The sequence below is a fragment of the Carica papaya genome, chromosome 9, assembly GCF_054855325.1.
Source record: "Carica papaya isolate Zhongbai chromosome 9, ASM5485532v1, whole genome shotgun sequence".
NCBI lineage: Eukaryota > Viridiplantae > Streptophyta > Magnoliopsida > Brassicales > Caricaceae > Carica > Carica papaya.
This window is the reverse complement of record NC_142317.1, coordinates 32,214,565-32,276,352: the sequence shown is the minus strand read 5'-3', so window position 1 is coordinate 32,276,352 and position 61,788 is coordinate 32,214,565. Positions and strand designations below refer to the sequence as shown.

Genomic DNA, 61,788 nt, shown 5'->3' with positions numbered 1-61,788 from the left:
TTCGATCGGACGGTTCAGATCAAATGCGATGGATACCCCAGATTAAAAGAAAACGAATATAAATAATCTTCTTCACACCAAACCCTAACCCTAGCCGCCAGAGTCCCCCGTTGGAGAAGAAGAACCAATCGCCAGAAATGGCATCGACTGCAGCCTACCGCCGTCCCAAAGCCATTTTCGACCGCCAAAAGAGGTAAAAAAAATTTCATTCCCTCGAAATTCAATTTTAAACACCTCTATGGTCAAGTTAGAGTAAAAAGACTGTCGGATGAGCCGTAAACCGCGGATAAAGCCCGGCAATACTGTCGCGGGAAAAAATAAAAATCGCCTCCGATGAGGTCCTTCCCGATTCCTATTTCGTGTAAATTTTCCACTATTGTAATCAACAATCCTTTTTCTACAGGTTGACTGAAATAAAACGCCCAACCACGAAAGTGAGCCGGCGGAGCCGCCGCATTGAAAAACCCCACCACCAGTAAGCTTCGATTTTTCAATTTTTTTGGGCCAATCGAGACTCCTTAACGTGTTTTATCGTAGGGATGAGTACAAAACCAGCAAAAAACGGTTAACTCGAGGCAAATCGCCACTGTGGGCGGCGATGCCGTCGCCGGAGCACGGTAGAGCCGCCGTGCCAGAATTCTGAAATTAGCCAAAAAGAGTTTCTAACACTAATTTTGGATATTTTGGGGGGTATTTCTTGGTCCTTGAAGCGTGTTTTAATCCCGAAGAAAAATTCAGGGAACCCGGGGACCGCCAGTAGGCACAGCTGAAAGTTTAGCATTTCGGATATCAATTTGAGTAAGAATATACCACCTTATTCCCTGTTATGGAATTGAAGTCTAATTATAAATAATATGATATTTTGCATAATTTAGAAATATCGATAATTAAAGATTACTAATAGAGCCGGAATTGGTTATTTGTTACTGCTTGCCATGTTTAATTGATTAATTGATCTTATAGTTTTGAATGCATGATAATACGCTGGAATTGGTATGATAATTCGATTGTGTTTACTTGATGCATGTATTGCTTGTTTTACGTGATTTGCGGTTAATTAGAAAACTGAAAATTAAAGGTAAACGAGAAATTATTTGGTTAAATGAATGGACGAATGGTAGCTTTACTGGATATCCTAGGAGATAGTGGACGGACCGGGTACATAGAGAAGCTTATCATGAATGTTGCCTCATATCGTATATGATATCGAGGATTGGTAATTTGACACTCATATAGGACGGGGTATGGGGACGACGACTCGTTTCACCCTCATACCGGACGGGATGTTGAGGGATGGTATTTCTTGGCGCTCATACCAAACAGGGTATGGAGACGGCCCGTTAGTTGAAAATGTTGAAAAATGGTTCACGCGTAGTGGAGACATCCATATGAACCACCATGGATACCAGTAGGCTGATAAATGAGAAAGTTATTATTCCGATTGATTGAATATGAAATTATGATATTGTTTATATTATTGACTCTATAGGTCGTTTTTTGAAAATCTCACTATGTTAAACATGCGGTAAATGATTTTATTTATGATAAATAAATTTTACTTATATTAAGAGCTCTATTAGTTGTTTTTATAATTTCTACCAACCTTCATTTTTGTGTCAGTGAGTAGCGTGATATTTTTACTGGGTTAGTGTAGCTCACTCTTTCATTAACCATTTCAGATCAAGAGAACCAAGATCCAGAACCCGATCCACAAGAGGGTTGCGAGTAGGATGTTCAATTTGTTTATTTTTTATTTATTTTTTGGGTTATTAGTTATTCTTTTAGAAGAGTCACTCCCGTAATCCCATTGGGTATCTCGAATTATTGTGTAAGGAATGTAAACCCTAATTTATTATATCGCTTCCGCATTCAATTCATAATTTATTTCTTTTCAAGTTCATAGATTGTTACATTTTCACTACTCATACAACTTAAATCTTACTCGCTTTCTTAAATAAAAAGAACATACTACGCCAAAGTGATCTTTATCCTTGAATGCTTCTTAAAGACTTGATATTTATCTAAAAACAAGTTTTTATAGTGGCATTTTATACACCAAATTGTACCAAGTATGTGTTTTAGTGATACTTTGGACTAATGTCATGTAGTATAAACAACAACTCCTTTTAATATATGTTTCTATAATGTTCCTTTAATTAGTTACTCCTGTTTCAATCTCCATGGAGGATTAAGATCATCTAGCTCCCGAGGAGCTCTATCTTAAAATGATTTGCGTTTCTACGCTATAAATCTTAATCAGGACATTAAAATCATGCAATGCTTCGTGACTTTCTACTATATGCACCCATTATGATCGATTGGTTGTGTTACTATCACCAATAAGATCATTCACATACCGAGGACACTACAAGTCAATATATACATATTTGACCTTAATAGTTTTTACTAACAGATATGCACAAAGTCTTTCATAATTTATAAGTTTATTTCAAATTAATTAGTGGTATATACTTAATTGCTACTAGAAAATATATATTTATGTCTACTTTCAAAATAGAAAAAGTGGGACTGTGTGATTAACCATGGAGTTAATAATCAATTACATATTATCAAAAAATATATACTTATAATTTAGACATATTGATATATAAAATATGTCCAAATGAACCATTATGAGTTTGAGCATTCTTGATTAAATTATTAAATAATTAAAATTTGAGAATTAATTAAGAATAATATATATTTAAAATATAAAAGAACATAGATAATTAATGAAGATAAAAACAATTAGTGAGATTAGAAATCTGTGTTTCTAAATCCAAGTTTTCTGCTACAATTAACAAGAATTTAATCCCAGAAAGGACGAAGCTAGTTTGATTGATTCTGGTTTTCACGAGTGAATGTATCTTCTTGTAAATCATATATATGTATAGGCGTTATTAGCCACAATCAAAAAGTTTGAAATTAAGAATGGAGAAGAAGGTGTGAAAATATTAGGTTTCCAAAAAACCAGTCAGCCGAAGAATGGAATTTCTCACTTGACTCAAATCCCTTCCCTTGAGCGTCCTCCCATTCCCGGAGCAAACAGAGAACGCCATTTTCCTTTGAACTCTCCTCTCAATTATTACATGCGGTGGAATCATTTCTTCTTCATCGTCTTCTCCTACATCATCATCTACTTCATCCTGTAAATCCACACAACGATACAAATTTCCGGCCGGATTGTTCACCGGAATCGCACTCGACACTGATTTCTTCTTCTTAATCTTCTTAGATCGATCGATATGATTAGTTTTGCTGGTAGTAGCGTGTGAGATCCGCGTGGTGACAATTTCTTTGTAGAGAGTTTTGATGTCGTCGGAGAATACTGTGTCGGACTCTTGAAAATCGGGATCCGCCATGAACAGAACAGAGGTGAGATGAAGTTGAAGGAAGGCGTGATTTATAGAGGATTTGAAGTTGATTCGAGTGTCGTCATATGGCGTCACCATAAAAGGCCTGGTTTTCTTGTCAAGCTACTTTGTTTGTTCATGGAAGTAAGTCGGCTGCGTAAACAAATGACGACACTTGCTTTTTTCTTCTGCTTCACGTCTTCGTTTAGCTTATAGCTTATAGCTTCTGGCTTATACCTTGGCTTAGCTAACTGAGTAATTTCATTTTTTTAATTATTAAATTAAAGTGTTAAATAATTATTATAAATTTACTCATCTCAGTCCGTATAAAGATTACTTTTATATGATTATTATTTATTTCTAAAAAATTTAGTTAAAAATTCTTTAATGAATATAAAATTATTAATAAAATAAATTAACAATATTAAATTAATATATTATTAAAATAAAAAAATATATAGATCAAAATATTATTTACCCTCTATGACACTAATTTCTACAAATATATTATTTTCTAAGCTTAAAACACTTTTTTTTTAATATTTAGTTATATTTATATTTTTTTACTTAAAAAAATAAAAGTTGGATCAAATAAACACTAAATTTTACATAAATTTATTTTTCTAAAAGAAAAATAAACCCAAATGATAGCATGTACTAATTTCCTCCAATTTTTTTTTTTTAAATTGAACAATTTTTACATATAAATATAAAGCTTTTACATGATTTTATTTGCGAAATACCAAAAAAAGAAATTTAAATAATTTGTTTGCTTTAGCAAGTTGAGAGTTGAAATTTATTTTCGCGGACACTAATAAATTGAGAAATTGACCATAATCTCACTTGCCTAGAAACAAAATGTGTATGACGGTATACTTAAGATATACGAGGAAAAACACAAGATACAAACGATAGCTCTAAAATATAATGGTTAACACCGTTAGTGGGTATATAAAAAATACAATATCGATGACATCATCTTTGACACTAGTGGCGAAGCTGGTTACGGGACAGGGGTTAGAAATTTAGAAGGTTTGGGTAATATTATTTTCTCAAATAAATTTCATAGCTGCAGAAACTATTACTTTAGAGAACTTTTGAAATGTCGAAATAACTTAAATTACATCGTCTCTTACTGTCCAAACCCAAATAGAATTGAAACCGACACATTAAAAGTGCATCGTGTACTGACAATAAATAAGAAATATAGCTCATAATTTAGTTTCATAGTTGATTATTGTAAATCTTTATTATCTACTTGGTCCGATATTTTAATATATTGAATAAGATGATATTGTAATAAAGTGGTCTATAATATCACTTGTGGATTTTTAAAGTTTTAAGTTTGAGAGATTTTCCTATCAGATATTATTTTAACATACTTAATATTATGAATGAATTCTTTTTAAAAAAAGAAACAAAACGTGTATTTTATAGATTGATTTATTTGATAACGAAACTTTTGTTTTTCATTTTAATTATTTGAATTCAATTTTTGCAGAATTTTGAAAATTTAGATTTAGACTTAATTTCAAGACAATATATTTATGGCTAAAATTAAAAGGAAAAAAAAAAAGATAAAAGAAATAACAGTTTATTATAGTTATATCTAATTATTGATGAATATAAAAGTGGAGCCAAATAAGATTAAGCCGAGCCGAGCCGAGCCGAATTAGCTTGTGACAACAACTGAAAACTTTAGGGTATACGAGGAATAATTCTTCCTGACACTCAAACTCAACTAATGATTGGAGCATAAACTATAAAAAGTAAAAAAGGCGTAGAGGGAAAGCCAATACTCGGCGTATCCCCAGCCTCCTGCGCCGCATTTATTGGGTCCCACTTCACCCTCACATGATGGTAACCAGCTTGGTTCACCAAATTTTATATTTTCTCTCCGACTTTTCCGGACACGGCATACCACTCATTTACTGACACGTGTCATATGACGTCATCAAAAATCCACGTGTTCCCCCTCCTCTCTGTTTTCTTACAAGCGTGTATAATTTTTATTTATTTATTTAATTTGTTTTTTAATGTAATATATATTATAATTATATATCACAGAGGATAAGACTATTTATATATATATATATATATATTTGAAAAAATACGAAGAGGATAAGCATGTTGAAGTGTTAGATGTTTAGAAAGCCAAGAAACCACGTGCACTTCGAAAGAGAAACTTTGAATTGTCGTATTTGCATTTACAGATAATTAATTAATAAAAGAATTTTGTTCTTTTCTTTTCCTTTAATAAATCATCCTCTTGACAAAGTGAATTTGCTGGAAGCTTCATAAGGAAGCTAGTGCTTATGGGTATTGAAAATGGAGGTCACCTACTATATTGTTATCGAGGAAGAAGAGGAATGAGGTGGTACATGGGGTCTTGAATAGGTTTGTAACACTCTCAAGTTATGTGACCATCAACATTGCCCTCGAGTTTCAAGCTATAGAAGTTTGGAAACATAGGAGCTTAGTATTAATAATTGTGCGTAGGCGCCGATTTAGATTGATAACCTCTCCTAAGATTGGTTTAAGTTCAACACCAATGGTTTAGCACATAGTGATCCAGTTAATGCCACAAAAGGAGACCTTATCATAACAACAAAAGTTGGTGGGTGATATGATTTACATATAGTAATTAACAATACCTATAATAAAAAAGAGTTTGGGTGTTCTGGACGGGATTAAGTTGGCTTAGAATATGGAGACTATGAAGTTGATCATTGAGGTAGACTCGTTTCTCCTTGTTCATTTATTTCAATAGGCCAATGACAGAGTTATGATTCAGATCAAATAATCTCTTCTTCGTGATTATGACACATGCACCTCTCACATACTAATTGGCTCATTAGATACACTGCCTCTAAAACAGCTACATGAGGTTTGGTTAGGTTCTTGAACTTGAAGTTTTATGATATTGTTTGGGTTAGACTTAAAAAATCTAAATATTTTTATTCAATTGTAACATATTTTATATCTATTATTTATTTCACTACTTTATTTTTATAAGTTCTTATCAAGCATTTTGCATTTGACAAGTAATGTTGGAGAAGATAACTATAATATTTTACACTAACTTCGATTGTTGGGCAGGTTTGGGTTGAAAATGTTAGCATGCAAGTTAAATGGACGATAAAATTGTATATACAAATTATGAATATTTTTCCAATTATGTATTTATTGTTATAAATTGTAATGCCAAAATTAATTATAAATATAATTTTTTAATTTTTTAATTTTAATTTAGTGTAAAAATGAAGAAAAATTGATGGATGATGAAATTAAAAATTTTTTTGAAAAAAAGTAGTGAAAATTTTGGTTATTGGGGTATTTTTAAAAATAAAATAAAAAACTGATGGTTGAAATGTAATTTAAAAAAGTTTTGCCATGTAAGATGCCCTTTCAGCAGCTCCGACGAACCAGGACGCGCTGCGTAGCAACGGGTACTAATGCGATGCCACGCGGGAGGCCACTCAGGCGATCCGTGTGCTCGCGATCGAACGGCTCAGATGCATTTCCTCTCCAAACACGATCGGACGACCAAATTTAAAAACGATCGGATGGTCCAGATTAAATCGCGATGAATGACCTATATTGGATCGCGATGAATGGTATAGATTCACTCCCTATTTAATCGCGATCGGATGGTTCAGATCAAAAGCGGTGGATAGTCTAGATTAAAAGGGAACAATTATAAATAACCCTCTTTACACCAAACCCTAACCCTAGCTGCAAATCGCCCTCGCAGGAGAAGAAGACCCAACCGCCAAGAAGGAGAGCCACCGCCACCTACCGCCGCGCCATAGTTACTTCCGACCGCCAAAAGAGGTAAACAAGTTTTTTTTGCTCGAAATTCAATTTTAAACACCCCCATGGTCAAATCAGAGCAAAAGGATCGGTCGATTGGCCGAAAATCGCGGACAAAGACAGACGGTGTCGTCGTGAAAAATTTCACAAAACACCTCTGATGAATCCCTTTTTGATTCCCGTTATGTGTAATTTTTCTACCATTGTGATCACCATTTCCTTCTCTACAGGTTGATCGGAGCAAAACACTCAACCGCAACGTGAGCTGGAGGAGTCGTCGTACCAGAGAGTCCCGCCACCAGTGAGTTTCGATTTTCTGTATTTTTTCAGCTAACCAAGGCCTTCTAATGTGTTTTCTCGCATGAATTGATGCAAAATTGGCCAAATTCGACCGAAAACGACTGAAAATAACTAACCCAAGGTGGACTCGCCACACGGTGGAGCCGCAGTACCGGAATTGGCCCAAATAGGCCCTGAGACTGATTTTGGATTTATTTGGGATATTTGTAGGTACTTATAGCGCGTTCTAATTTTTGAAGAAAAATTCAGGGAACCCGGGGACTGCCAGTAGGGGCAGTCAACAATTTAACCTTTCAAATATCAGATTGTGTAAAAAGCAGTGCCGGAATTCCGGAATTGGCCAAAATAGGCCCTGAGACTGATTTTGAATTTATTTGGGATATTTGTAGGTACTTATAGCGCGTTCTAATTTTTGAAGAAAAATTCAGGGAACCCGGGGACCGCCAGTAGGGACAGTCAACAATTTAACCTTTCAAATATCAGATTGTGTAAGAATTCATCACCCTATTATTTGTTATAGAATTGAAGTCTAATTAACAATAAATACAGTATTTTATTACAATTTATAAAATGTACCTAATTAATCACAGATTACTAATGGAGCCAGAATCAGAAATTATCTACTATTATTCTGTTAATTGTCTTTATAATTTAAATGCATGATAGTACCTTATTGATTGATTTTATAGCTTTAAATGCATGTATGTATGATTTATGTGATCGCTATTGAATTGAAAAAATAGAGATTAAAGAAAAACAAAAAATTGTGTGATTAAATGAATGGATGAAACGACAGCCTCATTGGATATCCTGAAAGATGGTGGACGGACCGGGTACAATAGAGAACCCTACCGTGAACGTTGTCTCATACCGGACAAGGTATCGAGACTTAGTAATTTGGTGCTCATACCGGACGGCGTAGGAGGACGACCCGCATTTGAGAATATTAAAGGAAAGGGTTCACGAATAGCGGAGGTATCCCTATGAATCCCCATGGATACCAGCAGACTGATAAAAAGGGAAAATTATTGTTTTGATGATTTGAATATAAAATTATAATAGGAGCTATGTTGTCGACTATATATAAAATCATGATATGTATAATGTTATTGTTTCTATAGATTGTTTTTATAGATCTCACTACGGTAAGTGGACGGTAAATAATTTTATTATTGATAAATGAATTTGCTTAATTAAGTACTCAATTAGTTGTTTTGATTTTCTACCAACTTTCTTTTCTGTGTCTGTGAGTTGGTGTAATATTCTTACTGGACTAATGTAGCTCATTCCTTATTTAACCATTTCAGATCAAGAGGACCAGGATTCAGAGCCCGATCCACAAGAGGGTTGCGAGTAGGATGCTAGTTTTATTTACTTTTCGCTTATTTCTTTCTTTTTTTGCTTTTTTTAAAAGAGTAATTCCCAGAGCACTATTCGGTATTTTAAGTTATTATGTAATGAATGTAAAAATTAACCTTTTATTACGCTTCCGCACCTAAATTATCATTTATGAAATTTGGATATTTCTGGGGTCGTTACAGTTGGTATCAGAGTCGCGTTCCTTAGACTCATTCCTTACACAAAACCCTTAGGAAATACCAAAAATAATGAATTGTCACTCAACCATTCATTGTGAAATGCAGAGTACCTCTTAGAGCATCTCTGACATATGAATGAGATGGAGTTTGCACAATTGTTCCAGGGGAACATGACTGTATTAAAATATGCTCGCAAGTTCCTAGAGTTGGGCCGATATTCCCCTAAGAGTATGATGGGTGAAAGTAAGAAGGCTAGAAGGTTCAAGTGGGGTCTCCATCCAGAGATCAGACAGTAGTTAGTTGTGCTTGAGCTTAGTACTTATTCTACTGTTCTGGCCAAAACACAGTTAGTGGAGAGGAGCCTCCGCACCTTCTCTCAAGCAATAGGGAACCTCAGGGCCTCAGATCCACCCCGCAGATTAGCACCTACTGTACCTGTTCAATAGAACAAGAGACCCAGACTGATGACTTAGGCTCCCCCTCAAGTTCCAGCAGCAGGACGCGACAAGATCTGTCAGCATTGTGATAAGGATCATGGGGACTGACCTTGCTATCGCCTCAACAACACCTGCCGCATATGTGGTAGCACCCAACATTATGCAAGGGAGTGCTCGAGGAACTAAAACCAGGCTAGACCTTCTGTCTAGGGCAGAGCTTACAATCTTACTCAGCAGGATGTAGAAGCCAACCTGGACGTGGTACATGATATGCACACTCTCTGTAACCATCATGCTCATATTTTGATTGATACTGGTGCATCGCATTCATTTGTTTCACATATTTTTGTATCAAAATTAAGTGTATTACTTGAAAAACTTGATTATGTATTATTTGTGTCTGCTCCTAAGAGTAGGACACTACTGGGGGAGGTTGTATACAGAGCCTGTGTCATAGATATAACAGATAAAAAATTGAGTGTAGACCTAATAGAAATTGACACGGGGGACTTTGATGTAATCTTATGAATAAACTGGTTAGCGGTGTATTACGCCACTATAGATTATTTTAGCAAGAAGGTTGTATTCAACCCTTTTAATGATGAATTATTTACAAATTAATAAAACCTTTTAACATTTGTTCCCTCATGGCAAATTTTCTTATCATCAAGTATTTTAACCCAACTGTTTTCTCTAACTAGGCAAACCCAAGAAAAAAATTGTATTCAAGAGATTCCAGTAGTCCGAGACTTTGCAGATGTATTTTCGGATGAACTACCTAGACTACTAGTAGACAAAGAAGTCGAATTTATCATAGACCTTTAGTCAGACACCCAGCCTATTTCGGTTGCTCTTTACTGCATGAGCCATGTTGAGATGGAGGAATTGAAGAAACATATCACTGAATTGCAGGATAGTGGATTCATCCGATATAGTGTGTCCCCTTGGGGTGCCGGAGTCACATTTGCAAGAAAGGGAGATAAGATGTTGAGGTTATGTATTGATTATAGAGCTGAACAGGGTCACGATCAAGAACAAGTATCTGCTCCCCAAGATTGATGACCTCTTTGATCAGCTGCAGGGTGCCCAAGTCTTCTCTAAAATAGACATGCATTCAGGTTACCATCAGGTAAAAATCAGGACAGAAGACATCCTCAAAACAGCATTTCGAACCAGGTACAGACACTATGAGTTCCTAGTCATGCCATTTGGACTAACCAACACTCCAGCTATCTTCATGGACTTGATGAACAGGATTTTCAGATAATTTCTGGATCAGTTTGTCATTGTGTTCATCGATGATATCTTGATTTATTCAAAAAGCAGAGAAGAACACATGCACCACCTAACTCAAATTTTGCAGGTTCTCAGAGAGAAGGAGCTGTATGTAAAGTTGAGTAAGTGTGAGTTCTGACTTGAGCGTGCTACCTTCCTAAGACACATCATATCAAAGGATGGAGTGTTAGTGAACCCCAAAAAAATTGAAGCAGTGCTCGGTTGGAAAAAATTGACATCGGTTAAGCAGATTTGTAGCTTTCTAGGGATGACAGGGTATTACCACAGGTTTGTGAAAGGGTTTTTTAGTCTAACTGCTCCTCTAACTCGGCTCACAAAGAAGAATGTCAAGTTTGAATGGAACGATGACTGTGAAAGAAATTTTTCAGAACTAAATAAGTGGCTAACTATTGCGCCTGTGTTAACATTGCTGAGTGGATGGGGTGGATATACAGTTTACAATGATGCCTCCTACCTAGGTTTGGGTTATGTTTTGATGCAGTATGGGAAGGTCATAGCTTATGGGTAAAACAGTTGAAGAGTCATGAGAAAAACTACATCACCCATGACTTAGAACTTATCACAATTATCCACGCCTTAAAGACTTAGCACCATTATTTGTATGGAGAAAGCTTTTAGATTTATATCGATCATAAGAGTTTGAAACACATATTCACTCAAAAAGATCTCAACATGCATCATAGAAGGTGGATAGAACTCCTCAAAGATTATGATTGTGACATCATGTATCACCCGGATAAGGGCAACGTGGTAGCCGACGCACTCAACAGGAAAAATTTAGGTATATTAGCCCATTTGATAGTTTCAGAATGCAGGCAGATAGGGGGCTACACAACATGTACGGTTTCAGGACCTGAAGAGAGTCACATGTTTGGACCACCTGACTGTTCAGCTTGAGTTAATCTAGAGAATAAGAAAAGTTCAGTCCGCTGATTCCACCCAAGTAGTCCTCAAGAAAGATGCAGAACAAGGAGTTAACTCAGAATTTCGAGTCTCTACTGATGGGTTGCTCAGATTTCAGGACAGAGTGTGTGTTCTAGATGACAGTGAGTTAAAAATGGGACATTATGACAGATGGTCATATCTCAAAGTTTGTCATGCATCCCAGAAACACTAACATGTACCAAAGTATGCGACCTCGATTTTAGTAGAACGAGATGAAAAGAGATATAACTGACTTTGTTTCTAAGTATTTGGTATGTCAGCAGGTCAAGGTAGAGCATCAACGCCCAGGTGGGCTACTTCAGCCATTACCAATTCCGAAGTGGAAGTGGAAACATATCACTATGGATTTTGTCATAGGATTGCCTAAGGCACGCTCAGGACATGATGTCATATGGGTAATAGTTGATCGGCTTACCAAGTCTTCCCACTTCTTGGCCATCAGGATGACTGATCCCTTGGAGAAGTTGGCAATAATGTATATCTGAAAAATAATCAAATTATATGGAATGCAAGTGACGGTAGTATCCCACATGGACTCCAGGTTCACTTCTCGATTTTGGTCTAGCCTTCAGCAAGCCATGGAAATGAAATTGTCCCTTAGTACTGCATTCCACCTTCAGACTGATGGACAGTCAGAAAGGACGATCCGCATACTTAAGGATAAGCTCTGAGCTTGTGTTCTTGACTTCGGAGGCCATTGGAACGTTCATGTACCCCTAATAGAGTTCACCTATAACAACAGCTATCAAGCAAGTATTAGCATGGCTCCGTATGAGGCGTTGTATGGTCGCCCATGCAAATCGCCAATATATTGGGAAGAAGTGGGCGATAGAAAACTATTCGGCCCAGATCTTGTAGATGAGACTACAGCGAAAATAGTTAAGATCAGGAAGAACATTCAGACGGCTCAGAGCAGGCAGAAGAGTTATGCGGACACCTAGAGGAGGGATTTGGAATTTGAGAAAGACGATCGGGTGTTCCTTAAGGTCACCCATTTTAAGAGAATCAGTCGGTTTGGAAAGAGAGGGAAACTAGATCCCCGGTTTATTGGGTCATTCGAAATCCTAGATAGAATTAGTACCACCGCCTACAGACTGACATTGCCTCTAGAACCTTCCAGGGTCCATAATGTGTTTCATGTGTCCATGCTACGCAAGTACAACCCGGACTCCTCTTATGTCTTGGCCCACGAGTCTCTTTCACTCCAGTAGGATCTGTCATATGAAGAAGTACCGGTCGGTATTGTGGACCGAAAGAGCAGATTACTCCGCAACCTAAAATTTTTTTTTGTTAAGGTCATGTGGCAGAATCACACACCGAGAGAGGCCACATGGGAGGTAGAATCAGACTTCAGAGTCCAATATCTCTAGCTGTTTGATTGAGAATGAGAGAAAGAAATTTGAGGAACCAAATTTCTTTTAAGGGAAGGAGAGTTGTAATGTCCAAATTACTTAATTGTAAATTAAATTAATTATAAATATTTTTTAATTTTAATTTAGTATAAAAATGAAGTAAATTTGATGGAGGATGAAATTAAAAATAACTTTGAGAAAAAGTGGTGAAAATTTGAGTTATTGGAGTATTTTTTTAAAAAAAATTAGAAACCGGGGGTCGAAATACAATTTAAAAAAATTTTACCACGTAGGATGCCTGGTCAGCAGTCCCAATGAACTAGGATGTGCCACGTGGCAACGGGCGCTGACGTGGTGCCACGCGGGCGATTTACATGCCCGCGATCGAATGACTCAGATCCATTCTCCTGTGCACGAACAGCTCAGATGTGTTCCCTCTCCAAACGCGATCGGACAGTTAGATTTAAACACGATCAGACAATTCAGATTAGATCACGATGAATGGTCCAGATTGGATTGCAATGAGCGTCAGGTTCATTCCCTATTTAATCGCGATCGGATAGTCCATATAAAAAACGATGGACGGTCTAGATTAAAAAGAGACGAGTATAAATAATCATCTTTACACCAAACCCTAACCCTAACCGCTAGTTACTCTCGCTGGAGAAAAAGACCCAGCCGTCGGGAAGAAAGCGGCTGCCACCCGTTATCGCGCCAGAGCTACTTCTGACCACCAAAAGAGGCAAAAAAAATTTTTTTTCTCAGAATTCAATTTTAAACACCCTTGTGGTCAAATCAGAGCAAAAGGACCGGTCAATTGGCCGAAAACCGCGGGCAAAGCTCGGCGACACCGCCGCAGAGAATTTCACGAAACACCTTTGATGAAACCCTTTCTGATTCTTATTCTGCATAATTTTTCCACCATTGTGATCACCGTTTCCTTCTCTATAAGTTAACCGGAGCAAAACATCCAAACGCAACGTGGCTGATTTTCTGTGTTTTTTGGCCAACCAATGCCTTCTAACGTGTTTTATCGCAAGAATTGATGCAAAATCGGCCAAATTCGGCCGAAAATGGTCAAAAATAGTCAACCCAAGACAGACTCGCCGCACGGCGGAGCCGCCATGCTGGAATTCCATAATTGCTAAAATAGGCCATGAGACTGATTTTGGGTTTGTTTGGGACATTTGTAGGTATTTATAGTGCGTTCTAATTCCTGAAGAAAATTTCAAAGAACTTGGGGACCACAAGTAGGCGCAGTCAACAGTTTAGCATTTTAGACATCAAATTGTGTAAAAATCCCTCACCCTATTCTCTGTTATGGAATTGAATTCTAATTAACAATAAATACGGTATTTTGTTACAATTTATAAAATGTGCTTAATTAATCATGGATTACTAATTGAGCTAAAATCAGAAATTATCTACTGCCGTTTTGTTGATTATTTTTACAGTTTAAATGCATGATAGTATCTTATTGATTGATTTTATAGCTTTAAATGCATGTATGTGTGATTTAAGTGATTGTCATTGAATTGGAAAAATGGAGACTAAAGAAAAACGAAAAATTGTGTGATTAAGTGAATAGATGAAACGACAGGCTTACTAAATATCTTGGAAGATGGTGGACGGATCGAGTACAATAAGAAACCCTACCGTGAATGTTGTCTCATACCGGACGGAGTATTGAGGTTTAGTAGTTTGGCGCTCATACCAGACGGGGTATGGGGACGACTCGCAATTGAGAATGTTAAAGGAAAGGGTTTACACGTAGCGGGAGTATCCATATGAACCTCCATGGATACCAAAAGGCTGATAAAATGAGAAAATTGTTGTTTTGATGATCTGAATATGAAAGTATAATAAGGGCTATGTTGCCGACTATATATAAAATCATGATATGTATAATATTATTGTTTTTATAGGTTATTTTTATAGATTTCACTACGGTAAGTGAACGGTAAATGATTTTATTATTGATAAATGAATTTGCTTAATTAAGTACTGCAATAGTTGTTTTAATTTTTTACTAACTTTTTTTTCTGTGTCGGTGAGTTGACGTGATATTCTTACTGAGATAATATATCTCATTCCTTATTTAACAATTTCAGATCAAGAGAATCATGATCCAAAGCCCGATCCACAAGAGGGTTGCAAGTAAAATGCTAGTTTTATTTGCTTTTCACTTATTTCCTTTTTTTTTGTATTTCTTTCAAAAGGATAATTCTCGTAATACCATTCGGTATTTTAAGTTATAGTTTAAAAAATATAAAATTTAATCTTTTGTTACGTTTCCGTACTTAAATTATTATTTATTTTCTTTGAATATTTCAGGAAATTTTACATAAATAATTTATGTAAATACAAAATAATAAAACTACTTAAATAATCTGTAAAAAAATTAAACATTATATATTAATAACTAATTACTACATAATTTTATTAAATAAAATTCTTACACTCAACTAATATTACAAACTAATTACATTAATTACCATACAAGATTACTATCGATATATCGTGCTTTACTTGGTGCACGATATTATTAAATCATTATAAAAATATTAAAGCAAAACTGAAGCTAGGATTCCTGTAGATCCCCATAATTACACGAGACTTTTCATCTTTAATCTGTATATGAAAGAGATTGGATGTCGACACCCAAGTCTTAAAGCAAGTCATGGCCATATGGGCTAATAAAACAAACACTCATTCAGAATTCAAACAAAATGTTATAGAAATAGATAAGCGGAAGGAAAATCAAACAAGAATTCAAACAAAACAAATTTAAGAGAGTAAAAGCTTTGACGCTCATTCAGAAAACATTGTCATCATGTTCTCATCCATTCATCACAAATTCTTTCCACTGACCTTTCATTCTATTCTGGGTTGGGAAAGTTTACCAGCAAAATCAATTTCCAGACCTGGATTCCCTGCAAAACAATATGGTGATATAATAATATGAAAGTGCTAGCCGTTACTCTATATAAAATCTAGTATTACACACTCTAGGTAAGATGGACGACTGATTTTCAATAAGTGGCTCCAGATAAGGTTGGAACTATGAGTCTAATGAACTATCCTTTCAATCATCAGAATAAATTCCTTTGCAATAGAGGAATCAAGTCATACAAAAAGTTGCCAGACCCAGATTGGTAGCAGAGAGTTCTGTTCACTTTTTTTTTCCCTCCCAATTCTTTCAGCATGTTCCCTAAATAACATCATCTAGGTAATTCGTGTCTACTGTAAATCTGTACCTATGGACTACGGTTTAAAAATATAATGAGAATTTCTTTCTGGAGTAGGAGCGGCCTTAAATGGTAGAAGGGATTTCTGTGCATTAAGTATTGGAAAACTTCCAGTCGTTCTCACGCGCCCCTTTGCTCCTCTCCCAGACATTCAACCTCTGAAGAACACTCTGCAAGATCCTTTATGAGTGCAACAACATCATCTGATGATCCAAGGAGATATCGAGCACTTGATTGCTTCCTTCCAACAGAGCAAGAGAAGTAATTCTCACTCTTGAGATCAAGTACAGATGAACCTTCATGTAGTGAAACTTTGTCCCGCATTATAGGCCGCCAAGCACCCCTAACCACAGGATTCACTGATCTCCTTTCTAAAGTTGACAAAGACCGTTGCTTTTTAAGGCGAGCTGTCTTGGACAAAGAATTATGAGGTATAGGGGCCACAACAGGATCTGCAACTTTGGTTCTTATTGCTGGGAGGATCTCACAAGGAAGCTCTGGCTCAAAGAAAGTATAAACATCCTCATCCTGAAAGATTATTTCAATTATAAAAGACTTCAATTATGCTTTTGGCATTCAACCACTATAATAAGAATATAAATTCCTGCTTCGTTCTATGTTAACAAGATTGAATTTCAAGAACAACAGCAAATGCCACAAACCTGTTATATTACTGAATATTCAGTCCATTAGGGTGGTATTGAGTTCAAGCTCGGCTTGAAACTCAGTTTAATCTTTTTCATGAACTCCAGTCAATGTGTGAAAAGTAATGAAGTTTGAGTTTCGTGGAGTATACATTTGATAACAAAAATGAGAAAAAATAACAGCTAGCTACAGGAGTTCATATTTTAAAAAATTTTGAGAAAATAATTTTCACCTAGCTTTTGAGAAAACCATGGGCACGCCTCGAAAGAGAATATCTTGAAAAAAAAAATACTTGCATTAAATTTGCATTCTCAGATGTGCTGCAAATATAGTCACAAATCCATTAACTTAGACTTAAGTTCTACTGGAAGAAGCAATTGAATATTTGTCCAAGTTAAAGATGAACATTATCCCAATTAAAAATAAAATGCTGGAAAGTTAATCTTTTGAGTGAATTTGTAAAATGTATGAACATAAAACCCTCATATTTAATGCATAAAGGTTAACACCCGGGTGGCAATTCAAGCAGCGGTTATGGTTAACAAAACTGACCTGCCTTAAATACGACTATTTTCAAAACAGATTCAGGGCAGACCCGCCTATGTGCACACTTTTACACATTTATTATATGTATAAAATATAAAATATCTTTTTAAATACCGAATAGAGTAGTAGATAAAGGTTTCCGTGCTTGATTCATGGCGGATCAGATACTCGAAAGTAATAACAATATTAAGCAGGTCTAGAACATCAGAAACCCTCTCTGAAGCCCACCCGTTTCCTTTGATAGATTTATAATAGTTAATCTTCAAATGAACTTTAGGACTAATTTGTAAGTTAATCTACATCTCAAAAAACATCTCTTCAAAAGAAGTGTTTTATTGGTTAAAAATATTTATTCAAAGAGAAGTCATGGTTATTAATGATCTAAGGAGGCAAGATTGCATAACGGTTATGGAATCTCATAATCGATCAGGTCACCAGCTGGACAAACACTTTTAAGCCAAATGTCCAAAGTTTGTTTCACAAGTTCAAAATCTATATTCAAACTGCAACCTACAATTACTGAGGAAATACATAAGCAACTATAAATAAGAGAAGCTGCTTTTAAACTAACATAAATATCACTGGAAAAGATTTCGATTCAACTTCTAATATGTGCTGATTGAATGGCCAAAGATTGTAAAATATTTTGAAAACAAAACATCTGACCGGACAAAAATTAAAATTTAGAACATACCTTTCCCAAAAAGTGGCCAACACATAGCACATAATCAATGGGTGCCTTCAAGCCTTTGTTATGAACTATCTCCCCTAATATTCGATCGATGGCTGCACCCTGCACATGCAGAAAAATGTTTAAGTGGCAATATGAAGCTCTTCATGAAAGTAGACAAGATTTGCATTTGTGAAATAATTAAAGTAGAAATAAAAATAGTTATTACAAGATATTAGAAGTAACATTAAGTCTTTAAGTTTTGAAAATGAAACACCTTTTTTGTGCAACACCTTTTTAGTATGCTGAACAGAGTCTTAAGTTTATAATATTTATTGAATGACAATATAGGTTCGTAGTGCTTGCAGCTAAATAATGGATGTACCTTTGTAACACCAACAGCCCGGACTTCGACAGATCGGCTACCTTGGACAACATCAAGAGCAGCGTTAGAGATAGGCCCTGTCCACAGATGTTGCAACATATCCCTTGCTTGAAGTCTTCCAAACTCAACATCTAAGTAAAAAGTGTATCTAATCAAAAAAGCATATCCAATAAAGAAATAGGGATCAAGCAATCAATCATTTATAATATCTGAAGAAAAATATAAGGAAAAATGAAATAAGTGCAGATATCAAGTCACCTGCATATTTATAATTCCATAAAAGAGAAGTTTCGCGGAGCTCAAAATGAGACCGTGGTGTTCTTTCAGTAAAGTACTCAAAGACATGCTGAATTTGTGAATTGTCATTAGAATTGTTAGAAGCAAACAGTATCATGTTTCGTCATGGATTAAATTTACACGATTAGCAAATCAACCTTTACGCTGTCAACCCAATCCATAGTCAAATTTTCTGGCATTGTTGTCATCCACTCTCCTGTTGTGAGGCGTAAAAACATACCATTTTCTGCTGCCAACCACATGTTGTATTCACCAAAGTTCTGTAAAAGGAATTATTAGTCCATAGGATATCAGAGGAGACTAAAATGTTCGTTGGAAAAAAAGAGTACATCATCTAGGACACTTCTATCACTTCCACTGATGACAACAGTTGTTGTCTTTGGATCATCACACAAATTCTTCAAGGGCTCTCTTAAATCTGGGTGCAACTTAAGCTCCATTTCTCGTATCTGATCTCCCCTTCTCCCTAGTGTGTTTGCTGGTTGAGTTAATGTCGCATTGAACCCCTGAAACATGGAAGCATGGTGATGATCAGATTGATGACAATAAAGAATTTATGTGCTTCCTTAAAACCCTCATATGGGTTCCTCAGGTCAAGACTCTGCAAAATTGCTACTCCATAGGAATGAAGTCAAACAAGAATGTGTTAAAGAAAGAATAAATTAAATTAAAAGGTATAAGAACAAAAATACATCCTATATAACTAATTGTAATTAATTGTTTATTTTTTTTTTTCATTTTAAAAAACCTGTATATCTGTAATATTCAATAAAAATACACTTAAAACATTCTTAACATGATATTAGCGCTATAAGTTAAGAAATTCTAAACTTTTTTACAAATGTTATTTGACTTTTATTACCGAAAGAAGAAAATTCTAAAAGAGTCCAGTCTTCAATACTGGCCACCACAACCCTAGCGGCTAGCCACCTCCACTACAAGTCAACATAGTAGCCAGCTATCTTTTCTTCCTCATTTTCTTCCTTGTGAGCTCACTTTTGTCCCTACTTTCAGTTCTATTTTGTTCCTTTTGAGCTCGCTCCATAACAATTCCTTTCCTTTGAGAAGAAACCTTGTCCTCAAGTTTAGATATGGAAATTGCTTCGATAGATACCGGACATTTTCCCATGTTCTATATGCAATTCCCCTCCAGTTAGCTAACGATTGTTCTTTCTGCTTTCCATTTTTACTGATCGTCCATGTTAGCAGTATTTCTTTTGGTTCGACCATCTCCTCCTCCCCCTGATTAACCATGTCAGGCAGATCTTCAGTATATCCTTGTTGCTCAGGTTCATATTTTTTAAGCAGAGATACATGAAAAATAGGAGGTCTCCTTGTTTGTGCTGGCAGTCGGAGTTTGTAAGCTACTGCACTGTTCTTGTCAATCTTATACGATTCATAGAATTTGACTGCCAAGGGATGTTTGAATACCTACTCATCTTATGTCTCTGTGTTCAATTCTGTTGAGGTAGTTTCAATCTTAATTGTATCTGTTATTAAAAAAAAAAAAAAAAAAAATCTTAATTGTATTCATGAAATGGGGTGGAGAATACCCATATAATGCCTGAAAAAGTGTCATATGGTTACTTGTTTTCTCTATATACGTCTAATTTTCTTACCTCTATATGAACATGCTCACCTTAGCATCCATGGGGATCTAATCAAGATCATAAGTAAAGGAAAATGCCAAACAATTCCCTTATGATCTGACTATAATGGGGCAATTTTTTTTTAATTAATTCTAAAAGGCATTTTAAATTTTAACATATTTTATCAAGTTGCACCTTGTTTACTACAAAAAAATATTGTTATTTGCATTCAAAATTTATGCATGTAAGATTCTTAAATTCATGTGATGGGAAAATATGACATGGGCTTCAAAAGAATTAAAAAGTATCTGATTCACATGATGTTTTTCGTCATTATTTTACAAAATTTTCTTTCATTCTCAACAATCATATAATTTTATGAGGTCATATATAAATCTTGAAGAAAATTATAAAACACTTTCATACACTAAACAGGTCCCAAGAATTTAGAATCAACATTCTTCAACATGCAAGCTAAGCGAATTTCAAAAGCTTATGACATCAAGGTTTACAATTCAGTTAACAGTAAAAGAAAAAAATACTAAAGGAAAAAAATACCAGTATGAGCAACCGGTTATTGGATTGCAAATAGCGGTCAACTGCAATTTTCATTGGAAGTAGTGGTGGAACTTGTCTTGTCCTAAGTTGAGCTTCAACAATTGTATCATTAAGTTCACTACAAATGAAATAATCTGAGTTAGAACAAAAAGAAAAGAAGATAAGAAATTGAAAAAATTAGAGTGACAAGTTAACAAGGGATTCTAGAGAAATAATTAATTGTTTATTAATTATAGACCCAAGAGTACATATATTCTTATTATAGAATTTATGTTAAGGTAGTCTTTCCCTTTTTTCTTTTTTTGTTCCTTTATTTTTTGTTAGAGGATACCAAATCCTCTTTGTTTTGTACCTTCCCGTCCTTAGTGACATTTCTATCTTCTTTTTTTCCTAAAAAAACCTATATGACAGATTCGGTCCAAGAACAGGCACTAATTTTAGAGAAAATATGCCCCATTGTTTCTTAGACATGTAGATGATGATGCAACTTTTAAAGTGGGCAGGATTCAGAAGCATTAAGGAAAAGTACGTGTAAACTTTGGTACAGAAGCATAAAATGCAATTGAAACTTTATGAATCTAAACAATAACAAAATTGCAACAGCAAGATTCGATCAGCACCTTACAAATGTTGCTGCCCATTCTTGAGATGTATGAGTAGTCACATACATGAAATTATGGTGGTGTCGTTTTTCTCTTTCATCAGCTGGCATATTCAGAGCATAACCAATAGAAGCAGCAACTTCAGTTATATTCCATGGATTTACCAAGAGAGCACCAGCACCAAGCGACTGTGCAGCACCTGCAAACTAGAAATGTAACAGAAAGACTAGCAAAAATTACCTTGTCATAGTATTAACTAGACAAACAATTTGATTATTAGTGCATGATAATGGAGGAAGCTACAGGAGTGCAAGAATATCTCACAATAAGTAGACGATCGGAAACAGGACAATACATCCATTGTCAGAATATTGCCATGAATACTTCTCAAACACCATTCTTAACAATAATCTTATTGATACGGCAGGTTCATAGGGAAGAGCAATGTTGATAATGATTTCAAATATGCCAGTGCACCAAAGCAAAACTAAAACAGCCAGATGAGCAAGACCTAGTAAGCAGATGTAATAAATTTGAACTATGGTCAATGCAATTTGTGAACGTATTTGGATCAGAAGGTGACTTAGGAACTACATATTAACCTAGAAGACCCTATGAAGCTTTTTCGTGATAATTAATCTACACTAAGTGTTGCCGAGAGTTCGATTCACTGTGACAGAACAACACATGTTGAGATTGATTATTACTCCATCAAAGAAAAAGTAGAAGGCAGTGCTATCCACCTAGCCTACACACCAACAAAGTTACACGTCGAAGACATCCTAACCAAAGCCTTGCCTTGAAAAGCTTCAAGCAACTAAGTTCCAAGCTTGGGATGAATAACAGTTTTCAATACAGCTTGAGGAAAAGTGAGAAATATCCTCAGCATTTTATTTATGATTATGGAAAAATTCTCAGCTTTTAATTCTTGATTTGGTCAACAATCTAGCTATTATTAGCTGTTCCATTAGTTATTAATAATTAGATTTGACATTATTAGATCTATTTCTGATTCCTATTTTACTGTAAATTTATTGTCAAAACTTCCTATAAAGGAAAGTAATGGTTGTCTTCAGCCTTTTAAAATATAGTGAGAAATTCATCCCTTTCTACAGTCTATTTGGTGCATAGAAGTACATTTAAAAGTGACATTAGAAAGTAGAATATAAGCACCATAATGCTACATTTTTATTTTCTTTTATTTATTTAACTAAATTAATTAACTTCTTAAAATTTTCTTAAAATTAACAGTATATAGAATTAACAATATCAACAGTAAAATATTTGTAATTCTTTATTTTTCCAATTAGCACCATACTATTTTAAGTGCATTTCTTTGAACAACTCCAAAATCCTCTTAGTATGTTTTCTCCAAGACCATCAGATGTTATTTGCAAAGACTAACAATAATACTTTTCTATCTTAGTTGTAGCAATGCCATAGATGTTCTTGTTCCTGGTGTAGTCCACAAGAAAGATATTTTATGGGGGTAAACAAAAAACAGAAGAACAAAATATCAAATGGAAATAATCCAATAGAATATAAAGTTATGCGATCTTTCATTAATTATTCACCAATGACTATTTATCTAATTTTTACATCGTGCTATGGTAGTCAAACTCAGTGTTTCATCTCTAATTCATCATCAATAAACTCTCTAATTCCATTATCACAATATTTCCACAGTTACCGTCAGGCTCTTTGCAGATTGCATGAGCTCATAAGACGGAAATGATTTAGAAATAAGGTCCACTAACCTTTTACAATGAACTTGTTGCTGGGATTGCTTATCTATCAACATCTTAATGAGATGGAGATCTGTTTGGAAAGAACTGCCATCTAATGGTTACTTGCCAAAAACATGCATGGACTACAAAGCGACCTAGTAAGTACAAATTTAAGCATGCAATTTTGATCCTCACAAACTTAATTTCAGATACCATGCCCACTATTTTTCAATCACTGAAAAACAGTGACTTTTGCCATATATTCTGCTTCCTGTTGGAGAATTTAGAAGAAAATTTCTTCCTACCATTGAATCAAGTAGGAAAATTCAAACATCAATCGATGAAGCACCCTACCCCCACCCCCAAAGACACCATGGTAGTATATTTGTTCAAGAAATTGTTCAACTTCCTCAGTTATAAATATGTGTTTCTCATTTTGTTTTACACTCAAATTAAATTCTTTATTTGAGAAAAGAAATAAAAAAACTAATAAAAATAAGAACTTGTGTCTGGAAGGCTTTAATACCTCACTTAGAATAAGAACCCCTTTTTTGGAAGCTTGGCACGCAACAAACTCATAGCTAACTAGGTTCATTCCATCTCTCAATGATGTAACAAGTGCCACATCTGCAAAGCAGCAGCATCCCAGAAAAGTTAGCCTGGAAGATGAACTAAAAAGAAACAGCTCTTGAAAATTACCAAAGCCTCTTTTTCTATTGAGAAAAAATGATATTCACAGTGCAGCAAGAGAGTGTCATACATATACAAAAAGAAACCCAAAAGATTACATATTAGACAAAATTTATAAGCTCAATAAGCATTCCAATGCATCCAAAATTTGCACTTTCCACCTTACAAACACCTTGTCGACGCCTTACTATGAAAAACCAAATACCAGCTATCGACCTAGTAGAGTGTTGATGCAACCTCGCAACAGGTGCCATCGACTTGGAAGACACATGGCGATCAAAGACGAGATAAGGCTTGTAGAAGCAACAGTCAACCTTATCAGGCTCCGAGTATGTAACTTAGAGAACTAACCCCGCAAATCAAGCTCATAGGCAACTGTCACAACAACTAAGAGAGATTGAACCTTAAACTTTATCCATAATTACACAACGAAAAAATTGAGTGGTTGGCGGACATTATACCTCCTTTTTTTAGAAATAGGTGAAAATCCATCAGGCAAGTTACGGGGTAGATACTCTAACCACCCTTGACCTTTTTTCCCTTCCACTCTTTTTTACTTCAAGTCTGTTGAAGCAAAGAATAAAATCCATGGCTATTCTTTTTTTTTTGAGGTTATCATATATGTGAAATTGAGATTCCATTTGTCACCTAGTCAACCTCCAAAAATCAACATCATCATAGTCCTTCATATGAGATACAGAAATAATCTAAAAGGAAATAGTATACAAGTAACAGCTTCCTATCCTCTAAGAAAGGGGTTTTAACTTCTCTTGAAGCTCTCTTTTTCCCTACCTCCCAAGAATATCTAATGATGGAGAGGAGGATAAGAAGATGATTATAGATTCTTATCGAACTAGTAACGATTCAAACCTTCTTTCTACAGAAGGCAAGTAACCAAGAACCAAGTTGACTTGAGTGCATAAATGCATTGGAATCTAACAGAATTTCATTTATGACACTCCCAAAGACAAAAAAATTGTTAATGCTAAAATTCATGTATTTGTTCAAATTTATGGGATCAATTATTCAAGTATTAGTCCCTCTAGTTTCCCTAAGATTGTGATGTCCTTGTGTTTCCAAGAGAATGGTAAATTACATTGGTACTTTACATTTTGGTAATAACATCCCATTAATTTTTAAATGTACAACCCATCTTATGTGATAAATATTTGTGTCATCTTAATCCAATTCATTTACAAAGGTTTCTTAACTAGTTATCATAAGAAATTCACATAATAAATAAAACACGCTTTTTCCTCATATGACCTCGAAACTTAGTGAAGAGAGTAAAAGTTGAAAACAAAATCCACATTTTATGGGGCATTTTGCAGTTTTACTTGAATTTTGTGACATCGTGTTAGGACTAGGTTGCACATTCTAACAACTTACATGGTTATAATTAGATCCAAAACTAGAGGATCATACTATAATTTACACCTAACAGTGATCATGGAATTATTCTTAGTTATTGAATTATGAGAATTCAGACCTCTCCTTTGACATAAAAACTTAATGAGATCAATCCTTTTCCCAGAATATTCAAATCCCAAAATCTCTAGTTCTCTTAATATTAACCACAACATAGGTGGCATTTAAACATTAAGATCCACAAATTTATCCCGCATTAGGCAGTTAATTACATGAATCTATGTAAAAGTTAAACAATTGTAAACATTCCCATAAAACATTAGCATAAGCATGTTTGATGTAGGACAAATTAGGGATTAATATGCTTACTTGAGAACTTGGGATAGTCCTTAGAGATTATAACTAAGATTTGTCAGATACACACCTAAAAATTCTTAAATATCATACAGAGTTTGACTACATAACATGACTAAGACATTTGAGAAAGTACACAAAGAATTGCAACAAATTTGAGAAACTACTTGAATAACTTCTATTGAAAGAATTGAATTGCTCTCAAAAGTGTGATTACATGAGGGTTTCTCTCTAAAATTCTCTCTAAACCCTAACTATCCAGTCCCAACCAAATGGCCTTTGGCTAGCCATAGTAGCCGACCTTGTTTGGGGGGCCGAGAAATGTCAAACGGCTGAAGGTTCCTAGTCATCGAGAACAAGTTGTTCGATTTAGTACGCAAACGAAAGAGATTGGACGGTATGAGAATCAGTGAAAATGAGGCGGGTTTAGAAGATAGATTTTCTTGAACAAAGAGGAGTTTGACTGGTTGTTAGAATCTTTAAAAGACTTCTGTTGGAAGAGAATAGGAGGGAAAAGGGCAAGACACTTGGTTCACAAAAGCTACAACTTGTGGATTTCTTATGGCAACAACAGCAAAGGTGAGTATATCATGTTGTCTATACAATGGAAATGCGAAAAGGATTTTGTTTCTAGGTGGGGACCAAGGGAAAGGGCGGTGGAAATTGATGGTTGCAGCTTTTGAAATCGCAAACAGGTTGATTCGTGCACCAAAGTCTCGAATGGAAAGGGGCCGTTAAGAGACTAAACAATCTAAATATCATACTACCGCTTGGAAGACATCTCTTAAGTGTCCCTATTGTGTTGTCCCCATCCACTTTACGATGGAGGTTGGTGCTTCACAAGCTTACGTGACAGCACTGCAAAGGAAGGATGGAAAGGGGAGTCGGGTAGGGCAGAAGAGCGATACGAGGCATGGGACTCGATTCATTAACAAGCAACTTAAAAGACATAGGGCCTAAAATGCAACAAACACTAAGCAAATTGACCCAAGAAGATGGGGGATAATGGTCAAGTGGGCCGAGTGAGAAAAAATGGTTCACCTTGATTGAAAAAGAAAAATGGGTCGCTGGGTCTAAATCGATGAAGCTAAACAGGCTTGGTGAAAGCCAAAAGAGTTTGGGTGATTTTAACCCAACTTGGGGCGAGACTTCAAGTTTAAAAAAGGAGGGGATTGATTTGTCGGGGGCAGAAGAGAATCGAAAAGAAGCAGAAAAGGAAACCTTAGAGCTCTTGTCGATGATGAGCAAGGAGGAAGAAAATGAGCACATTTCAGAGCATAGTGGTGCAGGAACGAGTGACGACGAGGATGAAACATATGCAAAAGTGTTATCCTATGTGGAGGAGACGAAAATGGAAGATGGGGTCGAAGAAAACAATTTAGCTTTAATCATGTACGAGGACGAAGTGCAAACTAAGGAGATTGTCTCTTCGGTGGATCCGAATATAGAAGAAATTCTTGCTTTGAGCTTAAAACACATCAACATTGTCAATGGACTTCCAACAGAGTGCTTACAATGGGTCTGTCAAGACATCCAGAAATTCAGCAAATCGATGGGATCTCTAGGGAAAGTATGGAAGCTCAAGCATTTTTATTTTTTTCTGAAGTTGAAAAGAGGAGCTGGAAAAAAGGAAAAAGGAATTGTTTTGTCAAATGGGAGGAGAAAATCTGTTGAGAGTACTCCAAGAGAACTGAAAAGATTGGAATCAACAGTAAATTATGAAGGAAAAAGGGAGGAAAGATGATTAAAAAGTGTGTATGGGGGGGGGGGGGGGGATAATTGGCAAAATAATATCTTAAATGTGAGGGGAGTTAATAACCGCGTTAAGAGGCTTATTATCAGGGGTTATTTGGCGAACTGGAAGCCAGAAATTGTTTGTTTGCAAGAATCTAAGCTGGAACAGTGTTCGGATGAAACAATTCACAATTTGTAGCGTATGAAAGAGGTTGAATGACAATGTATTCCTGAGGTTGGTACTGCTGGTGGAATTATCTTAATGTAGAAAGAGTAATGTGTCAAATGTTTAGATGTGGTAAAAGAGGAGACTACTATTTTTTTCTTATTTAACAGCAGCAAAGGGAATTGTGAGTGGGCATTTACCGGTGTGTATTGTAGGGGCAACAATGATGAAAGGAAGAAACTTGGGAGGGAGCTTGAGGAATGTAAAAAGAAATCGGGCGAGAATTAGATTAGGGGTGTTTTAATATAGTCTTGAGCAGTGAGGAAAGGAATGGCAGAAATATGTGAGCGTCTAATATTGTTCTATTTAAGGAGCAGGTGAATAAGCTGGAATTAGTTGATCTTCCACTCTCGAGAGATCAATGGTCGTGAACTAACATGAGAAACCAACTTGTTTGTTCAAGAATTGACAGATTCTTGGTTACTCCTACTTTTGTGGCACAGTCACCAAGTGTATATTAGAAGACTTTTCAGAGGCTCATTTCGAACCATTATTCCATTTGTCTTCAAGCAGGCAGGATCTAATGGGGGACCAATCTCGTTCCAGCTTGATAATAAATGGTTGACAAAATTAAAATTTGTTGCTATGGTTGAAGAAAATTGGAAAAACATTGTGATTCAAGAGAATGCAAGCTATAGATTGGCAAGAAAATTGAAAGAGATGAAAAATGTGATTAAAGAATAAACGAAAGAAGAAAGAATGAAAGAATGGGAAGAGTTCAATAACATTACACATGAAATTAGTGAGATAGATCAGCTGGAGGGGGAAGGTGTGTTGGATGAGGCTATGCTGGGTTAAAAAACTAACTTGAAGATTAATTTAGTAAATCTGTGTAAGGCTAAAGAGATTTCATGGAAACAAAAGTCCAGGGAGATGTGGGTAAAGAAAGGTGACTGTAATACAAAGTACTTTCATGTTATTACCAACAATAGGAGAATAATTAATTATATTACTGACATCTATGTTGAAGGCAGAAAGGTCACTAGAAACAAAGAGCTCAGAGCAGCTGCCAGAGAGATTTTTGCTAAGTTGTATCAAGAAGAACATATGAGAAGACCTACTCTAGATGGTATCAAATTTAGAAAACTGCCCGAGAGCAATAAAATATTACTGGAGAATGAATTCTCTGAGAACAAGATTAAAGACAGCTTGGATCTATGTAATGGGGATAAAGCTGCAGGTTTGGATTGATTCAATATGAAATTCTTGAATAAATTTTGGTATACTTCAAGAAAAACTTCGCTAATGCAAGATAACTATTTTGTTCTTACTTTTCTTTCCTATACTTCATCCAAATTTTTTTTTCAAGCCATAAGAAATTTAAAAAAATTTTTCCTTTCAAGAATTTGTTCATACAGTTTGCATCGTCTAAACGGCTCCAATGAGCTCTTCAAACACATCGACTAGTTGCCAATGAAGGGTGAACATATCATAAGACTGGATTACAAATAGATCTCTTTGCCACAGGTTGTGGAAGTTGAATTCAATAGCAAAGATTTCTAAGGTATTTTCCTTGTTCGAGTAGAATTCCTTGTCAATTTCCCAAATTTATATTGTTGTTCCATCCAACAAAAAATTATCTCCGATATCATCGATCATGGAGTTAATCGGCCACGATGTGACCAGATTATTCTTGACCTTCCAACTTCGAAACCTTGGTCATTGGCATTCAATTGAGTGACTTCTTCAATGAAGTATTCTTCTTTCTCTCTTCCACATATTACACATCTTTATGTTTATGACCAATTGAGACCATTAGAAGAAATTGCTTTCACTTAACTTGTCACTGGCGTCGGAATTTGGGAGGTTCTCATTTTAGTTAGTTTGATAGAACATTAGTTTGTTACATGACTTTAAGAAATTACTAGTTTTTCCTGTAGCCATTTCGTATTTAGTAATCGATGAAAGAGAAAAAATTTAAAGTTCAAATATCATATTCTGATACCATAAATATTTAAGATTGAATCTTTTGTCCTGAATTTTATTCATAATTCGTAGTTTACAACAAGTAGATATATATAGAAGAAATTAGAGGGAGATTTAGAAGAAAACTAATTACAATCAAATCCCTTCAATAAGGATAAGATCATCCTGTTATGGAAATGAAATCTAATTTTACTTTATACAGAGATCTTCTCGAATTTGACAAAGTATGGGACTCCTACAAGGAATCCACAAGGATATCGATCTGTTCTAAGTATTGGACTCTTACAAGGAGTTAGATTCCCCAAACGGGTATTTTCCTTATTTTCCATTTATTTTATACACTTAATATAAACTTCTCAACATTACTCGAAATCAAACTACCAGTACTCAAGCTGGTATGAACAAACCACATATATTGACTCTGAAATACTCAAATCACGAGGTATCGAGCTGTATTTTCCTTATTTCAAATTTCTCTCAGTCATTTTTCTGTATCCCTTGTTCTGCTTAATATCTTTCTCTTCTTGCTTAATAGTTTTCTCTTCTCCCTCAACAGTCTTCACCTTTATCTCTTATTTCTCTCTATCTATTTAGGCTTCTACTATCTCTCCCATATTTTCCTCTATTTTTCTACATTACAACTTGCATAGATAATTTTACTATTAGATGTCCTAAATCAATTGGTATGAAAGTTGAAATCTCATCTCCGCCTGCTGCAAAAATATTTATGTTAGGAGAAAAAACAAAAAGAAGAAGAAACAAGTCTAACCATTGGATCGAACAACTCTATTTCCCAAGTATTACTTCATCTCCTATCTCTCTTCACATCAAGCCTCCACCACCACATAAATAAGTGGCCTCCAACAGGCCTTTCATTGGAGCATCATCATCAAGTGCCATCAGATGGCCCCATACGCATTGGACAAAACCTCCCTAACAGGTATTGAAGTCACTGCAAAGTTCAACCATGCTAGGATTTTTTGACTCCATAACCGAGAAAATGAGCCACCAATTTACCTCTCGTCAAAAGTGCAACTTTTAATAGCCACCAAAAACCACACGTGAGTTGTATGAGCCGACTCTTACAAGTGAAACAAGTCTAGACAAGCCAAGGACCCATTTGCGCCAAGCAGCTTGAGCCTGAGCCGAGCTTTGCCAAATTCTGAGCTAATCCAAGTAGATTTGTTATAGAATCTAGAATTTCTAAAAATTTTAAGGTATAAAAATTTTCACTTTAATTGCTTATTTTTATCCTATTGATTACCACCTAATGGCTAGTCTTGACTATGCCACCTCTTCAGTTTCTCTTAATAACCCAAATTCTAAATTGATTGAGTTGGAGTTACAAATTATTCAAATTCTTAAACATTTGAAAAAAGGACCCGAAGAAAACATCCAACCGTCTATTTGGCTACTAACTTCCTCAAGATTCAATGAGTTTGTACATGTTATTCTTCCTACTCCTACACCTAGAAATTGTTTTCCCTTTTGATCAACCCTGAGTAATTTTCCTTCTTGTCCTAATCATATTCCACAAGGCAGGAATCTTTTTGGTAACGGTCAACTTAAATGTGACCCACACAACACTCCCAAAAGGCAGCCTATTCATGGTAGACTCAAACCTATAATGCTAGGCATGCTGACCATAGAAGTCACCAAAAGAATCAATGTTGATGTTCCTTCCCGAGATTTTGTTCTAAATTCTAACATTTGCTTGGATCATTTAAATCTATTTTTGACTAAAGAAGAGTACTCAGCTGATGATTTCAAATCACTTTCCCATTTGTTTGGTGGTAGACAATATTGATCCATACCCATTCAAATTTGATAACAAATGGTTGAAAGTGAACGATTTCCGAGATAAAGTAAGGGGTTGGTGGACTTCCTATAATCCGACAAGAAATGCTAGCTATAAAATACAACAAAAACTGAAATTTATAAAGAGGAAATCAAGAAGTGGAGCTTTGAAGAAGTGAGCAAAGATAAGAGTGAGTTGAGAAAGATGATAGAAGAGATTGAAACGATTGATAACAGAGAGAGAGGTGATTTGCTGACACTAGATATAGCTAACCCAAAATCTTTAAAAATTGTAGTTGTTTCTAGGCTATAGATTGAAAAAATCTCTTAGAGATAGAAGTCAAGAGAAAGTAGAGTTAAAGAGGAGGACCAAAATATTAAGTTTTTTCACAAGTTGCCTACTCATCTATCGCATAGAAAATTATGTGGAGACAATGGTTATAGTTAACAGAGAAATATCGGGTAATGAACAACTGAGAATGGAAGTGAGGGACTATTTTAACAAGTTATATCGAGAAAAGATGGACTGGAGACCCAGTTTGGATGGCGTCAAGTTCTAAGCCCTTGATGAGCATAATAGGATTGTGTTGGAGGACGAGTTCTTGGAACAAGAGATCTATAAAAGCCTTATGTTGTGTAAGAGAGACAAGACCCCAATTCTAGATGGGTTTAATATAGGTTTCTTATAGGAGTTCTGGTCAGTTATGAAGAAAGACATTGTAAATCTCTTTAAAGAATTCCATGACACTGGCTACTTCGCCCAATCTTTGAATACTTCATTCATGGTACTTATTGCAAAATTCTCTGGAGCCAGAAACAAGGATTATAGACCTATAAGCCTACTGGGCAGTATGCACACGTTGATTGTTAAAGTCCTTACCTCTCATTTGGCTAAGGTAATCGACAAGATAATAGGGGACAGTCAACATGCTTTTGTAGGTGGTAGGTAGATTCTGGATGTGGGTTTGATAGCAAATAAAGTGGTTGATGAGTTGATATACAAAAAGAAGAAAGGGATACTGTGCAAGTTGGATATGGAGAAAACTTATGATCATGTGCATTGGAACTTTGTTGACTCCATACTTAGCAAGATGGGTTTTGGTAGAAAATGAAGAAGATAGATGAAAACTTGTATTTTGAAAACTTCGTTTACGGTCTTGGTTAATGGTGCCAACTTCTTTCTTTAGAGTCTCTAGAGGATTGAGGCAATGAGACCCTATATACCCATTGTTCTTCCAGTGGTCATGAAAGGTTTGAATGGTATGTTAAATAGAGCAAGAGAGCATAGACTCCTCAAAGCTTTGAGTACTGGGGTAAGAGATAGGAGGGAAGAAGTAACACATTTATTCTTTACTGATGGCACTCTATTTTTTTGTGAACCAGATAGAGGTATGTCACCAAACATCTATTGTATTTTAATAAGGTTCCAGATAGTATTAGAACTCAACATCAATCTTGTAAAGTTTGAGATAGTGTTTGGGGTCTTCTGATGATGTGGAAGGTTTGGTAGGGCTCTTGGCTAGAGATCTGTTGTTCTTCCAATTAAAAATTTGGGATTACCTCTTGGTGCTAAATCTAAGAGCTAAGAGCATGAGATCCAGTGGTGGATTGTTTTGAGAAGAGACTAATAGGTTAGAAGAGGGGTTTACTTTTGAAAGGAGGAAGGTTGACGCTTGTAAAAAGTACACTGGGCAACCCCCCCATATATGTCTATCGACCATTCCGAAGAGTGTGCATAAGAGGTTGGAAGCATTACAGACCAATTTCCTATAGGGAGACAAGGTGGAGTGTCGAAGGGATCATCTAGTGGTATAGAGAGAGATCAAGAAGCTTTTATCACTTGGTGGCTTGGATTTACGTTCCTTAATTGAAATGAATGACGCTTTGCTTGGTAAGCGGATATGGAGATTCTTGAAAAAGGAAGATGCCTTATGAAGGAGAATTATTTTGACAGAATTTGATACTGACAATACATGTTGCCTTACTACAGAGAGTAGAAGAACATAAGGCAGAAGTATATGGAGGAAGACATCTTAGAGAAAAAACAATTTCATTGAGTATATAGGTGAAAGATGGGAAGAGGAGATAAAGTGAGGTTTCGCAAAGACAGATGGGTGAAAGGAAGCACTTTGATAGTATGTTTTTTTCCATATTTACACTCTCTTGTTGTGATTAGCATAGGGGAGGAGTGGCATGTTGTGGTGTCGAGATTTCTAAATGACTGAGAGATGGGGTACATGAGGAGTTACTTTGGATTTTATCTGGCACTTCTATAGGCAACAACAATGACTCTCTCTGGTGGAGCCTTACCCACAACAGTTCCTTTTCGATTAAATCCTTCTACAAAAAGTTGTACAAGTATAGAGATGATGGTATCCGTTTTCCGATCAAACAGATTTGGAAGGTTAAAATTCCCCCTCAGATCTCATTTTTTACATGGGAGGCCTGTCAGGAAAATTTCTTGACCATTGATAATCTAAATAAGAGAGGAAAAGTTCTGGTTAATGTCTGTTTTCTTTGTATGAAAGATGAGGAGACTTGCAAGCATGTGTTACTACATTTTTTGGTGGTATACAGACTATGGACTATGGTTTATGGACTGGTGGGTGTACAATGGGCAGATATCTTCTCTCAAAAAGACCACAATATTGGCAGGGCGTTCATCAAAGATGTTCGACATTCATCCATCCATACGCAATCTCCGCTTCCATTTTGATACATAGTTGGCCCTTCTCACCATTGGTTTCAGGATGATAACCAAAAACTAAAGCCCAGTCCAAGCAAGATTGTTTAGATGTCTACGCGTGGGGCCATTGCTAACGCCCAAACAATTGCAGTTGTGGAAATTTTCTAAATAAAGTGGAGTGGGGCTTAGCCCCAAGTTTGGATTGTGTCCTAGTAGTCGCACTCTTACTCAGGTGCTGCCATTTGTTTACCTTGTTCAGAGGCTCTGGTTTAAAATCTTTTCAAAGATAGATGATTGTGGGCACTGGCGGGTTCGTGAGGAATGGAAATGTGAGCTTGGAAGAGTATTAGAAGCCCAAGTAAATAAATGGATTTTATTCTGCTCACTATTTCTTGGGTTGTGTGGAAAGAGAGGAACAAGAGGATTTATGATATTAATGGTTTTGGCATCTTAAAGAATAAATGGTTCCAAACCCTGGAGTTTTTTTTATAGGGTCATCCTCTGGATACCATGGAGGATTTTGCAGTACCTGTTGATATGCTAATTGATATGTAGATATTGTAAATGAATGACACTCTGGTGCTTATATTAATACATATACATGTTTATTTCAAAAAGAAAAAGATGCCTCAAGATGCCAATGCACAATTCACTAATTAGTCAATAAATTGCTAGATATTTGTTGAGTTTCCCCTCCATCTGTTTCTTTCAACAATTTCAATTATCCATTTTATTTTGTAGAATAATTCTGAACGATTAACTATCTGAACAGATTTATAAATGGAACAGTAAAGAATTCATGATGATGATCATTCTGGTACAAAATAAGTACCAGTAACAGCATAGAGTGCACATAATGCATAAAAGTCAAGAGACCGATCCTGTACACAGATAACAAAGTACTTTAGAAATCATCAGCTAGCTATTTATATATATATATAAAGTAGAATATAAGGAAACAAAATAAGAAACTGTTCAAGAATTAAGTTAAATTCTGCCAACTGTTCTCAGCTTTTCAGAGTGGATACAAAAATCTAATTAAATAATTCCATTTTTGTGTAATATTCCAATTACTGTTTTTAATTTACATTCAACAGTTTACATTTTGGTGGAATTAAAATTTTTTTACGAGACTTTTGACCTGGAATGTCAAACAAACCTTAGTCCAGAACGAGTGCAAAGATGCAAACCTTGTGAGTAAGCAAAAGCTCATATTTTGTAATGGCTGAATATGGAAGCACATTATTGACCATAAAACCAAATGATTTATGGAGAAAAATCAATAAACTAGATATTATAAGTTCTTAAATAAAATTAATACAGTAGAAAATTTTTATATAGCAAATCCAATACCTCATTATATGTTCATACTTGTATTACAAGTCCTTATGCTTGCATCCACCAATCACGATTAATTTTTTATACTTGGTATTAATTCTTAAGCATGCTACAGTTGCCAGGTCCATGGAGACAAGAAATTAGCATATTCTTGAATTTGATTCAGTGCATAGGAAAAAGATAAAATTCCATGTTAGAGATGATAAGTGAAGCCAACACAAACAATGGATGCCTAGTGGTAAAGAAGTTGAGAACAAGCCAGGCAAAAAATTCAACTCTAGGTGGTGATGCATTTTACCGGTAATGAATGAGTACTTGTCCACTCAAAGAACTGGAGAACCTACTCAATCTTTAAAGCTGAGGTCAGCGTGTGACAACCGCTTTAAGGTGAATTCAGGGTCAGGATCTTTAAAGAAGGGTCCAACTGCTAAAACTTTTTAAATCATTTACTCTTGGTACTGGCTTCCCAACATCTAGAAAATTCTATATTTATGCTGATGTTAACAGCCTATCCTACCCTTTTGTCCCCCAGAAAGTAAAAGAAATCAACAAACCAGATGGTGTATTGGAACTGCAGATAGGGTCCCAAATCTTCCATTAATGCGCCCAACAATCTCGTGAACTTGGCTTGTGAGCTTCTGATCTGTCAAAGTAAAAATATAACATATTATTCAACCAATAAAGTATGAAAAACTATGTTTTGCACATAATGGAATGAAGAAGGGCAATGTCTATGGCAACACTTCAGAACAAAAACACACATCCACATATATATAGAAAGAGAGCAACAAATTAGTATGAGATGGAATCATTGTAGATCTTGAGCAACTGAGTGAGAGAATAATGAAAGAGAAACCATAAAGCCACAGAGGCAACAAATCTATCAAGGGAAAATTGATGGAGACTTCAACACTTAGTAAATAATTTGATTGGAAGACCAACTACTCTTGCTAATTTTCTTATTTACATTTAAACAAGCCTCCTTTGGCGTACAAGTAGAATGATGAGCTCATGCAGGCGGACAGCAATGGATGCACAAACCACTAAAGGTCGAAGGAGCTTAGCATAGAAGTCCAACAATGAATAATGAACGGGTGAACAAGAAAAGGAGTGAAGCTCCTATGTTTGAACCCAAAACCTCAAGCTCTTATATCATGTTAAAAAAATTGGTTGTGAAAACAATTATCTTAAATTAACACTATTTATTATTTATATTCTAACAATAAGCTTTTAATAGAAAAAGAAAGATAGAAGAGAATGAGAGTACAAACAGAGAACAAGACATCCTCCATGGAAACGAAAAAAAGCACAATGCAAAAGAATACAATGGTCACAACATCAAGTCAACTAAGAGAAGACCCCTATGGTCAAAAATGCAAGCTTCCCAATTTCTATCTAGTATAGAAAGTGCAGTACTGGAGTACTTTCCATTAGCCTTAGCTCATAGGGAGCTCAAAAATATCATGTGATCCCACATATCCAAGTTTGTCAAAAACATTGACTCAGCTCTAAGCAAATAATCCACAACCCTACCAAAATAGCTCTTTTTCTTCCAAAACCGTTTCTGTCTGAACCCGCAAGCCCTTTTTTAGTGTTGCTTGGCCCAATATGGTCAGTCCACTTTCCTTTCTCCGCTCAAATGTATTTCAGCGACCCAAACAGTCTTCTCGAGCTGGCTGAGGACGGGTTTGGCTTATTAAAATAACTTCTCAAAAGACGACTCAGTTGCCTTGCGTTTTGGTTCCCTTGAGTTAGGCAGACTTTAGGCTTAATTTGATTTTCAATTTCAATGCGACCAGTCTCAAGTTCAGATCCCATCTGCCCTAACCGCCTTCTCTCCTCTCTCTTTGACTGCACCACCGCCACATATGTTTTAGGCATTTCAATGGTGACATAATCTTTGTCTTACCATGTGGGCAATGCAGGACTCTGTTCCCTCGGTTGATTGCGACCTCCTCCATCATTCCATTCTTTGCTTCTCTGTCTTCCTTCCTCCCTCTCTTATCTGGGTTGTTGATGTGGCAAGAAATCTACATGATTGAGGAGTGGACGAATACGAAGAATTGTAACAACTTTTGCCTACCATCCATCTCAATGACAATGGGGATCAGTTTTTTTTTAATTTGAAGAAAAATTATGTCTGATCTGTTAAGTTATTTTATATGCACATGGTTGACAACAGAAAGATGGGGGAGACCAATTTCTCGACTAAATAGATTTGGAAGGTGACAGCTCCTCCAAGAATTTCCTTCTTTACTCGGGAGGCGATCAAGAAACATATACTGACTATAGACAACCTGATGAAAAGAGAGAAAATCATGCGAACAAATGCTTTCTCTGTAAAAACAATGCTAAGACTTGCAACCACATCCTTCTTTATTGCCCGATAACTTATAGCCTGCCGAGTCAATGGCCTTATAGGTATCAGTTAGGGTATAGCTACGTCAGTGAGAGGTGAATTAATGGCTTGGGAGAGGCTTTGTAAGAAGAATAGATGTGTGTGTCTTATTCCTTTAACCATTTTTAGATTATTTGGAAGAGAGAAACAATAGGGGTTTGAAATGATTGAAGGCGAATTGTTAATATTAAAAATAGGTGGTTTCACTATTTTGGTTCCGTGATTTTGGGACATAATTTAGATAGGATAAAAAATTTTGAAGTTATTGTAGATATGCTTATTGACTTATAAGTATTTTGCAAATGGGAGGTATCAGTTACTTAATATACATCTTACAATTTTTATTTCAAAAAGAAAAGAAAGGAAAAACTAGAATTTTGAGGAAGAACTACTTCAAACTCTATTTCAACAATAATATAATCTTTTGCATCAGATATATTTATATATTAAAGATGTCAACAGATCCAATAGCAATCTTGGAAATTAGCCAAATTGGTTATTTGAGATTTACCATTGTCTAAATGAGATGCGGCACAAGCTGGCAACATATGGTTGCCACCTTCTTTGGCCACCATCTTGGACCGATGAGAGGTGACACAATTGCCCACTTAGAGTCAAAGTTGACAATTTTCCACCACCTTTGGACCAATCAAATTGTAGCACAACATGCCACCTCATTCTGAAAAGAATGAATAAAAAAGAAACAACTAAAGTTACTACTAAATCTGGCTAATATATCCTGAAGTCTATATTTTTAACAACATATTGAAATATAAAAAACTTCATAAAATTATAAAAACTCTTCATAGTACCAAAGACTTATGCTGCTCATAGTCTAATTTTATTGTCGTACCCATGTGAAACACTACACCATATTGCTGTGGGTATGGGATCTCTGTCTGACATTGGTGTGGATATGGTCTAGGTCAGGCAGTTAGTGTGCACGGCAGACACTTGATGATCTAGAACTAGAGATTATGATATCAAGATGATGAAGAAAAAACACATAAATGGAATGTTCTTCAATATTTAAATTGTGAACATCTTTTTAAAATCTGACAGATATTTGACAGTTCATATTAGTAATTAGTATAATTTTTTTCATTCTCTATATATAAAATGAACCTAAGAATCCATATCTACTTTGTGGACTCATCTAGTGCCATAGCCTCACAAGTCATAAAACCACATTATGATAGAGTGACACTGATAACTGAATTAGAGACATAAAGAAACATATGAAAAAATGAACTAATGCACCTTAACAATTACTGCTCAGTCATTTGTGTGACAAATAAAATAAGGTAGTAGGGTGTAAAAGAAAAGAAAAGAAAATGTTTCTAGGACAGAACATACACTCGCAGACATCTGTCCTTGTGGGCACAGCAATCTGAAGCAGAACTACTTTATCACGCCAATTTGGATTTTCCTCAAGGAATTTTTCAAAAGCCAAAATTTTTTGTGGAATTCCCTTAATCATGTCGAGCCGGTCAACACCTAACATTACCTGGCAACAAACCAAACAAGGAAAATGTGTAACTTGAAACCTATTGATATCAGTTAGAATATTAGGTGATAGTACATAAGTGAAGGCTAGAGATATCATTATATACTAAAGATCATTTGGTAATGGATAAAACAACAGAAAGTGATATATGAAGCCAGCAAACCAAATAGGAAACAAAAGTCTACTATTAAGAAACAGGTGAAGCTATCAAGGACTGCAGTTGATAAAGGATTAGTGATATCGACTTAAATATACGAAAAAGAAAAAAATTTTTTACTTATTTAAAGGTTTGATAAGAAGTTCAAGTTTGAGATGAGAGAGGGGAGGTAACTTCTTATCAAAGTAACCAAATGTGAAAAGCTTGTCTACTACCACTAATGTTTTAAGTCATTGTAAAGAAAAAAACATAATTTTCTAAACATAGAAACATCAGTACAAAATTTTGGGGAGGGGTTGGGGGGACCATCTCCCTGGAGGTGACTTTAAACCATATGCAATCACGAGAACATTATAAAACATGCAGAAGAAAGAAGTAGATGCACTTAATCGACAATAATAGGCAGCCTCATTATTCTTTGGATCCATTGGAGCGGTACACCTAGAAATCTTTTTTCGAACATCTCATTTAACATCACACCTCCGGCCAATCCTACATTGTCAAAGTATCTTGGAAAGAATTAGTTCCATCAAAGGTAAAGATGTTTACATGAAAAATCATACATCAATGTGTCAACACTAGCGAGATGCTACAAATCTGAGCCCTCATTATGTAACGGCCTCGGGAATAAAAGGAAATGTATATATTTATTTTAGGTACGGAATCGAAATAAAATAGATTATGATTAACATCCCTTCCACAATAAATAAAACGAATTAACGTATGAAAGAATAAACTAATTTAAAAGAAATATTATGAATGAATGCTATAAGTAAAACTAATAAATTCTTTGGTTTCTACTCGTCATCTTCCTGCAGAACGGGTTCGGAAACCAAATCCTCCTTATCTGAAATAGTTAAGTAAGGAATGAGTTATACTAACCCAGTAAAGACATCACACTATCTCACTGTCACAGAAGTAAAGGTTGGTAAAAAAAAAACGACCAATGGAGCATAATTTATAACAAACTCATTTATCAATAATAAAAAATTTTACTGTCTACTTACCTCAGTGAGATTCATGAAAATGACCTATAGAAACAATAATATCATAAATATCATGAATTCATACATAATCTGTATCATAGTACATGTTATACTTTTGTGTTTCAATCATCAAACAACAAATTTCCTCTTTTATCAGCTTACTAGTATCTATGGGGATCCATAGGGGTCCCCACTACACGTGAACAATTCACCTTAATTCTAGGGCCGTCCCCATACCCCGTTCGGTATGAGCGCCAAAACCATAAACCTCAATACCCTATCCGGTATGAGGGTGAAGCGGGCCGTCCCCATACCCCGTCCGATATGAACGCCAAAACATTTAAAGTCTCCATACCCCGTTCGATATGAGAGACCACGTTCCCGATAGGGTTCCCTATGTACCCGCTCCGTCCACCATCTTCTAGGATATTTAGTGAGACTGTCGACTTATCCATTTATAAATTCACATACCCTTTTTATTTTTCTTAGTCTCAATTACCCAATTTACGTGAATACATAAACCAGCAACGCACACCAAATAAGGTAACACAACATCGAGTCCACCATAATTCAAACCATAATGGATTAAACAGCTATTCATGCATACGAAACCACAAAATGAACAATCAAATACTATACTGCATTTAGACTGTAAAATACATAAAACAGGAACAGACCGACAAATACATCAGGTTCGGGCCCCATTGGTAATCTTTAATTAATTATACATATCTATTAATTCATAAAATATCGTTTAATCATTTATTAAGCTTTAATGCCGTGATAGGAAATAAGGTGAGGGATCCTTACTTGTTTCGGAGTCTGAAATCGAGTTCTCACTGCGCCTACGGGCAGTCCCTAGATTCCCTAAATTTTTTTCCGGAAACTGTAACACACTTCCGGTACCTGCACATATCCCCAAAAAATCCCAAATCAGACCCAGGGCCCTTTCGACCAATTTCGGAATTTCGGCATGGCGGCTCCACAAGTGCTCCGGCGAGAGCGCCACCGCCCACGACGGCGATCCGCCTCTGGTTGGCCGTTTTCGGCAAAACTTGCATTGATTCCTGTGATAAAAAATCCCTAGGGCCCTCGGTGGGCCAAAAAATTCCATAAAATGGAGACTCACAGGCGGTGAAGCTCTCGGGTGCGGCGGCTCCTCCAACGCGAGTTGTGATACAGTGTTTTGTTCCGGTCAACCAGTAGAGAAAAGGACAGTGATCATAGTAGTATAAAAATTACATCGAACGGGAAACGGGAAGGGCCTCATCGGAGGCAAAAACCGAGGAAACTCGTGGCGGCGCTGGACTTCGGGGTATTTTCCGGCTAATCGGCTGGTGGTTTGGCTCCGATTTGGCACAGGGAGGTTCGGCATCGAAAAACGAGCTAAGGGGAGAAATTTTACCTCGTTTGGCAGCCAGAAAGTCCTCCGGTGCGGCGGCGGGTGGCGGCGGCGGGTTCCTCCGGTGGCTAGGTCGTCTTCTCCGGCAAGGGTTCTGGCGGCTAGGGTTTGGGGTTGGGTGTGGATGCGATTATTTATAACCCTCCCCTTTAATCTGAGCCGTCCATCATGATTTAATCTGGGCCGTCCGATCGCGATTAAATTGAAAATAAATCTGAACTGTCCACACGCGTGAGATCTGGGTCATCCACGTGTGCCTTTGTCTGGGCCATCCGTGCGCGCGGGAATGGATCTGGGCCGTCCGATTGCGCGCACGCGAATCGCCCACGTGTCTCCGTCCCACGTGGTTTCCCGCGTCAGCGTCCCTGCCACGCGGCGTGTCCTGGTTGGCCGGGGCTGCTGACCGGGTTACTGACGCGGCTGCTGACGTGGCGCTATTTTTCTAAATTGCATTTTGACCCCCAGTTTTCGATTTTCTTTTCAAAAACACCCTCATAATCCAAATTTTCACTCCTTTTTTCAAAAATCAATTTCAATTAAATTCAAAAAATAATTTTACCCCATTTTATTATTATTATTTTTTTTATTTCTATTAAATTAAATTAAAATCTTATAAATTAAAAATTAAAATAGAATAAAAGTAAACAAAATTCCAATAAAAATTAAAATAAAATAAAATAAAATAATAAAAATAAAATAATAAAAGAAAATTTTGGGTGTTACAACTCTCCCCCCCTTAAAGAAATTTGGTCCCCCAAATTTGTCTCTTACTCTTGGTCGAACAAATGGGGATACTGGGCTCTAAAGTCTGATTCTAGCTCCAAGTAACCTCCCTTGGCGAGTGGTTCTGCCACACTACCTTTACAAATGATATTTTCTGGTTGCGGAGTATTCTGCTCTTTCGGTCCGTGATACCGACTGGTACTTCCTCATAAGATAAGTCATCTTGGAGTGGAAGCGGTTCATGAGCCAAGACAAGAGAGGGGTACGGGTTGTACTTACGTAGCATGGATACATGTAACACATTGTGGACTTTGGAGAGCTCTGGAAGCAGTGCTAGTCTGTAGGCGGTAGTACTAATCCTGTCTAAGACTTCATATAGTCCAATAAATCAGGGGTTCAGTTTTCCCCTCCTACCGAACCTACTAATTCCTTTGAAAGAAGTGACCTTAAGGAACATCCAGTCGCCTTGTTCAAACGTTAAATCTCTTCTCCGGGTGTCCGCATAACTCTTCTGCCTGCTCTAAGCCGTTTGAATGTTCTTTCTGATTTTAACTCTTTTAGACGTGGTCTCCTCCACCAACTCCGGGCCGAACAATTTTCTGTCGCCCACTTCTTCCCAACAAATCGGTGATCTGTATGAGCGCCCATATAACGCCTCACACGGAGCCATGCCAATGCTTGCTTGGTAACTGTTGTTGTAGGCAAATTCTATCAAGGGTAGATGGTCGTCCCAATGGCCCCTAAAGTCAAGAACACAAGCTCGGAGCATATCCTCAAGTGTACGGATTACCCTTTCTGATTGTCCATCCGTCTGAGGATGGAATGCAGTACTGAGAGACAGCTTTGTTCCCATGGCCTACTGAAAGCTACTCCAAAACCGAGAAGTGAACCTGGGATCCCTGTCGGATACCACTGTCACTGGAACTCCATGCAATCTGACTATTTCTCGGATATACATTCTTGCCAACTTGTCCAAGGGATCGATCATCCTGATGGCTAAGAAGTGGGAAGACTTGGTAAGCCGGTCAACAATTATCCCGATGCCGTCATGTCATGAACGTGCCTTGGGTAATCCCGTTACAACGTCCATGGCGATATGTTCCCACTTCCACTCCGGGATCGATAAAGGCTGAAGTAACCCGCCTGAGCGTTGATGCTCTGCCTTGACCTGCTGACATACCAAGCATTTAGATACAAAGTCAGCTATGTCCCTCTTCATCTCATTCCACCAAAACCGGGGTCGCATATTTTGATACATTTTGGTGCTTCAGACTCTTATGATCGGTATAGATCTGGAAGGTCTTTCCGTATCAATAATGGCACTAGGTTTTCAAGGTGTGTATGATTGCGGCAAGTTCCAAGTCATGGGTGGGGTAATTCTTCTCATGATTCTTTAACTGTCTGAACCCATAGGCTATGACCTTCCCATACTGCATCAGGACACAACCTAGGCCTAAATAGGAGGCATCACTATAAACTGTATATCCCCCCGATGCACTCGGTAAAACCAGTACGGGTGTAGTGGTCAGCCGCTCTTTTAATTCTGAAAAACTTCTTTCACAGTTCTCATTCCACTCAAACTTGGCATTCTTGTTTGTGAGCCGGGTTAGGAGAGCCGCTAGACTAGAGAATCTTTCGACGAACCTACGGTAATAACCTGCCATTCCTAGGAAGCTACGGATCTCCTTAACTGATGTCAACTTTTCCCAGCCAAATACCGCTTCAACCTTTTTGGGATTCACTGATACTCCTTCCTTTGATATAATGTGTCCTACGAAGGCGGTCTGCTCAAGGCAGAATCCACACTTACTCAACTTTGCATATATCTAATGATCTGCAAAACTTGAGCTAGATGGTAAGGATGCTCTTCTCTGCTTTTTGAGTAGACCAAGATGTCATCGATGAACACAATAACAAATTGATCCAAGAATTCTTTGAAAACCCTGTTCATCAGATGCATAAAGATGGTCGGGGCATTGGTTAGCCCAAATGGCATGACTAGGAACTCATAATGCCCGTACCTGGTTCGAAAGGCCGTTTTAGGGATGTATTCTGTTCTTATTTTTACCTGATGGTAACCTGATCGCAGGTCTATTTTAGAGAAGACCTGCGCACCCTGCAGCTGATCGAAGAGGTCGTCAATTCTGGGAAGGGGGTATTTGTTCTTGATTGTGACCTTATTCAATCCTCTGTAATCAATACACAGTCTCAACGTTCCATCTCCCTTTCTGGCAAACGTGACTCAGGCACCCCAAGGAGACACGCTATGTCTAATAAAACCACTGTCTTGCAATTCAGTAATTTGTTTCCTCAGCTCTTCCATCTCAACGCGGCTCAAGTGGTAAGGAGCAACTGAAAAAGACTGGATGCCAGGTTGTAGGTCTACAGTGAACTCAACTTCCCTGTCCACTGGCAGTCCGGGTAGTTCGTCCGGAAACACATCTGGAAAGTCTCGGACTACCGGAATCTCTTGGATACAAATTTCCTTCTTGGGCTTACCCTGTACCACGTCTGGGTCGGTGTCGGCATCCTGCTGTGTGAGGTTGTAAACCCTGCCCTGAAAAGGAGGTCTTCCTTGGTTCTGGTTCCTCGGGCACTCTCTCGCATAGTGCTGGACACTACCACATATGCGACAGGTGTTGTTGAGGCGATATATCATGGTCGGTCCCCGTGATCCCTGCCGCAGTGCTGACAGATCTTGCCACGTGCTGCCCCTGGAGCCTGAGGGGGAGCCTGGATCGCCGGTCTGAGTCTCTTATTTTGTTGGACAGGCGCAGTAGGTGAAGGTCTGCGGAGTGGAGCTGAGGGTCTGTGACTCCCTGATGACTGGGAAAGGGTATTGAAACTCCTCTCCACGATCTGCGCCTTTGCCAGAACAACTGAATATGTCTTGAGCTCTAGCACCAACAAGTGCCGCTTGATCTCTGGGCGGAGACACCACTGGAACCTCCTGGCCTTTCTGCCCTCATCCATCAATGTCTCAGGGGAGTATCGGCCCAGCTCTAGGAACTTACGAGTATATTCCGACACCGTCATATTTTTTTGGACTAGCTGAACAAACTCCGTCTCCTTTAAATGTCGGATGTGCTCGGGAAGGTACTCCGCATGAAAGGCTGCTAAGAACTGCTCCCAAGTGACTGGCGTAGGCAGGGTGGTCTGCTTGAGCTCCCACCAACGATCTGCTTCCCCCACCAGCATGTAGGAAGCAAGAGTAACCCTCTGCTCCGGAACCACTCCTAAGGTCTTGAAAGCCTTCTCTGTCTCCGCCAACCAGTACTGGGCATTTTCGAAAGAATACTCCCCTGCAAAAGTGGAAGGAGCTAGGTCCCGTAGAAGAGGGACTGGGCCAAGCTGAGGATAGACTGGGGGGGCCCTGTGGTGGCACCTGTTGGTATAGTGGGGGCACCGGATCATACTGTGGCGGTGCCGGGCAATATTGTGGCTGAGACACCGGATTATATTGCGGTAGTGGTGCCGGGTGGTACTGTGGAGGAGCAGGCTCTTGTCGGGGTGGCTCGGGATCCGCTCACTGCAGCGGTGGCTCAAACTATGGTAGTGGGGGAGGGTCGGGTAATTCCCTTGTCTCCTCTCGACCTTGTTGAGCAGCAATGATCCTTTCGAGCATCTCAAATATTCTGTCAACATCCTCCCGAAGTGAATCATCCCAGGCTGCTCGGTTTAGTGGGGGTCTCCCTCTCCTCATCTCTCTGCACTTGTATTTCACAAGGAATGGTTGAGTAATAATTCTCAGTTTGGAATTCCTCTAAGTATTATTATGTAAGGGACAGGTCCGAGGAACGCGGCTCTGATCAAACTAGAATCGACATTTACTCAACTTTGTATATACCTTCTTTTTGAGAACCTGCAAAACTTGGGCTAGCTGTTCTAGAAAAGGCGCAGATCGTGGAGAGGAGTTTCAACACTCTTTCCCAATCATCAGGGAGTCACACACCCTCAGCTCAACCCCGCAGACCAGCACCTACTGCGCCTGTCCAACAAAATAAAAGGCCCAGACCGGCGATCTAGGCTCCCCCTCAGGCTCTAGGGGCAGCACATGGCAAGATCTGTCAGCACTGCGGCAGGGATCACAGGGACCAACCATGCTATCGCCTCAACAATACCTGTCGCATATGTGGTAGTGCCCAGCACTATGCAAGAGAATGCCCGAGGAACCAGAACCAAGGAATACCTCCTTTTCAGGGCAGGGTTTACAACCTCACACAGCAGAATGCCGACGCTGACCCAGACGTGGTAAAGGGCAAGCCCAAGAAGAAAATTTGTATCCAAGAGATTCCGGTAGTCCGAGACTTTCCAGATGTGTTTCCGGACGAACTGCCCGAACTGCCAGTGGACAAGGAAGTTGAGTTCACTATAGACCTACAACCTGGCACCCAGCCCTTTTCGGTTGCTCCTTACCGCATGAGCCGCGTTAAGATAGAAAAGCTGATGAAACAAATTACTGAATTGCAAGACAGTGGTTTTATTAGACACAATGTGTCTCCTTGGGGTGTCGGAGTCACGTTTGCCAGAAAGGGAGATGGAATGTTGAGACTGTGTATTGATTACAGAAGATTGAACAAGGTCACAATAAAGAACAAATACCCCCTTCCCAAAATTGAAGACCTCTTCGATCAGCTGCAGGGTACGCAGGTCTTCTCCAAAATAGACCTGCGATCAGGTTACCATCAGGTGAAAATAAGAACAGAAGACATCCCCAAAACGGCCTTTTGAATCAGGTACGGGTACTATGAGTTCTTGATCATACCATTTGGGCTAACCAACGCCCCAGCCATCTTTATGATCTAATGAACAGGGTCTTCAGAGAATTCTTGGATCAATTTGTTATTGTGTTCATCGATGATATCTTAGTCTACTCAAAAAGCAGAGAAGAGCATGCTCACCATCTATCTCAAGTTTTGCAGATCCTCAGAAAGAAGAAGATATATGCAAAGTTGAGTAAGTGTGGATTCTGCCTTGAGCAGACCACCTTCCTAGGACACATCATATCAAAAGAATGAGTATCAGTAAATCCCGAAAAGGTTGAAGCGGTACTTGGCTGGAAAAAGTTAACATCAGTTAAGGAGATCCGTAGCTTCCTGGGAATTGCAGGTTATTACCGCAGGTTCGTCAAAGAATTCTCTATTCTAACGGCTCCCCTAACCTGGCTCACAAAGAAGAATGCCAAGTTTGAGTGGAATGAGAACTGTAAGAGAAGTTTTTCAGAATTAAAGGAGCGGCTGACCACTGCACCCGTACTGACTTTACCGAGTGCATCGGGGGGATATACAGTTTATAGTGATGCCTCCTATCTAGGTTTGGGTTGTGTTCTGATACAGCATGGGAAGGTCATAGCCTATGGGTCCAGACAGTTAAAGAATCATGGTGGAATGAGATGAAGAGGGACATAGCTGACTTTGTATCTAAATGCTTGGTATGTCAGCAGGTCAAAGCAGAGCATCAACGCTCAGACGGGTTACTTCAGCTCTTACCGATCCCGGAGTGAAAGTGGGAACATATCGTCATGGATGTCGTAACGGGATTACCCAAGGCACGTTCAAGACATGACGCCATCTGGATAATTGTTGACCGGCTTACCAAGTCTTCCCACTTCTTAGCCATCAGGATGACCGATCCCTTGAACAAGTTGGCAAGAATGTATATTCGAGAAATAGTCAGATTGTATAGAGTTCCAGTGACAGTGGTATCCGACAGGGACCCCAGGTTCACTTCTCGGTTTTGGAGTAGCTTTCAGCAGGCCATGGGAACAAAGCTGTCTCTCAGTACTGCATTCCATCCTCAGACGGATGGACAATCAAAAAGGGCAATCCGTACACTTGAGAATATGCTCCGAGCTTGTGTTCTTGACTCTGGGGCCGTTGGGACAACCATCTACCCCTGATAGAATTTGCCTACAACAACAGTTACCAAGCGAGCATTGGCGTGGCTCTGTATGAGGCGTTATATGGGCGCCTATACAGATCACCGATTTGTTGGGAAGAAGTGGGCGATAGAAAATTGTTCGGCCCGGAGTTGGTAGAGGAGACCATGTCTAAAATAGTTAAAATCAGAAAGAACATTCAGACGGCTCAGTGCAGGCAGAAGAGTTATGCAGACACCCGAAGAAGAGATTTAACGTTTGAATAAGGCGACCGGGTGTTCCTTATGGTCACTCCTTTTAAAGGAATTAGTAGGTTCGGTAGGAGGGGAAAACTAAACCTCCGATTTATTGGACCATATGAAGTCTTAGACAGGATTGGTACTGTCGCCTACAGACTAGCACTGCCTCCAGAGCTCTCCAAGGTCCACAATGTGTTCCATATATCCATACTACGTAAGTACAACCTGGACCCCTCTCATGTCTTGGCTCATGAACCACTTCCACTTTAAGAGAACTTATCTTATGAGGAAGTATCAGTCAATATCACGGACCGAAAGAGCAGAATACTCCGCAACCGGGAAATATTATTTGTACAGGTAGTGTGGCAGAACCACTCGCCAAGGAAGGCTATCCAGGAGTTAGAATCAGACTTTAGAGCCCACTATCCCCATTTGTTCGACCAAGAGTAAGAAGCAAATTTGGGGAACCAAATTTCTTTAAGGGGGGGAGAGTTGTAACACCCAAAATTTTCCTTTATTATTTTATTTTGATTTTTTTATTTTATTTTTTATTAGAATTTTATTTACTTTTATTCTATTTTAATTTTTAATTTATAAGGTTTTAATTTAATTTAATAGAAATAAAAATAATAATAATAATAAAATAGGGTAAAATTATTTTTTGGATTTAATTGAAATTGATTTTGGGAAAAATTGGTGAAATTTTGGATTATTGGAGTATTTTTTAAAAGAAAATCGAAAACTGGGGGTCAAAACGCAATTTAGAAAAATAGTGTCACGTCAGCAGCCGAGTCAGCAGCCAAGTCAGCAGCCCCGGCCAATTAGGACACACCGTGTGGTAGGGACACTGACGCAGGAAGCCACGCGGGACGGAGACACGTGGGCGATCCGCGTGCGCGCGATCGGACGGCCCAGATCCATTCCAACACGCACGGACGGCTCAGATCAAAGGCGCGCGTGGATGGCCCATATCTCACGCTTGCGGACGGTCCAGATTTGGTCATGCACGAACGGTCTAGATTTATTTCTAATTTAATCGCGATCCGACGGCCCATATTAAATCATGATGGACGGCTCAGATTAAAAGGGGAGGGTTATAAATAATCGCATCCACTCCCAACCCCAAACCCTAACCCTAACCGCGAGAACCCTCGCCGGAGAAGAGGACCCAGCCACCGGAGGAACCGGCCGCCACCACCCGCCGCCGCACTTGAGGACCTTCCGGCCACCAAATGAGGTAAAATTTCTTCTCTTGGCTCGTTTTTCGATGCCGAACCTCCCTGTGGCCAAATCGGAGCCAAACCACCAGCCGATTAGCCGGAAAGCACCGCCGAAGTCCAGCGGCGCCGCAGCGAGTTTCTTCGATTTTTGCCTCCGATGAAGCCCTTCTCATTTCCCGTTCGATGTAATTTTTATACCACTGTGACTACAGTTCTTTTCTCTACAAGTTGACCGGAGAAAAACACCGAATCGCAACTCGCGCCGGAGGAGCCGCCGCACCCAAGAGCTTCGCCGCCGGTGAGTCTCGATTTTCTGGAATTTTTTGGCCCACCGAGGGCCCTAGGGGTGTTTTATCACAGGAACCAATGCAAGTTTAGCCGAATTCAGCCGAAAACGGTTAACCCGAGGCGGATTGCCGCCGTGGGCGGTGGCGCCGTCACTGAAGCATGGCGGAGCCGCCGTGCCGGAATTCCTAAATTGGTCGAAAGGGACCTGGGTCTGATTTGGGATTTTTTGGGGATATGTGCAGGTACCAGAAGTGTGTTTCAGTTTCCGGAGAAAAATTCAGGGAATCTAAGAACTGCTCGTAGGTGCAGTGAGAACTCGATTTCAGACTCCGAAACAAGTAAGGATCCCTCACCCTATTTCCTATCATGGTATTAAAGCTTAATATATGATTAAACAATATTTTATGAATTAATAGATATGTATAATTAATTAAAGATTGCCAATGGGGCCCGAACCTGATGTATTTGTCGGTCTGTTCCTGTTTGATGTATTTTACAGTCTAAATGCAGTATAGTATTTGATTGTTTATTCTGTGGTTTCATATGCATGAATAACTGTTTAATCCATTATGCTTTGAATTATTGTGGACTTGATGTTGTGTTGTCTTGTTTGGTGTGCGTTGCTGGTTTACGTATTTATGTTGATTGGGTAATTGAGACTAAGAAAAATAAAAAGGGTATGTGAATTTATAAATGGATAAGTCGACAGCCTCACTAGATATCCTGAGAGATGGTGGACGGACCGGATTTATAGAGAACCCTACCGGGAACGTGGTCTCTCATATCGGACGGGGTATGGAGACTTTAAATGTTTTGGCGCTCATACCGGACGGGGTATGGAGACGGCCCGCTTCACCCTCATACCGGACGAAGTATTGAGGTTTATGGTTTTGGCGCTCATACTAGACGAGGTATGGGGACGGCCTTAGAATTAAGATGAATGGTTCACGTGTAGCGGAGACCCCTATGGATCCCCATGGATACTAATAGACTGCCTGATGATTGAAATACAAAAGTATGACATGTACTATAATACAGATTATGTATGAATTCATGATATTTATGATGTTATTGTTTCTATAGATCATTTTTATGAATCTCACTGAGATAAGTGGACAGTAAAGATTTTTATTATTGATAAATGAGTTTGTTATAAATTATGCTCCATTGGTCGTTTTTATTTTTTACCAACCTTTACTTCTGTGACAGTGAGATAGTGTGATGTCCTTACTGAGTTAGTGTAACTCATTCCTTACTTAACCATTTCAGATTAAGAGGACTTGGTTCCCGAGTCCGTTCTGCAGAAAGATGGCGAGTAGAAGCCAAAGAATTTATTAGTTTTCCTTATAGCATTCATTCATAGTATTTTCTTTAAATTAGTTTATTTTTTCATACGTTAATTCGTTTTGTTTATTGTGTAAGAAATGTTAATCATAATCTATTTTATTTCGCTTGCATACTTAGAATAAATATATACATTTCCTTTTATTTCCGGGGCCGTTACACATTATGAGTTAACTCCGAACACCTCCGTTATGTACCTTAGAGAAAGAGAAATACATTCTCATTTATTTCTTCATTGCAAGACAGCTTGGAAAACTTGGACAAAAATGTTGTCTTTTCGGTATTAGAGGGTGTGTTCTCCGAAAATTGAGAGCCCCTTGGGTGTATACATTAGAGGTGATGGAGTGAGATTTCACCATTGTGGCATGGAAAATTTTTTTCAGGTCTATGGAGTTTTTGGCTCGGAAAATTTTCAAGGATTAGTTATGTTGTACTATGAGTTATGGGAAAGAATGAATTTTTTGGCAAAATTACAGGTTAAGGTGCACGGAAAATTCTCAGATATAACTATTTCCAACCTCTACTGGAATTGAAAGATTATTATTTTGGGCACTTAGGATCAGATTTTTATGTATTATACCTCTCTATATTGTTTTGCTCATTATAGCTTGTTTTGACTAGGAGGATGTCTTACCCTCTATTGTTTGTACTATTTTCTTTTCTCTTAATAAAACTTCTTCTTCTATGAAAAAAAAAAAAGAAAGAAAAAAAAAATTCTTGCTTCAATAAAATCACGAACAGATTCCAAGATATACCATCAAGATTCTTTTTGTTTTCAGTTAAATACAACCATAATTTAGAAACGTAGATTCCAATGAAAATGCTAGCTAAACTATTAAAGACTTTTTTCATAGAAAATAGCTTCCTCACCTTTCTCCCATCAAATCTTTGTTTAAGCTCTCTTACGTGGTCCTGGACTTGAGGAAGCTCAAGGGCTCGTATGAATCGATCAGAATCGATTCCAATAGGAAACTATAATTTCAAAATCCAGAAAGAGAAATAGAAAAGACTGGCATCATTAAGAAAAAAAGATCAAGGGCAATACAGATAATACATACATATATATACCGCTAACAAACCAATGAATAGGGGAAAATAAATTTCTGGATTGCAAGATTATAGATAAATAAATCCATACATACCGCAGCCACCCGAGTCAGCTTTCCTTGATCCTCTACTCCTTCAGGTGTACCCTCCAGCCCAAGAATACGAGTACAAGCACTTACAAAATGTCTTGCATAATCATATGTATGAAACCTGGAAGATAAGAAATAATAGTTAAAATTATGGTTACAAATTGAGAACTGGATATAAGAAAATCCTGCGGCTGAGAAACAAAGTTCAGGCAATTATATCATTGCAGTGCGAGTAAATTTTTACCCATAACATGCAAAAATGAGATTGATTTATTGTCCTGTACAGGTAAGAGCAGTTACTTCTCTTCTTTAAGAAAACATTTTATTCACAAGAACACCAAGACTAAGTAAAAATTTGCAGCTGCTTGTTTACAAATTGAAGATTCTGTGAATTTACGAGATCCCATTTCATCCCCAAAGCGTAATCAATCAATGTAAAAACAAAATATTATGAAACCAACTACCTGTGCTTGGGAAAAGAACACTCTCCTGACCATCTAAAGGTCTTACATTTTGCCTCTCTTAAACCCAACCACACAACAGTAACAAAACATTAAAGCACAAGCTTTATTGGCTTCCTATTGGATAAACAACCATCCCTGAAGGACCTCAATAACGAATGGCTCTACAGCCCACTTAATCCAATGATGAGAGGCATAAGCTGTCAGAAAATCTAGACAAATGTAAGATCAAGGCAAAAACTGATTTCCCAATTTAGCTTCGTATGCTTACATAAAAATATATCCAAGTACTTCAAAGGCCATAAAACAAGAATTTTACACGTTAGAAGTGTTTGCAGATTGTACATGAACAAAATGACTCAGAAATTTTTATACCTCATGCTAAGACGTGGAAGTGTTTTCTAATACAGTTAATTCAAATACTTCTTCTGTGACAGTAAATTCGATATGCAATCTGAATATGATTTGATCTGGTAATTGTTTGTGTTCTGTTTTCTTTCATATTGTTTCGATAAAACTCCACCGGAGTTTAAGGCAACCTTTCCTGCAATTGTCAATCAAGATTCAAATCTAAGATAACCTCTATGTATCCTTTTGGCACATTCAAGTCGAAATCAGTTTCTATTCAACATAGAAGTCATCATCTAAAGACCTGACAAGAGATGCTAACAAGCCACTGGATATGTTTGGTTTTGATGTGTTTCTGAATTGGAGCACAAGTTGGACTGGATATGTTTGGTTTTAATGTGTTTCCTGAATTGGAGCACAGGTTCGACTGGGATAAATTTGTGAACCTGTACCAGAAACTGTATTGACGTACAGAAGATATTTATACAGAATAGCTTTTTAAATCGGCAAAGAGTGGAGGGAAAAATAATTGGGACCCAACCTTCTCAAGAGGTTGTATTAGAAAGTCCATAGATTAGAAATGCAGTCTATAAGACTTTGATTCCCACAAAAGTTTATGGTTGTACCAGAACTAACTCTCCTTATTGGCAGCATAACTCAAGTTTATGGTTGTACCAGAACTAACTCTCCTTATTGGCAGCATATAAGAGTTTGCCTGTTTATGCCTATTTATGCTTACACCCACCTTTCCATAGCAAGTAGCATGTAATATCTTGTATCCAAACACTACTAACCCAATAACTTTTTAAACTCAAACGACTGACTCTTAAAAACTAAATTATTAATAGTGTGTGACTTGAGATCTTATATAAAATGCGACAATCACATATTTTTCTGATGTGGGATTGGAGCATCACAATATTCACCATTCAAATATTTGATATCCTCATCAAGACATATATTGCAATCACAAAAGCTACAAAGTTCCAAAGTAGAACTAGCTTGAGGTCATCAAATTAGCACATATTCTAATGCCGGTTATAATATCCAAGATTCAAGCACCACCTTGTCCAACAACTTTTTATACTCAAACTACAAAATTCTCAAAAATTTAAACTCGAGTTATTCATAATATGGGACTTGAACCTTTTTATGGAGCTAAAAAATCACTTTTTTTACCGATGTGCAATTGAAGTACCACATACCAAGCAACATATAATGTGCATTAGGTAAAATCCAGCATAAGACCGTCTCCAGAACACATGAATACTTATGGAAGATTGCACTATGGGATGAAAGGAACTACAGCGATTGGATTCAAGTAATTGGGATTGGCTTTACTGACGTTGGCGTCTGAAGTACAGCTAAATTGTGAATGGTCTTCTCATGATGTAAAACAGTAGGTGCTTGACACGATACTTTTCTTATGCTGATAAGATATAAAACTAGTATCAGCAAGATGCATCTTTATCTTAATTCTTTTAAATATCATTCCTTGAGCAAAAACGCTTTTAAATATGAACTCACTTGAGTTATATTAAACAGTTAGAAGATAAAGTGAATGAAATGCCCTGAACATATGAAGCACCAACACAAGTATTATTTAAGAAGGAAGAAATAGGTCTTCCAAAAATGCCAACCCAAGTAGCAACGTAGATGACAACCAAACATATAAAGAATGAAGGGCACATAAAAACTACTTGCATAAAATTCAAAGCATTATGCTGAAAAGTTTACCCGACTAAATCAGCAGCAAGAACAGATCTTAATAGTTCTGACCGAGATGGTAGGGTCCTATGTATTTCTGAGGATGGAAAGGGTGTATGAAGGAACCAGCCAACTTTCATCTTATTGTTACGTTCTTTTAGACACTGCGGGAGAAACATTAGGTGATAATCATGACACCAAACAACATCACCTTCTTCATAGTGCTTGTTTACCACATCAGCAAACATCTGGTTTGCCTTCTTGTATGCATCAAATTGGGACTGAAAACTTCTGGTGGTTGCAAGACGATCTTCTTGTGGAAGGCCAAGATAATGAAAAAGAGGCCACAAGATGTTGTTACAATAACCATTGTAGTATTGATGAACAGTTTCCTCGTCCAGAAACACTGGAATGCACCTCTGCAGGCAGCAGAAGAAAGTTTGAAGGTGAGAACATTATCACTAATCCCCATAGGTTCAAGGAGAAATGAAACTTCGGTATGGTAACACAGGATTATAAGAAAAATAATATGCATCAACTTGACAGGAACTTCAAGATGTAACCAACATTTTTAAACCTTTTCAGCTAAAGCTTTAGTTAGTGCTCTTTGTCCAATATCATCAGGTACATTAACACCAGCCCAACCAATCCATCTAGCTTCAAATTCCTTCACACCTTAAAGAAGATAACTAGGCATCAGTTCGCCTTAACTTCACAGCTAAAAGAAAGCAACCTTATATAATTAAAAGACAAATAAAGGATTGTATATGCATATCCATTTCAACTAAAATGAGAGTAATAAACAAAATTAAATAAGATAATTCCCTGCAAAAATAATACAGAAAAACATACATGAATGATGCAAAAGATGTCCAAAGGATCAAGCGGATAATTCAGTGATACTCACCCAGAAGTGCACTGACTAGTCCCCCAACACTAATTTCAAGATGCCATACATCGTCCCCCCGCCTCACAGCAGAGACAGGTAACCTGTTGGCAACCACTAGTAAACGCTGTTTAGAAGTCCACCCCTCTTGTCTTTCACCTCCATCAGCTGAAGTTCTTGCTGCAGCAAACCCTTCCATAATTTCTTCCTCAAAGGACCGAACAAAATTTTCACAATCAGTTGGAGACAAGTCATTGCCAAAGAAATCAGCTTCTCCCTTACTTGGACTTGAAGACCTGTTTATTTTCCTCAACTCTCTTTCCCTAAGAAGCCTTTCCAACCTAGTTTTGGGTGGTGTCGCAGGACTGCAATTATACTTGTTTCCCAGCATGTGATTGTTCTCCAACAGTGCCTACAGTTTGCAAATTGAAACCAATAAAACAAACCAAGTAGGCATTCCCGTTTACATAATAAATTTACTTTACATACTCCAACTCCTTCAACAACATGCTCAGACTTGGGCAACAAGCAAATTGCAGCAGAAGTATAGCGAAGAATTCTCAACTGTACCACAAAAATGCAAATATGATCTATAGAGACTAAATTATTCTTCATTCTAACATCTTCAAAGAAATTGTCCATTAAAACTAACAGAATATGTACACCACCCTCCTATGTACTCCGGTGCTTATTCTAGGTTGAGTTTCACTGTGCTAGGAAGTTAAAAATGTCAACCGAACCACGTTAAGAACACTAGATTTTAGTTCAACTAAAATAGGAATAGTCTTATCTACTTCTCCACTAAACTGTTACATTAAGGACAAAAAGAAAGAGAAAACAACCTAAATTACGAAAATGCAACAGAACTGTCAGGAGTTCAAGTTAAGATTAAGGCCAAGAACCATTGCATTAAAGCATGAACTACACAAAACCAAATGAGATATTTAAGAAAGAGAAGGAAAAAGGCGAAACATGAGCAAGGAAAAAGAAGAAGAAGAAATGTACTGGTGCAAATATAATAGCACCACGAATGCACATACAAAAACATAGAACGATAATCAGTTCTTCATCTGCGAATCCAAAAACAACAAAAAATTCAAAATACAAGTTCATAAACTAATAAAACGAAATTCCAGAAGGGGAAATAATCATCCAATAGCGAAAGAAAAACGCAATAGCGAAAAAAGAACAAGGAAGGCTGACAAAGAATGAGAGAAAAGAAAAATAGGAAAAAAAACAAACTCATTTTACCAGATTGCGTTGCAGAATGCAGATCTCCTCAGTTTGTTTGACATTCATGACGAAATTGCGCGAGAGAGAGAGAGGCGAGAGAGGCCATATGGAGACGAGAGAACAAGTTGGCAAAGCGATATTTTGGGGAGCTGTGGACAGGAAGGATAGAGAAAAATCCCAGAGATGATGGGGATCATATATAAATTGATATAGTGTATCTCATTTATGATATATTGAAGATTCATTATCCGAAAATATGGAGCCATAGAAGGAGAGTTTCGGTTTAGCAAAGGACATATATACATATATATATATATATACACATACACACACAGAAAAGCCGTTTGGCCATGCAGCTGACACACCTCAGATTTTGATACTCCACGGGAACTTCTCGGATTCGCTTTGATTTATTTTTTTAAAAAATAAAAAATAAAAAACGAATCCCAAAAGGCTTATTTGAAAAAATGAGACCCATTAAAATTAGGCATAAACACGTTTTTTTAATCAGAAAATCGTTAATTCTAATAATTAAATAGATGATTTATTATTAATTTAATATTTTATTTTTTATACAATAATTAAAATAATATATAAAAAAGATATATTGATAAAATAAATTATTTTAAAATAAATTATAAAATTATTATATTTTATAAAAATTAAAATATAATAATAATGACAGTTATCAAACACATTCAATTATCATAAATATGTTTTAATTTCTTTTTTTATCTAATTATAATAATTGAAATCAATTAAAATAATATATAATTATTATAAAAAAAATATGAGTCGATGAAGTAGATAATTTTAAAATAATTTATAAAATTATTATATTTTATGATAATTAAAATATAATAATAAAAACAGTTATCAATACATTCAATTATTATGAATGTATTTTTATATTTTCTTTTATTTATAAAATGAGCACAAATTCTTTTTTCATAAAAATTTTTAATCAACAAAATTTTAAAATATTTGTGCATAATAGTTAAATAGAAAAAAAAAATATTAGTCAGAAAATTAAGAATTTTATCAAACGATCTTTCAATCACGCTATAGCTACATCATTTTTGAATGGTATGTAGTTCTAATTTTTTATTTTTTTTCTTAAAATATATTAAATTCAATAAAAAATAATAAGTAAGTTAACTTCCGTGTTAAATTTTCTTATTGATTAATAGTATTTTATAAAATTTACCGGGTTTGGTTATTTTGTATCAGTAATTATTTCAATATTATAAGTTTTTTTTTTTTGTTACTTATAAGCATATTTAAACTTAAAATTAAACATACATATTTAATTTTGAAAATTTTCATCATATGTTGAGTTGAAAATTGTGAAAAAAACAATATTTTAAGATATTGTCTAATTATTCTATATACATCAAATTATATGTGAAACTATAATCTTTTACATAATTATTTTTTAATTAAGGAGCCCTATAAAAAATGTCGTTTTGGGCTTAACATTATATTTAATATAGTTTTTTTAGCATAAGTCTATGATTATCAATTTGTTCTTCATTTAGCCAAAAGTTGATTGTGTTTTAATAAATTATTGTGATACTTGTTAAATTTTTTAATTGATTTAATTTGTTCCAGAAATTAAGTTCTTAGTTATTCTTTCAAATTATATACATTTGGGTGCTAATTGTGAATTGTGAAATCATATGTGCTCAACTTCAATTTTAACTTGTTAGGAAGAAATTATGTTTTTCTTATTGATTTTTTAAAACAAATATTAAGAATTAATTTTTTATATTACTATGCTAACTTAATTATTTATATTTATTATGATAAATAATAATCTAAAAACAGCAACAATAAGTATTATACTTTCTAAAAAAAAATATTGTTGAATAAAATAAAATTATTTATTAATCTTAATTAACGACGTAAATTTATTTTTCGACACTAATGATATCATTTGATTTTTAAGTTAATATAAAAAGCATGATTTAAAAAATAAAAAATAAACTAAGAAAGATTACAAAAACATCAATAAGAAGAGAAATAAATGAATGATCAAGAGGAAGTTTGTTTTAAGTATTAATGTAACACCCAAAATAATTTTTTCTATTTTATTTTTTTTGATTTAATTTAATTTAAATTAATTTTTGTGAATATAAAAATATTAATAATGATAAAATTAGGTAAAAATATTATTTGGATTTAATTGAAATTGATTTTGAAAAAAAGGGGTGAAAATTTGGATTCTGAGAGTGTTTTTGAAAAGAAATTCGGAAACCGGGGGTCAAAACGCAATTTAAAAAAATTGTGCCCCGTCAGCGCCACGTCAGCAGCCTAGTCAGCAGCCCTGGCCAACCAGGACCTGCCGCGTGGCAAGGACACGCCGACCCGGGAACGGGCCACGTGGACGATCCGCGTGCGCGCGATCGGACGACCCAGATGCGTCCCCGCGCGTACGGACGGCCCAAATCAAGCGTGCGTACGGACGGCCCAGATGCACGCGCACGGACGGCCCAGATTCAATCAAGTACGGACGGTCCAAATTAAATCAAGATGGACAGCTGTGATTAAAAGGCAAAGGGTATAAATAAACCCTCCACACCTGACCACAAAAACCCTAGCCGCCAGCCCTCGCCGGAGAAGACGAACCAGACGCCGGAGGAGCCGGCCACCGCCACCCGCCGCCGCACCGGGGAGTTTTTCGACCGCCGATCGATGTAAATTTCATACCTCCAGCTCGTTTTTCAATGCTGAGTTCCCCTGTGGCCAAATCGGAGCCAAACTCCCGGCCAAACGGCTGGAAAACACGACCGAAACCCAGTAGTGCCGCCGCGCCCCTCCTCGGTTTTTGCCTCCAATGAGGCCCTTCCCGGCCTCCATTTGATACAATTTTTATATCACCGTGATCACCATTCTTTTCTCTACAGGTTGATCGGAGCCAAATCACCAAAACACGAACCACACCGGAGAGCCGCCGCACCCGAGAGCACCGCTGCCGGTACCGGTAGCGTGTTTCAGTTTTTCAGAAAAAAAATTCAGAAAATTTAGGGATAACCCGCAGGTGCTCGGAAAAGCCTATTTCGGGTCCCGAAAACAAGTAAGGATTCCTCACTCTATTTCCTATCACAGTATTAAAGTTCAATAAATGATAAAACGGTATTTCATAAATCAATAGTGTGTGAAGTTGTTTAAGATTGCTAATGGAGCCCGAGTCTGGTGTATTTGTCGGTCAGTTGTTGTTTGTTCTATTTTACAGTTTTAAATGCAGTATGATGTCTGATGTTTTCATTTCTTAGTTTCGTGCGCATGTATCACTGTTTCATCGATTATGGACTGAATGACTGAGAACCCGATGTTGTGTGTTGTCTTGTTGGCATGAACTACTGGTTTGCATGTTTGTGTGTGACTTGATGATGGTGACTAAAGAAAAAGGGATAAAAGGTTATGTGAATTGGCAAACAGATAATATGGACAGCCTAACTAGGTATCCTTGGAGATGGTGGACGAACCGGGTCCGTAGGAAACCCTACCGGGAACGTGGTCTCTCATACCGGACGGGGTATGGAGTTCTTATGTGTTTTGGCGCCCATACCGAACGGGGTATGGGAACGGCCCGTTTCACCCTCATACCGGACGGGGTATTGAGGTTCATGGTTTTGGCGCTCATACTGGACGGGGTATGGGGACGGCCCTGGAATCAGGTTATAAATGTTAAGGGTTCACGGGTAGCGGGACCCCTATGGACCCCCATGGATACTAGTAGGCTGGTAAAGAGGAATTATGCTGTTTAAAGATTGAAATGCAAACGCGTGATAAATGTTGTATTATAAAGTCTATGTGATAACGTGATGATGATAATGTGTTGCTTGTGAATTGTTTTATGGATCTCACCCAAGTAAATGGAAAGTAAACGTTTTTATGAGCAAATGGGTTTATTACAAATTATGCTCCATTGGTCGTTTTTGTTTTCCACCCACCCTTACTCCTGTGGCAGTGAGGTAGAGTGATGTCTTTACTGGGCTAGTGTAGCTCACTCCTTATTTAACCATTTCAGATCAGGAAGACGTGGTTCCCGAGCCCGTTCCGCAGGAAGACGGCGAAGGGGACGCCTAAAGATCCCATAGTTATAATTGTAGTTCTTACTTTCGAGCATTTATTTTAATTAGTTTATTTTTTCATTTGTTGAACACGTTTTGGTATTGCATAAGGGATGTTAATTGCAATGTTTAATACATTTCCGCAAATTCAGATTATTTATCTATATATATGCCTTTCCAATATTAAATTTTTCCGAAGTTGTTACAATTAATTTTAAAGTTTAACTTTTCAATATTTTGAAAGAGATCGGTTTTCATTTAAAATTATTTTTAAAATAATATCGAATGAATTTTTATAACCTATCATAAATCGAAGATCTGTGCTCTGTGTATAGTCGAACATATCCAAAGAAATTATAGATCTCTCTAATACGTTTTT

At 37.2% G+C, this 61,788-nt stretch overlaps 1 protein-coding gene across 1 annotated transcript; it reads right to left on the bottom strand.

The window, feature by feature from the left end:
* Positions 1–16,100: 16,100 nt before the first annotated feature.
* LOC110819639 (alpha,alpha-trehalose-phosphate synthase [UDP-forming] 1-like) lies at positions 16,101–57,630 on the bottom strand. Its single transcript, XM_088211788.1, has 18 exons — positions 57,352–57,630; positions 56,122–56,512; positions 55,792–55,889; positions 55,245–55,633; positions 52,705–52,819; positions 52,433–52,534; positions 39,175–39,325; positions 35,975–36,063; positions 34,915–34,963; positions 23,828–23,928; positions 21,593–21,780; positions 20,973–21,090; positions 19,155–19,331; positions 18,963–19,085; positions 18,787–18,874; positions 18,529–18,659; positions 18,168–18,266; positions 16,101–16,810 (listed from the first exon to the last, which is right to left on the bottom strand). Exons 1-18 carry the CDS (start codon positions 57,397–57,399, stop codon positions 16,403–16,405), a joined length of 2,865 nt encoding a protein of 954 aa, XP_088067914.1. The 5' UTR covers positions 57,400–57,630; the 3' UTR covers positions 16,101–16,402.
* Positions 57,631–61,788: the final 4,158 nt, after the last annotated feature.

Coding starts and splice junctions, on each gene's coding strand:
- LOC110819639 (XM_088211788.1), bottom strand. CDS start 57,399: ATGAATGTCAAACAAACTGAGGAGATCTGCATTCTGCAACGCAATCTG. Junction 52,535..52,704: donor AGCTGACTCGGGTGGCTGCG/GTATGTATGGAT, acceptor TTGAAATTATAG/TTTCCTATTGGAATCGATTC. Junction 21,781..23,827: donor GGGTTCTTATTCTAAGTGAG/GTATTAAAGCCT, acceptor TTACATTTCTAG/TTTGCAGGTGCTGCACAGTC.